Source organism: Bidens hawaiensis, unplaced genomic scaffold (genome assembly GCF_021521415.1).
Source record: "Bidens hawaiensis isolate Kalapana, Puna unplaced genomic scaffold, B.hawaiensis_p1.1 tig00027545_1, whole genome shotgun sequence".
NCBI lineage: Eukaryota > Viridiplantae > Streptophyta > Magnoliopsida > Asterales > Asteraceae > Bidens > Bidens hawaiensis.
The window spans coordinates 65010-137098 of NW_027494461.1; the positions used below are offsets into that span (position 1 = coordinate 65010).

Consider the following 72089-nt stretch of genomic DNA (forward strand, 5'->3'; position numbering starts at 1 on the left):
GAGCTCTACACATTTAAACCCATGTCATAACTCATAAGTTATTTACTCAATTTAAGCTTAATTAAAAGCTTAAATCCAAGTAGAAAAGCTTAAACTAAGAAGCCATATTTTACCCGCCCTCAACTCAAGATTTTTTTAAACCCATGTCATAACTCATAAGTTATTTACTCAATTTAAGCTTAATTAAAAGCTTAAATCCAAGTAGAAAAGCTTAAACTAAGAAGCCATATTTTACCCACCCTCAACTCAAGAATTTTTTAACAATTTTTAGGGACGTCACTAGTTAAAATAAAAGTAAATATACCTTAATATCATAATCTATAATACTTAACAAGAGTTATAATAAGAAGATTAGTTTTTTCTAGGAATGATAGGAAATAATTTTGTCCATTCATTTGAGAATTCAATGGTTGAGATTAGATTAGAGAGATCATCAAGTGTAAAACAAGGGTAAATGCATAATAGGGATAACACATTTGTTGACTTTCTCTCTCCATATGCAAGACACATGTCAAATTCCCCCATCATTTTAAAACATCCATAACTTTTTATACGACATTTTTTTTCAAAACAATTTCACCATAAAAACGAGTTTTTTTATCTTTTATATGAGTACCATATTGCTTTAAAAAATAAAAAAAAATTGTGAGTTTTTACAATGTGTGTTTTATCATAATTGTGTTTTACAAAATTGTGTTATACAATTATGTTTTATTTTTTCATAGTGTTTTTTGCATTGTGTTTTTTACATTGTGTTATTTAATTGTGTTTTCATTGTGTTTTTATTTTCATAGTGTTTTTTACATTGTGTCTTTTTCATTGTGTTTTTCATAGTGTTTTATTTTCCGGCGAAATTTCCGAAGACTTTTCCGGCAAGGTGGTTGCGGTGGGCGGTGGTAGTTGTAGGAGATGAGTGGAAATTTAAGTAAGTTTTAATTAAGTGGGTATTAATTAAATAGGTTTTTGAAATTAAATTAAGTAAGTTTTAATATTAAAGTAGTAGACTAAAATACCCTCCTTTATAACCTTTTTAGAAAAACAAACTTCTTATTTAAACATTTCTCTACTTAACAAATAAAAAAGTCAATAATATGTTTAACATAAATCTTTTTAAATATCCATTTAAATAATCTTAAGAACAAATTCCAACCTCCACCGACGCAAGCAAACAGTGACTTTAAATTCTCATCAACTTTGTAAAATAAAATCCACTACCCACACACACACACACACAGTTGGATACAACCCATTCTCTCTGTATCTATACTTTTCACAACCTTTTAGAGAGAGAAAATAAAAAATAAAAATCCAAGAAATCAAGATTAATCTTCCAAACCAAAATGGAAGACTTCAGATCCAAATCCTACAATGCAAATGGGATGCAAATACAACCTTACAACAACAACAACACAAGTTTTCAAGATTTTAGATGTTATAGCACATCACATGCATCATCATCATCTTATCAAATGGATCATCAAAATGAACCCAAGTTCAAGAAAAATGGTAGCAAGTCAAGTTATGGATCAGTGTCAAAAAATTGGAGTTTTAATGACCCTGAGTTGCAAAGGAAGAAAAGAGTTGCTAGTTACAAGGCTTATACTGTTGAAGGCAAAGTCAAAGGGTCATTTAAAAAGAGCTTTAGATGGATTAAAGATAAGTATACACAAATGGTTTATGGGCTAAGATCATGACCTAAAAAGGGTTGTTTTGATATATATATACACAACCCATTATGGATCTTGGTTTTTTGATGATATTTATGTATGATTTGTTGTTATTTATGGTGTTCTTGAGGTTGGTTTAAGTTTGGAATTGTGAAATAATGAGAAAAGTTTGATCTTTACTTGTTCTTGTTTTTTTTTCTTTTCCTTTTTTCAACAATTAACATTTTACTTCTGAATCCACCTAACTTGTATACTTAACCTTTAAAAAATAGGTAGCATCTATTACACCACAAATGATAATCCAATGTCTTTTATGGTTCTTGTTTTGTTGATGATTATGTTGTTTATTAGTTATTACTATCATGGTGTTTTGACTTTTGTTGGGATCAATTTTAAGGTTGGAGTAAAAACCTTGTTTTTTCTTATTCTATACATTACAAGTTTCTATAAAACAGAAATCAAGAAAAACCATATTATATTCAGTTAAAAATTGAAACATTGAATGGAATTAGTCAATTAGGACTTATGAAGGCTTTAAATATTTGGATGCATATTTTACAATAAACGTTTGTTACCAATGTCTAGTAGACAAGAGAATATAGAATATAAATGATTGTTAGATTTTTAAACTTCTAGTTTTTGCTCTTCTATTTAAAAAAAACATATTAGAAAATATAAATTCTAAAACCTTCTACACTTCCTGTCTCATTTATGATAATTTTATGTTAAGTAGTTACTAAATAATCAAAACCTTTAAACTTTTAAATGTTCAAACAACATAGACAAATCAAAATACTACTTGCATAATTACTTAAGTAAAGTATTATTCAATATTGTGTGGTCATTTTCAAAACAAACATCCAAAATATCATGTCAACAGTCTTTTCAGATACATTTAATTGCATATACACTAGTGTTCAACATGGTACAAATTTAAAAATTCATCATAAATATCTAAACCGGGACATAATAAATTAATAATAGTCTTGAATTAAGGGTCATAGAAAGACAAGCCACATTTGCATTTCCAACCTTCTGGCTCATAGTTTGCATATAGTGGACTTATATGGACTGTAGGAACTTGAATTGGACTACATGGGGTGCAACCTCTACACTTGTGCTCACATCTTGGTGGTCTTGACCCAAGTCTACTTAGCACCTCCTCTTCCTTTGCTTTGCTACCAATTCCCTTTTTATATATTAACAAACAAAAATAGTACTTTTAGATAATTAAATACTTTTTTTTTTGCTAAAATTTTAAACTAGATTATTAAGTAACTATATCATTATGTTAGTAATTTTCAACATATTAAATATAACATCCACAATAGGTGTTATCTGAGCTTGTTGAGCCCAAGTGACATCCGTGAGCGTTTTTGGATAACCCATCCTTGCACAATGACGTCGCCGGATTGCATCATTATATGCTTAATTGCTTTATGAAAAACAAAAGTAGTTTGAAAAAGCTTCATTTCGAAGCTTTCAACACACATCAAATTCTGTTTACCAAACAATTTTTGCTTTTCAAAAAACAAATAAGCAGTTTTAAGAAGTTCACCCAAACACCCCCGAAGTTTGCTTCCTTGCTCAACCCATTTTGTTGATCACCTTATGGTTTCCCAATATTATTTTCATTTCAAATACCTCTTTAATGGTGAAAGGAGTCCCAGGAGATTGCATAATTTTGCCTGTGTATAATGATAACATTTTTCTATAAATATTTTTGGTACATATATTTAACAAATTAAACAAAATATATATATATATATATATATATATATATATATAATCATAAGAATGACACTAACCTTGGTGAAACATGCCATGTGAGGTTGCAATATGCATATTTCTTGCACACACCCAAATCATCATGGCATGCAAAACAAACACAAACAACCAAATTCTGATAACCATTTGATCAAAGACAGTTGGGGTGAATGGGATGGATGGTGCACAAGGAATATGTATATATGTATAGGTAAGATATATACACACATATATATGTGAGGACAAAGATGTCAAAGTGATGTATTGACTGCAAGATATGTTTTGTTTTGTATATGATATGACAAGTCACATATGATGGTATACATTTATAGATATATATGATGTTGTATATATACAGTGCATGAAAAGCAGTATATATATATAGTCAGTCAGCATTCTATTTGCATGAAATGGTGCTGCAAAATCTCAGTTTGATAAAAGGGAATCTGGAAGTTGAGTTGATGTTTGTACGGAGACTTGAAGGCCTACAAACACGTAGATGATTCATATCAAGCCAAACACTTACATCACATATAGAGAAAATCACAAAGCTATATTAATTTATATATTTTTGGGTAGTATAAGTTTTATAACAATCAATTGAAAAGGAAATCACTAGGGCTGTAAATGAACGTACGTGAACCGTTTGACGGAAAGTTAGTTTATGTTCGTTTGTTTAATAAATGAACAGGCATAATCAAGAATTTTGTTCGATTAGTTAAACAAACGAACATGAATAGGGCCCATGTTCGTGAACATTCGGTAATGTGTTCATATTTATTTGTATATGTTGTCCATGAAAATTTTTGTACATTTATTTATTTTATCTAAACATTTTATATTCTTTAAGTTATCACCCCTTAGAACATAAAATAAGAAGCATATTCTCACATTGTTTTTGCATTTTTCACGTTTCCTTTGTCATTATTCACACTGACGAATACATAGATCTAATCCTTAGGCTCCACCGATTTTATTTATGTTCGTGAACCGTTCGTGAATACATGAATTTCCTTAATGAACGAACATGAACATAAAATCTCGTTCGGTACGTGTTTTAACCGTTCGTGAACACATTATTTTCTTAAAAATGAACATGAACAAAAAACACAATTATAACTAAAAGGAGACACAACGTATCGCAAAATATAACATAATGTTGAGTAATATAACACGCTATAAAGAAAAAAAGACACAATATCAAGGGAAAAAACACAATCAATTACGAAAATAAACATAAAACACAATGATAAACAAAAAGACACGGTGACTTTTTTCACTCACCATTGTACTTATTTTATTTATTTATTTTTTAGAACGAGAAAGCCGGTGGAAACATTTTTTGTTTTTACTTTTTTCGTTTTCATATTAAATTTTAAGTTATGATTTTTTTTCTTGAAGGATATTTTTGTATGAATACAAATACTTCTTATCTTTCTCATTTTTATTCCTCTGACCCTTATTATATTGTCCCACTCTTATAAATTTAATTTTTTTGAACGATTATAAACATAAAAAAAGTATGAAAAACTAATACCTTTATACCTTTTCATAATCATGTAAAATACATATACAAATCACATATTTGTTACGAAAATATTAGATTTTTTTAAAGCAATAAATTGATATGTACTAAAGCCACATGATGATATGGGCCTCAAATAACACTTCACCTTGAAGGCAGACAAGTCCATAAACATAAATTCAAGCGTCTAAGGACATGTGTAGTGGAGGGGCTACAATTGAGGGTAAATTGTGACACGTGACGTCCAGTCAGCATAGAGTGGAAATTTGTTTTTGGGGTGTAATGGTGTAAGGGCTACAAGTTGGGCCCACAGTGTCTTTTTTATTATTTTCTTTTTATAATTAAACTAATTAAATAAAAACCAATTTATTCAAATAATTAAATAAAAATGCATTAAAATTAAAAAGAAATACAAAAAAAATACATAACTAAAAAATACATAACTAAAATATAAAAAAACATATAGCTCGGTTGGCGTACATGTTTAGGTTCGGGTCGGGAAATTGAAATGGATAGCTCGGTTGGTTTAGGTTCATCGGGTTCCATTGTAAGTTCACGTTCGGTTGGTTTTGCGAACCGTGGTGTTGACCGAAAGGAGAGGTCGGGTGGTTCGGTTGGTTCGGGTTGTTTCTAGGATTCATTTTGCATATACATATATACACAAACACAAAACATATATACATATACATATATATATATATATATATATCACACACACAACATATATACATATACATATACATATACATATATACACACACAACACATATACATACATATATATATATCACACACACAACACATATACATATATACACAATAGTAATATAATAATATATAATATAATAATAATAACCTTCTTCTTTTTCCAGGCGATAAACTAATCTCGCCCAGGGGGGCGGTGTTTGCGCCCTTTGTCGCCCAATATCGCCCCTAACCGACACCCATTACATATAGCCTAAGAAATCACTGACTACACACTGAGAAGATGTGAATTAGACTTGGATCTTACACACATACACAGAGGGTTATATAAATGTATCAAGCAAGGCTGGTTCTGAGTATTTAAATGTCTCGGCCGAGCCAAAAGAAAAAGACCCTTACGCCTTAACGAGTAATGAATTATCTAACTAATTTTTTTAAACGATGATTAACGTCATAACGATAAACATAACAAATAACAGTGTTAAAACGACATACTGTAATAGAAAAACGATGATTCATGAAGCTTTCCTAATATTTATTTTACTACTAGGCTTTTCCTCTACTTGTCGATACTCGTCGATACTTTGTTTCTTTTTCATTTATATTTGTTCTATTTTTAAGTTGGGCCCAATAACTCAATATGGTATAGACGTATAGTTGGAAACTTGATTATGGATAAAAAAATTATTTGGGCTTAATAATTATAAGTTTTCAAACTTTTAATAGGGTCCAATAACTAATATAAGGTTTTATATTTTGTAATACACACTATGTGTATATATTTTGACTACCGGTATCAAGGTGTGTGAAAATGCGTTACTTAGATAATTATACGTAGATTTAAAAGTATGTTTAGTTATGTGTGCGATTAGTTGGTTTTAAATAAATAGAAAAAAATTGATACCAGACTATTGACCTTGAGATTATCAAATTTTCACGATTGTCAGAATATTGGATGTCAAGATCATTAAACTCATACCGAAATTTCAAAGAGTTCGACGAGTTCACACATAATTGTCACATGAAGTTTTATTGATATAGTCACTTTCTTGTTTCGTTTTCTTTTAGCAACCTCTATACTACTAGACGGTGTGAGACTTTACTTTGTACGTTTATTTAAGTTTTAAATTTTATTTTTTCATGTTTAAGCCAACAAAGTGGTTAGTAATTAATTAGTTAACAAACCTAAAGATTCAATCACTTCACTTGTATAGTTGTACCCACACCAAAGATAAAGGCTACAGTGATTAGTTGTATAAAGGACAGTTCATAAAGGCTGTGCCTATGATTGTGAAATTGATCGGAACATAACCAAATCTTCATATCAGAGTAACTAAAATTCACTGCAATATTTGTCATTATAAAAAAATAACATTTTTTTAAGAAAATCATAAAACTCATTATTTTCTTGAATGTGTCATCTACTTTTACTCACATGTTAGACTTTTTCGCATCAATAATAACTTAGACTAACATAATACACGACACCATATCACATATAGATTCGAGTATGTATTATTATTCAAGGTACAAAATGAAAATATTTAGAATTTAGGCGAGTAAAAGTAGATATACAACTCATCATTGTTGTGATACGCTCATAAAAATGACCACTTTAGTCATTTTCTCTTGTTTTTAACTTATCTTTTGATAAAATGAAGTTACAAAATTTACTTGTTCCCAGTTGACTATATATTATCCAAAAACATTCAGCAGTCGGTCTTTGTCTAATTTCCGCACATAAAATGAAGCCAATAGCCGAAATCCGTAACGGTCAAACTTAGATGCAAAAGCTAAAGTTTGGTGAAGTGCTTTCTGTGCTGCACTTAAGACATGAATGGAATAATAGGCATTGATTTATAGTAGCATTTGGTCCATATGTAGGAAAGTCAACTTTGACTTCATTAACCACATTGACCATTGGAGTTGACTTTTAACCCTCACCTTCCACATCACTTAACCAAGACTTCTCAGTTCTTTTGAATCTTGATTTTAGGGGGGCGATTTCGTCATTTCATTTAAATCCTGAATTGCATGGGGCGTTTTGGTCATTTCTGTTGGATATTTAATTACATGCATGGGGTGTTTTGGCCGTTTCTCCGGGAACTTGAACTACAAAGGGCGTTTTCGTCATTTCTTTCGAATCTAGAATTGCAAATGGTGTTTTGGTCATTTCTTTTGAGTCCGTGTCTGGGGTACATGGATTTGAGTCATAAATGGGTCGACACATTCTCGAACAATTAAAACTTATTTAAGTAGGTCCAAGCTGCCTAATCCGATTATGACAAACATAACATGTTAAATTGATTTTTGTTAAATAGGTTATAGGTTTGAACGACACATATATGACCCGTTGAAGAAACACTAAGTGAACCCTGGACAGATTATAGATAATCTGGGGGTTAAGTAATGTTTCCCACGGGGATGAGGTCCAGCAGAGAAGGTTGTTCTTCAGGAGACCTGCAAAACAGACACCGTAAGCTCGTCACTGAGAAGGGGGGGGTTCCTCCTTGTGACCACCCTCCGGCGTGAGAATCAGACTAGATTGCTCTGAATATAATTGTATATTAAGAGATTGCTAGATAAGATTGAGATATCAGATGCCCTTACCATTCCAAGGTGTTGGAGTATTTATAGCCGAAGGTAGGTTTCCTAGAAGGTACTGCCGGCTGAATAGTATTCCTGTTCCACCAACAGTGGACTACGCACAGGCCATGCTGGTTGGTGGGTAGGCTACGGCCAACAGTAAAGGTCGGCTGTATACTGTTCCTTTACTGCCGGCTATGCACTGTTCTACCAACTGTAGGCTGCGCACGTCCCCTCGTAAGGGTTGGTGAGTAGGCAGCGGCTAATAGTGACAAACAGTACTAGAGGGTGCTCCTCCTCGTATTGTTGTCGGTGAGCTGTCACCCTGTGATTGGTTCATGGGCTGCTCTGGTCAATTTGTCTGTTCCGCCCATACCTTAGTAGGTATAGTACGAAAGACCTTCCAGAAGCATACGGACTGGCTCACTTGGGCGGGAGTATTCCCGCCTTGCTCATTCCTTCATGTGACTACTGAAGTAATTAATGCCTTGTGCGTGTAGCCTTGCTGTTAGTGCGGGTAGCCTTCCCTGATGGCTTGTATCCGCAGCTGCGGGAACAGGCGGGGTACTTCACCATTGGGAGGCTTTCCCTGCGGGTACAGCTGGCGTACTGCGCGTAAGGTTCTTTGAGCATGGTGGGTCCTGCTGGAGCAGTTGGTCATTGCGCAGACGTCCCTGTTCAAGGTGAGTCTTGCAGGTCCAACTGGGCTCTGCTGGGACCTACCTCTTCAAGTCCCCCCAGTCCAATGTTCTTCTCATGAATTATTAATAAGTGAGGTGAACTTTTGGACTTAGCTAGGGGTTTTGAAAAGGGTTTAGTTTTTAGGTTTTCCGTGGTGATTCTTCCCGCGGTTTTCCTGATGTCACGCAGAAATTCCCGACTTTTCTGCTTGATCTTTGGGTATGAAGCGGGTAGGTTTGTAACCTCCTCGCACGTCAGGAGCGTTGAGTCCCATTTGTGTGGATTCTCCATGGGGTCTTGGTAGTTTTCAACATAGTGATCAATTATGCTAAAACCACCAATTCCATCTTGGAGTTTCAAACAATATAGTTCTCGACGTTCCCGTAATGCGGGGACGTTATTCCCGTTTCCGCAAGCATGGCCCAGAAAATCCTTCTTGGTTTGAATTCCCTGCAGAGTGCCAAGTATGTGAAGGGTTTTGCCTTGACACTGTACCCGCACTTGTCTTATGGTTACTTTATTTCCAAGGTATTCCTGGCGTCAATTCCCTGCGGGTGTTAAGTATGTGAAGGGTTTTGCCTTTACACTGTACCCACACCCGTCTTATAGTTACTTGGTTGCCGAGGTATATTTGGCTTCAATTCCCTGCGGGTGCTAGGTATGTGAAGGTTTTTGCCTTAACACTGTACCCGCATCCGTCTTATGGTTACTTGTTTGCCAAGGTAAGGGGTATTTTCCCGCTTACTTTTGAATCTTTTTGAATTTTGAAATTCGAAATTCGAAGAGTTGGTGGAAAGATAGGAACAGTCCAAACATCTGAAACGTCGTGCGACGGTTTCATCTGACTGTGTCAGGACGTGCAGGAAGTTATGGTGACGTGACAGTACATGGTCATTCCAGACGCTTTTTCAGGCGCGTGGGCGCGATTTTTTGGGCGCGTGGCCGCTAAATTAATGGTATGCGTCCTGTCAACATCTGTTGCCAGCTTGCTTTTTGCCACGTGTCATAGTTTCATTGCACCTTCGTTTTCTCTTTCTTCCGTATTAAATGCATCGCATTAATTGCGATTAGTATATAAAGGGGGAGAGGGTGGGTTCTTTGTAATCCACACTTTCACTCTTCTCTTCATCTTTTAAGCGATTTCCGGCGAATACTCATCCTTTTCAGGCAAGCATTCTCCCGAAATCGTTTTCTTCTTCTTTTACAAAATGTCTCGTGATATCGATTCTTCAGCTGATGATAAGAGTACTGCTGGTGAGTGCCAGTGTGCTCTGCCTGGCGATCTATATCGATACGTCGTCAGGAAGTTCATGCTCGAGTCTCTCGAGCCTGAGTTTCCTGAACCCCACCAGACGGTATACGATGCCCCCAGAGGCAAGATCGGGGTTTATGCTGCATTCTTTGTCTATGGGAATCTTAGGTTCCCATTGACAAAGTTTGTTTACCGTGTCCTTGAGAGGCACGGTGTTCATTTGACCGAGTTGCACCCCATGGCGATCGCCAAGATTCGCCACTTTGAGTGGGTGTGCCGGATACTGGGTGTTGAGCCCTATGTTGACCGCCTGATGACCTTCTACACATGGAGGTGCATCCAGGGGTGGTACACGTTGACGACCCGGATTAAGGGTTTAAAGATCTGCGCGACCGAGCGCAGTCTTCGCGCGTGGAAGAGGGAGTTTTTCTTCATATCCGCTCGCGCCATCCCCATTGCCATGAAATTCAAGAACGGGCAAGCACTTCCCAGCCTTCACGCTTCCAACTACCAGGAGGCGGAATGGTTTGCGAAGATATCTCGGGTCCAATCTCCGGTTTACCGGTTTGCGGAGTCCGGGATGGTTATGCTGCGGATGAGCCGAGTGTGGAAGGCTGCCGATGCGCAAAAGATCCCAATCGTCCTCGAATACGGTTCGAACTCTGTTCCTTACGGTATGCTTTGTCTCTTATTGTTGATTCTGAATTGCTTCTAACTTTTTTCCTGTTTATTTCAGAGGGGAACGACCTGCAGTCGCTCCTTAACCCGCGGGAGGCTGACGGTCCCGCACGGATGGGTACTCGCGCTCTGGACGAGAACGAGTTGCCCATCCTAGAACAAACGGCGGATCGGTTCGTGGAGGTCTATCAGCTAGGCCATGAGATCCTTAGTGCCCGTCGGCCAGGTAAGGCGTTATTCGACCCTCGACCCCTCAATGTTGAAACCTCTGCTGGAATTCCTTTAATCGTATGTTCTGATGAGGAATCCGCAGATGGTCCTCCGTTGGTGCGGAAGAAGAAGGCTGCCGGCGGGAAGGTGAAAGAGAAGGCCTCCACTGCCGATCCAGCGCCTCGGTCTGATTCGGAGACCGAGAGCGAAGAGGTGGCTGGGAATCCCGGTGGTGATAAGACCACCGCTCCGGAGGTTGCGACTGTCGCCTCCGGAGGGCCAAAGAAGACGACGGTGACCGGCGCAAAGAGGCCGGCTCCATCGGGTCCGTCCCCGCCTCTCCGTACCTTTAGGCTCAAGAAAACCCGTAAGTACAATTTTCCTTTAGCTTTTATCTTCATAGCTTAATCTTTTAACACTTTTCTTCTTTACGCAGGCGTGGATGTTGACGCATTCCAGGGTGAAGCGCCGAGTAGTACCTCTCCGCCAATGACGGTAGGCTTGGTCAGCCTACCTGAGGCGTCGACCCAGGCGCCTGCGCCTGCTTCCGCTGGTTCAGTTGCTCATTCCTTTGAGCCGACTGTTCCAGCCGAGATGACGTCACCGCCGGCTGTGAGTGCGATTTTTACAGCATCCTTCACCGAGCCGGCGGTTACTATTGCTGCGGATTCCGCGGCAGCGACCGCGGCGGCTGCTACCATGCCCCCGCCATCGGCACCGACGGCCGGTCCATCAGGTACGCATGGGGCTTCCCGCCAATCTTTGCCACCTTCCTATCTGCCTGACCTCTTGGATGGATTTCCTTTGGGTTCAGGTGATGGGTTCGGCGGCTATCGGCCTGTTATTGACCCTACAGGTGCGTAGGGTTCTTCTGGCCCATTTTACATATATATATTTTATCATCTTTTCCCAACTGCTGTGTTTTTTTTTTTTTTTTTTTTTTTGCAGTGTCGGATTCCAATGAAGTGTATGTTCCACGATGGAACATTCGCCGAGGAACAACCCTTCGCACCCCTGTGGAGTGCGTGGAATGGGCTCGTCACGCTGCTCCCAGTGGTGCGTTGGGGGAAGCCATGGCTAGCTACCAGGAGGGTAGGCTAACCAATGAGCTTCGGGTTCTCCTGGCCCGGATGCAGCCGCGCGTCGAGCTGCTTTGTCGTGAAAACGATAAGTTAAAAGCAGCTCGCCTCAAGGAAGTAGCTCAGGCGCGGGCTGTCCGGGAGGAGAACCAAAAACTTGCCACAGTGGCTGCGGAGAATGAGAAGGCCTTCAAGGCCCTCGAGGTTGAAGTTCAGGCTCGACTCGAGGCCCGTTCCAAGGCTGCCCAAGCTGTTAATGAACAGCTTCGGCTGGCTAAGGAAACTGCGAGGAACGCAACCGAGAGGGCCACCAAGGCTGAAGCTGTTGCTGAGCCTCTGCGCGTGGAGAATGAAGAACTTAAAGCCAAATTAGAGGCTCTCCAGCAGGCTCATGATGCCTTGGCAATGGAAGACGCCAAAAAGCTCCAGGAGATCATGGACCAGAGGGGGGTGCTTGACCATACTGAGCGGAAGCTAAAGGGCGTCGAAGAGGCTGCGGCTAAAGAAGTGTTGCTTGCCAACCTTAACAAGAGTGAAGCCGAACGCGCCCGTAACGAAGCTCAAGCTGCCCTCCAAGAAGCTCTGGCTGCCAAGGAATGGCTTCTTCGAGAAGCGTTGTCTCAGGTAAGCTTTCATGTCTTTACGCTTTTCTTTGTAAATAGAAAGGGTGTTAACACTTGTATATTTTCTTTTGTAGGTTGTGCATCGGGTCTTCTCAGAGACATCTTACGACGATGCTATGAGCGCAGCCCTCAACGCTTCTCACGAGGATGGGGAACGGGCCGGCTTCCTGCTTGGTCTAGGGTTCGTTGAGAAAGGCGTCCCGCCTTCCATCTTCCCTTTGTATAATGTTGATACTGAAGCTATTTACGACCAAGCAGTGAACCAGTATGTTGCCTTCCCGCATCCGGTGGTGGAGAAGGTGAATGAAATTGCTGCCGCTGATGATGGGCTAGCTATCCTTAAGGCTTTCCTTGAACTGCCACGCTCTACTGACGGCGCTGGTCCAAGTGGAAGTGGCCCTGAAGCCTGATCCTGAAGATCCCTTCCCGCTGCTATGATAGATTTAGTTTGTATAGATTTACTTTCTTGTAGGCGGGTAGTTACCCGGCCATTCTTGTAACGAATATTTATGAAATATAAATCTTTGTGCGGCTAAGACCGCTTCTTCCATTGGATTCCTTGCTTTATAAACGTTATATGACTTGCATACTTTAGTTTGAATTAGCAATTTTCCAAGTGTTTTAGAATAATTTAACCTTTGAACGTGGTAGATAATAGGTGTGAAGTTTTGCATCCTCTTTCGTGATTGTGCGGGTAGGACCGTCACTTGCACTTAGTAGGATGGCTAAACTTTACCCATATCTGACCTGCGTGTAGGTTTTCCTCATCCTTTTTTAGGATAACCTTTGAACGTGGTAGATGATAGGTTGAAGTTTTGCTTCCTTGTTCGTGATTGTGCGGGTAAGACCGTCACTTGCACTTACAAGGATGGCTAAACTTTACTTACATCTGACCTGCGTGTAGGTTTTCCTTATTTTTAGCGTTGTGTTTATGCGGGTTTTGCCGCCTTCCACACGTAACGACTTACTTCTTCCCCATTTATGCGGTGAATACCGGCACCAGTGTGGGAAGTTCATAAGTATAAAGGTAAAGTTAACACATTATGAAAGGAGAATCATTTCCATTAGAAGTGGCTCTAGGCCTTTTCTTTACAAGTTTGGAATTGATCTACATATAACATTTGCGTAATTGAGCTCCATTCCATGTTCTAGGGATGGGAGTGCCATCGAGCATTTCGAGCCGGTATGCGCCCTTTCCCAGGACTTCTTTGATAATGTATGGCCCTTCCCAGACCGGGGCCAGCTTTCCTGGGCGTTCTTGGTTCGAAGCCTCGTTGTTACGCAGTATGTAGTCTCCTATATTGAAGTTGCAGAGTTTTACCCGCGTGTTGTAGTACTTTTGCATTTGTCGCTTGTAGTTCTCTTCACGCACTGCGGCTAAGTCTCTGTGTTCCTCGGTCAGCATAAGATCCAACCGTCTTTCCGCATCATTGTCTTCTGGCTTAATCAAGATCCTTGGTGAGGGTAAACCAATTTCGACCGGGACCATGGCTTCCGTGCCATAAGTGAGGCTGAACGGGGTTTCTCCCGTACTGGCCTTCTTCAGCGTTCTGTTTGCCCAAAGGACGTGCGGAAGCTCGTCCACCCAGCCGGATCTGTGTTCCAAGAGTCTTTTCTTGATGCCTTCGACGATGCTCTTGTTTGCTCTTTCCACCTCACCATTACCTTGCGGGTGTGCCACTGAGGTAAAGGTGTGGGTGATTTGAAGTTCTTTTAGCCACTGTTGTAGCTTCTTGTCAGCAAAGTTGGTGCCGTTATCGCTCACTAAATTCTGTGGAAGTCCAAAACGACAAATAATAAATTCCCAAATAAATTTTTTGATATGTTTTGCGGTTGTTTGGGCTAAAGGTTTTGCTTCTATCCACTTGGTGAAGTAGTCGATGGCTACCACAAGGAACTGAACATTTCCTGCTGCTGTAGGAAATGGGCCTGTCACATCGATGGCCCACTTCTGAAATGGCCATGAAGAAGTAACTGGAACAAGTTCACTCTTCGGGCGGTGCGTATTGGGTGCGTAAAGCTGGCAAGACCTGCATTTTCTGATGTATGCCAGTGCATCCGTATGCATCCCCGGCCAAAAGTATCCCGCGTTGTTTAGCTTAGCTACAACAGCGCGGGGACCTGCGTGTACTCCACAGATGCCTTCGTGTACTTCCCTTAGGAGGTAGTCAGCATCTTGGTTGTCCACGCATCTTAAGAGTGGGCCAAGAAAGTTACGTCTGTAAAGGATGTCATCGATGAGTTGATAATTCAGTGCTTTACAGCGTAGTTTTCTTGCCTGGGTTTTGGATTCTGGTAGTGTACCTGCCGCAAGGTATTTTATTATTGGTGTCATCCACGTTTCTGAGCTGGTTTGGATGACACAAATTTCCTTGTGCGGGACCGAAGGTGTCTCGAGGAGTTCAATGCGGATATCCTTTCCTAAGTGGGTGAAGGCTAATGATGCAAGCTTGCTTAACGCATCCGCAGATTTGTTTTCATTTCGCTTGACGTGTATGACTTTGCAGTCATTGAAATCGCGCATAAGGGATTTTGCTTGTGCGAGGTACAGGGACATTGTGTCGTTCACGGCTGTGTACGTCCCGTTGATTTGATTGGCTATCAACATGGAATCCACGTGGGCTTCCAAGTTTTTCACCCCTATCTTACGCGCAATTCTCAACCCAGCCAAGAATGCCTCATATTCGGCTTCATTATTCGTACTTGGAAAATCCAGTCGAATAGCGTAAGTGTATTCTTGGCCTGCTGGGTTGGTTAGTTTCAGCCCTGCGCCTGAACCCTCGTTACTGGCTGCTCCATCAGTGTAGAGTTGCCAGACATCATCGATGTCTTGTGCTGGAGAGGGTTGAACCTCTTCCTGGCACTCTTTTTCCCGCGATGCAGGCACTTTTGCAATAAAGTCGGCCAGAACTTGGCCTTTTATGGCTGGTCTTGGTTTATACTTTATCGCGTATTCTCCCAACTCAATTGCCCATTTGGCTAGGCGTCCCGATAACTCGGGTTTGCCTAGAACGTTTGCAAGTTTGAAGTTGGTGAGAATGGTGATTGGGTGTCCCTGGAAATATCGTCTTAACCTGCGTGAAGTGTGTATAAGTGCTAAGACTAATTTTTCGACGGTAGAGTACCGGGTTTCTACGTCTGTTAGGACACGGCTGACATAATAGATTGGCATCTGGATGCCTTTTCGCTCTACTAGCAGGACTGCCCCGGTTGCTCTATCTGTTGCGGAAAGGTATAGGATTAATTCCTCTCCCGCTTTTGGTGCTGTGAGTGTTGGGAGTTCGATCAAGCGTGACCGAATCTCCTGAAAAGCTGCTTCCGCTTCTGGTGTCCAGCGGAAGTGCGTTTTCTTTAAACAGTTTCTCAATGTTGACACGAAGGGAAACGACTTATCCGCGTGGTTTGCCAAAAAGCGATTAAGTGCCACCAGTCGTCCATTCAGTGTCTGAGCCTGTTTGATGGTAGTAGGTGATTCCATTTTGATAATGGCTTCGACCTTTTCAGGGTTCGCTCTGAAGCCATCTTTAGTGACGATGACCCCCAAGAACTTCCCTTCTTCCATTCCAAAGGCACATTTGCTCGGGTTGAGCTTCATGTTTATCTTCCTGAGCGTGTTGAAAGTCTCTTCGATGTCTTTCAGCATCACTTCTGGGTCAGGGCTTTTGATGACCAAGTCATCCATGTAGACTTCCAAGTTCCTCCCAATTTGGGCATGAAACTGGTTGTCCATCAGGCGTTGGTATGTGGACCCGGCATTCTTAAGTCCGAATGGCATCATTTGGTAACAAAATGTGCCATCGGGCGTCCGAAAAGCGGTTTTGTCCTGATCATCAACGGCCATGTGTATTTGATGGTACCCCTTATACGCATCCAGGAAGCATTTAAGGCGGAACGGTGCCAGCGAGTCCACCTTAAGATCAATTTCAGGTAACGGATAACAATCTTTGGGGCATGCTTTGTTCAAGTCCTTGAAATCTATGCACATGCGCCATTGTTTGTTATTTTTCGGTACCATAACGGGATTTGCAACCCAAGTTTGATATCTACTAACGCGTATGATGCCTGCGTCAAGGAGTTCCTTGACTTGGGTTCTACACGCGTTAGTTTGTTCTGGCCCCATTACTCTGCGCTTTTGTACGATCGGCGTAACAGCCGGATCGCATTTGAGCTTATGCTCTGCTTTACTTCGGGGTACACCAGTCATGTCAGCTGGTGTCCACGCGAAGATGTCAGCGTTTTTTTGTAATAGGCGCTTGAGTACGGTGCGTGTGGGACCAACAATTGTCGGGCCAATGGTGACGGCCTGGTCTGGGTACTTGCCATTGAAGGCCCATTTTTCTGGTTCGGTGATGGTCGGTTTAGCCATCTTTGGTTTGGGTTTAGATGAGACAGATGCGATGCATACCTGAGGAATGCCGGTGATCATCGCTACACCCTCAGCTGTTGGCCATCCCATCATGCCGTGGACTGAGGATACCACGGCGTTGAATCTTGCCATCCCGTCTCTCCCGAAGAGAATGTCGTATGTGTGGTGTGGCTTCCTCATCACGACAAAGTCCACATCTTCTGTGCGGGAGTGTTTCCCATCCGTAAGAGTGACGGGGAAAGATAGGATACCCAGGGGGGGTGTTTGTGCTGCCATCAAACCCTTCCATCGAGGCGCAGATCGTTTCCAGGCGTTCCTTGTCTTCGTCATCTAGCTTGTCGAAGAACTGCCTGTACATCACCGTTGACGAGGCGCCGTTGTCAGCAAGAGTGCGGGAGGTGATGTAGTGCCCCAGCTGGCTTTTGATGATGATAGGGCCTTCTTTGCTGGGTCCTCCTGGCACTCGCGGGAAGCGCACCTCAGCTTCCTTCCACGCACATGGTTCTATCGTTCGCCTTTTTCTTCCTCTGATATTGCCATGAACCATGTTGATGCTGATGTCAACGGGCTTTCGTCCGTTGCCTCGGTACCAGTTGTCGTTCCGTCCTCCCTTCTTGATTGATGCCACCAGGTGTGCCAGTCTTCCATCCTTGACGAATGCTTCAACAATATCCTTCAAGGATGTACACTCTTCCGTACCATGACCTTTTGTCCGGTGGAAGTCACAGGATTTGCTTTGATCCGCATTAGGTCGCTGCCGGATCATTGGAGCTTTTGGCCACGGTAGATTTTCAGTGGCAAATATCTCCGTGACGCTTTTGGTGAGTGGCGTCCACCGGTGCTTTTGGCTTGAAGGGTGTGTGTGATTTCTTCCGCCAACAAGAGGGTGAGAGCTGGATGAGGTGTCAAAGTTTACCCTTGACTGCCAGATACCTAGCTTCCTCTTTTTGTTCTGCCGGGCGATCCGAACATTGTTCTCTCTTGTCCTCTGCGTGTAGAGGTGTGTACTCTGGGGAAGATCTCTTCCCAGTTGCTTTTCCGTCTCGGCAAAGCGCTTTGCCGCCATCATGATGGCATCCCATGTTGATGGCATGCCATCCTTACCCGTCAATGTGCGGATAAGCTCTGGGTATTCGGCGCCTTGGATGAAAGCGGCGTGAACCAGATCTTCACTTATGTTGCCGAGACTTAGCTTTTTGGAGTTGAAGCGGGTGATGAAGTCTAGTAAAGATTCATCCTCCTCTCTCACGCAGTTGAGGATCGTCCACTGTTCTTCAGTGTATTTCCTCTGTTGGCTGAAGTGTTGGCTGAACTTGTTCTGAAAGTCCGCCCAGTCATATATGTGGTGGACCGGTAAACGATCGAACCATGCCCTGGCCGCTCCGACCAGAGTCATCTGGAACATGTAACACCACGTGGGTTCCGTCCAGTTACTGACGGTAGCCCCCGCAATGAACCTGTTCAAATGGTCGTCTGGGTCGGATAGACCATCATAAGTGCCAATGTTGGATATTTGTTTGGCACTTCTCGGGGCGATTGCTTCTGCAATGTCCCTTGCGAATTTTGACTTTCCTGCATTTGTAGCAGTTGGTCTAAAGGTTTTGGAGAAGTCACGCGGGTTTCTCTCCGCATTTGTTGGTTTAAAAGCTTCCCCAAAATTCCTTTTTGGTTGGAAGTCCGTTTCTTTACGCTTCCCTTTCGCCTTATGGCGAGGGTTTGCGTCGGTATCGGATTCTTCCCTCTCGTCGTCTGAGTACTCGCACTCACTGTTCATATTGAGGTGTTGGCGAGTACTGCCGAATTCGTCAGCCTGTTGAACTGAACGCAAGCGTTCGTCCAATTCAGCTTGGAACTCTCTTTGACGTGCTTCGGCACACGCCTTCACTTGATCTAGTGTTTGGCGAGGGACCCTTGTTCGTTTTTCCAACTGGGCATCAGTGAACCCCAGTGGAATATTTACTGCACTTGCCCCGGCTTGGGTAGTCGGGGTAGTGTTCGTAAGAATTGTATAACCGCCGGTGTTCCCCCCAGTTGCTGGGGTTGTGGTTACCGGGGTTTCTTGGTCGGTTACTGGCCTTGGGACCGGAGTAACGTTAACCATTTCTTCAGAAATTTTGAAAAAACTAAATTAGTTCTAGCTTTTATGCACGGATGGCGCCAATGAAGAAACACTAAGTGAACCCTGGACAGATTATAGATAATCTGGGGGTTAAGTAATGTTTCCCACGGGGATGAGGTCCAGCAGAGAAGGTTGTTCTTCAGGAGACCTGCAAAACAGACACCGTAAGCTCGTCACTGAGAAGGGGGGGGGGGTTCCTCCTTGTGACCACCCTCCGACGTGAGAATCAGACTAGATTGCTCTGAATATAATTGTATATTAAGAGATTGCTAGATAAGATTGAGATATCAGATGCCCTTACCATTCCAAGGTGTTGGAGTATTTATAGCCGAAGGTAGGTTTCCTAGAAGGTACTGCCGGCTGAATAGTATTCCTGTTCCACCAACAGTGGACTACGCACAGGCCATGCTGGTTGGTGGGTAGGCTACGGCCAACAGTAAAGGTCGGTTGTATACTGTTCCTTTACTGCCGGCTATGCACTGTTCTACCAACTGTAGGCTGCGCACGTCCCCTCGTAAGGGTTGGTGAGTAGGCAGCGGCTAATAGTGACAAACAGTACTAGAGGGTGCTCCTCCTCGTATTGTTGTCGGTGAGCTGTCACCCTGTGATTGGTTCATGGGCTGCTCTGGTCAATTTGTCTGTTCCGCCCATACCTTAGTAGGTATAGTACGAAAGACCTTCCAGAAGCATACGGACTGGCTCACTTGGGCGGGAGTATTCCCGCCTTGCTCATTCCTTCATGTGACTACTGAAGTAATTAATGCCTTGTGCGTGTAGTCTTGCTGTTAGTGCGGGTAGCCTTCCCTGATGGCTTGTATCCGCAGCTGCGGGAACAGGCGGGGTACTTCACCATTGGGAGGCTTTCCCTGCGGGTACAGCTGGCGTACTGCGCGTAAGGTTTTTTGAGCATGGTGGGTCCTGCTGGAGCAGTTGGTCATTGCACAGACGTCCCTGTTCAAGGTGAGTCTTGCGGGTCCAACTGGGCTCTGCTGGGACCTACCTCTTCACCCGTTTATCAAACAATATAGTTTTATAATTAGGGAAGGTTAACGTACAAATGAAATTAACGTGCTAAACGTGAGAATCAAGTGGAGTAATTATATATACAAGTAGAGTAATTATGTAATTACATCATAGAGTAAATATCATAGAGTAATTACATAATTACTCTACTTGTATGTATAATTACTCTCCTTGATTCTCACGTTTAACACATTAATTTAATTTGTATTTTATTCAAACCCTTTATAATTAAATGAATAAACAAATTAATATTATAATTAAATACCGATTACATTTTTGATAACTTTTATTTTATCATGTCGTGTTTGACTCGTTTAACCTGGGATAGATACAGTGATGCATTGGGCTAGAAGCCTAGAATGTTGATGCCGCTGTTGTTGAGCTTCACAACAGTGGGCTGGTGATATTGCATTGGGCTAAACGGAAATTATAATTTAGAATATAGTATTAATCTTCAATTCATTTCTTTTTATATTTAATTAATTTCTGAAAATATAATAAAAAAGGTTAATTTGAATTTCATCACTAAGATCATGGTCCCAATCAATCTGGTACTTTTTTTAGTAGTGTTGTTCAAACCGTTTGTTTGGAAATTGTTTGGAAAATGGTTGCCGTTTTATTGCTCAAATGTAAACGAGCCATTTCGCTCGGTTCGGTTTGTAAGCAAGTCAAACAGCGAGCAAAGGTCCGCTCGGTTCAGTTCGGCTCAAATATATTTAATATATATATATATATATATATATATATATATATATATATATATATATATATATATAATATTGTAGGATTTGGATCAAATACAAATTAATTTAATGTGTTAACTGTGAGAATCAGTTAGTGTAATTATATATAACCTAATGTAGTTATAGTATAGTGTAATTACAATATAGTATAATTACATCATACAATACTTGTATATATATAACTACTCTACTTGATTTGTACAATTAGCACTTTTTCTAAGTTTGTACATTAATTTTCTCTTATCTTTGATATTATTAAAGCAGTACAAGATATCCACATGGAATTCAACTAGCATGTCCACATAGACTTCCAAGTCATCCGGTTTCCATCTATAGAATTGTCATATAATTCACTAATTAATATTTTCTAGAATCATTACCTAACTAATTAATGTTTTCTTTAATCATAACCAACTATTTTCTTTCAGATGATATAAAATCCGATTTTGACCACAATTAATTATTTATAACTGATTTTTTGTTCCTTTTTTTAGTATGACTATTATTTTAGCTATTTAATGATTTGTAAAACAGTTTCTCATTCCACCATTTATACATATTTTTCCTACATCTTGTGATTTTGCAAAAAACAAGGTAAAGAATTCTTATGACATCCACATATATATATAGTGTTTGAAATATTTTCAACATTTGTGTAACACGAGTCAGTATCCTTAGGGATGACAATGAAACCCGTACCGATGGGAAAACCCGACATAAATGGGACGAGTAATACCCGACCCATTAGGGTTTGGGACGGGTTTGGGATTAGTTTTGAATTTTTTTACGGTGTTGGGACGGGTTTTGGATTTCTAATATACCCAATTACCCGACCCGATTACCCGATAACATAAACCCATTCACCCAATTATATACCTGATGTACCCGATATAGCTTATTATATTATATATACATATTCCAAATTATTATTTGTCGGAACTTGTTTATGTCAGTTATTTGAGAAAATTTATCTTTATGGTAACCATCTTTGTAATCGATTAGTTATATTTTGTGAAAACTCGGTAGAAACCTAGTGGGTTTTGAGCCGGCTATACCCGACGGGTATTTAATCAAAACCCGATAAGAAACCCAATATTCGATGGAAAAACCCGAAAGGTAATTATCCGATTAAAACCCGACGGGTTTGGAACGGACTTTCATAGCAGGGTATAAGTTTGGGAATACCCAAACCTGACCTTTTACCATCCCTAAGTATCCTAGTAATTATATATGCATAAATGTGTTCCTATAATTATCTTGGATGTTGAAATATTGAATATCAAATAATTATTTTTTAACTATCGAATATTTTCGAGTACTTTAAATAAGTAATAAATAAAAAAAAATATATTTATTATTCAATACTTCAATAAATGAGATAATAATAAAACCAAATAACTTATATGTGAGTATATAGTTATATTAGTTACTATTTTATAGTGTTTTCCCTTATTTTTAATATTAGTTGTTTTATATATATTATATCCGACTTCAAACTTTAATTTTATAAATATTTGTAAGCTACTACTACTTTTTCTAAAAGCTACTAATTTATTTTTATATACATTATATTCAACTTCAATTTATTTCTTATAAAGAAAAGATTTGGAAGGGAATGAAATGAAAAAGTTTTGGTTAGAAGGTTGCTTGACACTGATAGAAAAATGTTTGAAAAATGCTTGCTTGATTTTGGCTTGGTTCGATTTTGAGCCGATTGGTTTTTTTTTTATTTGTAAATAAGCAACGCTACGAGCAACTCTCCCTCAATGTTCACTCGTGTTCAGCCCTACTTTAATCTCTTTTACTTATTTCGACCCTTGCATTATGGAAATGTGAAAAGTTTGCACGACATTGGTGGGCCATGGGGGCCCAAGTCTTTGAAATAAACTTAAATGGTATATTTTCTTCATAACGGTAGTACACTAGTCCTAGTCTCTTCATTACAAACAATTACAATTGTATGAATCTTATATTGTTTAAATTTATATAATTCTTTTTAAAAGAATTATGTTTAATATATGCCAAGGTACTTTAAAACAATTATTTTGTATATAATTATGTTTAAATATACCATTTACTTTAGGACTACTTTTAAATCTGAAATACGTCTTTAAGAGTATGTTTGATACGAGGTAATGAAATGAACAAAAAAAATGCAATGGACGTGACAATAGAATGGACAAATGAATGAAATGAATTATTAGCATTTCATCAATCCATTGTTATGTTTGCATATCATGTAAGAATGAAATAATTCTTCACTTTATTATTATTATTATTATTAATAATTTAATAATAATAAATAATATGAATATTAATAATAACTAGTATTTAAGACCCGCGCATTGCAGCGAGATTATGATAACGAATAAAAATAATCGTAAAAATGTTGAATCATGTATGCATGTTGTTAAATGTTAACTCGTTAAAATTAAATACAATAATAATTTTAATATAATAATAGTTAAATTATAATATACAAAAAATAATGATAATATAATATAATATAATATTATATAACATAGTATAATATAATATAATAACAATAATTATTATATTATAATTACTATACTATTATTATTGGGTCCTTTCCATTCTTTGATGGAATGAAAAAAAAAACCCTCTTAAATGAATAAAAATCTTATAAAATGAAAAGGGTTTAACTTCTTAAGAAATAATTCATTCCATTAACACATGATAATTAAACATGTTTTAATTCATTCCAATTGAATTATTCATTCCATTCACATTCTATTCTTTCATATCAAACACTAGCTTAGTATCAATATAACTAATTGAGTAAAATAACTAGGTTTATAAATAATTATATATCTAAAAATAGTTATGTTCAATATATATCTAAATATGCCAACAAAAATAAATAAATTAAATGGGTCAACATGTGAACAAAGTGAATTAACACAAAAATAATATGAATTTTGTAATTTTGTGCTAGATGCTTAGATTTGTGTCCTCACAAATTCACACCCTTCATCTCTACTAGCAGAAATTGCATCCACTAAATATACATCCACCTTTTCCGTAGGAAAATATGTCCTTTGACTTTTGATTAATAACTTTCTCAAGTATATTTGTCTAGGTTAGTTCCCAGCATGTTTCTTTTAATGGAACCATAACTACATGAATGCAAAGCAATCAATGATCCAACTTCCTTCTTGACACCTTCTTACAACTTGTAGATTTTTTGGGGACCAAAAATCTTTCTTGGGCCCGGCACTAAGAAAGAAGTTTTCAAAAGTCTTGACTGCTAAGGTGATTTGAGGGCTTGTTGGTATGCATATTGTAGTTAGCTTTGTTGCTTTCGATTTGATTATGTTCTTGTTCTCGATGTACTAAACGAATTGAAGTGTAAACGTTCATAAGCTCATCCAAACTTTATTAGTCTTTTTACCGGTCAAGCAAAGACTTTAAATCGATAAAACATTAGGCTAGCAACCGCAACTTTTGACAATTGTGAAGAAAAGTTAACGAAAAGTGTGAATTACATAAATTTTGTCACCTTAATCATTGTACTTAAAAAATTCTTAGTGAATCATTAAAGTTTTCTAGTATATAGTGCTTATGTGAATCTTTGTCTTGATTTTATCATTATACTTTCCATTTTTTTCTCTTATTAGTCATTATACTCTATGTTTCGTATTAGACATTTGTATCTGTAATAAATAAAAAAAGAAAAGCAACAAAAGTAGATAGTTAGCTTGATATCTTTTTGTCTAACTAAACACCTAAAACATCTACTACTTGTGAACATATTAAGAAGCCCCGTAACTAAGTGTTATTAGTATTCAAAAGATATATATTCATGATAACTATATATTAATTAGACAAAAAGATATCAACTAATCAATTCAAGTCACCTCCACAAAGACAGTAAAACACCAACAAATCAAGCCACTATCTTGGACTCGAGATGATGACTAGTCAACAAGGGTGAACAGTCAATAGAACAACACACCACTCAATAAAATTCAATGGTCTCACATCATCAAGGTCTTTGTCAATTTGTTTGTCTAGATTCGTATTGATATGTACATCAATACAAACTACATTTATTACACAAGTGCAATCATTTAATACATTACATGCATCTTTTTTTTTTCAGTTAAGCTTTTTTAGAAAAATCGACTTTATTATACCATTTTCAAGAAGCAACAAAATGATCATGTTAATGGAATGTGTTTAGGCGTGTCAGGATCTCTGTTAAAAAAGAGGCACCTGTTAACTTTTTGACTGATCCGCGAGAGGGAAGATCTACCCAGCGTCCTGCGGATGTTCTTGTGTTTGGCTGGGCAGGGGGTAAGCATGCGTGTGTTGACCTTACTGGGGTGTCCCTGTTGGTGGGGCTGAGAGACATGTGGCTTCGTACCGGGACAGGCGGTTTTGAGAACGGAATCTAGGAAGGTTGCTAAACTTGAGGCAGCGTGTTTGGAGAATCAGCACGTGTTCATTCCATTTGCCTTCGACACTTTTGGATCCCTAGCTCCCGAGGCGGTTCGCTTCTTGGAGCGGGTGTAGAAGGTAGTCCACAGTGACTCGCAGAGCCCGGGGAACCAAGGATTTATATTTAGTAGAATAGGCTTTGCGATTCAAAAGGGGATAGCGGCGCAACTTGTTGCTCGCTTACCCATTATCCAGATATAGCTCGGTTTGTGTTATATAAAAAGTTTTAACACTTTGTAAAAAAAATTATGAATATAGAACCTCAAATTTCTAAAAATAATATATTTTAAGCAAAATAGAAAGTAAAGTACAATGATTCTTATCGGTTACAATTCCACTTGCTAACATTGAAAAGTCGATATGCATACACATAAATTGGTTAGGACTTAAGGTACTTAAGTTTTCTAACTTTAGCCACAAAATTTTAATCACAGGTGACAAAAAGAACAGCATTATGCATGTCATTGTGTCAGGTCATCAAGAACCCTAGTCAGTGCTTCTTGGAAGGTTGATCTGTTCCATTCACTTCCCTACATAAAAATAAAATATTTTCAACTAACCAAACATCTTTCAGAAATTCATAATTAATAAAGAATGCTATTGAAACTATATATATATATATATATATATATATATATATATATAACAAAAAACGGTTATTTCATTAACCTAGCTAGCAACAAAAAAACCACTAGTTTGGTCCAATGGTGAGGGTATGACATCTAACCAAGAGGTCGTGAGTTCTAGCTTTATTTGAGACATTCTGTCATTGGGGTTGTGGTCCAATGGTAGAGGCAAAGCTTCTAATACACTAAGGTTTTGGGAGGTTGTGGGTTCAAAACCCACTTCCAACAAGGGATTAAGAAATTCATCTTTAAAAAAAAAGCTAGCAACAACAAATAGTATATTAGCTAGATAATAATGTTATAAATTTATATGGAAAAAAAAACAAGCTAACAACAAATACAAAAAATCCACTTGTCTTCATGTAATTATGTTTTTTATGACGTTTGGTTAGCGTTTTCTAACCATCATCTTGTTTTTTTAACAAATCCTTTGCCGTTTAAAATTTTTTTTTTATGGAAAAAATATATATGATGTTGAAAGGTTAATAGATTTCAATTGTTAATACATTTAACGTTGGGTTAAAGAACTATAAGATTGCTCCAAGAAACTTACTACTACAATTTATTATTTCTAGTAGTAGTTATTAGTTAATTATCTCTAATAATATGCATGTGCAACAAAAGGTTAACATCATTTCATCAATATTTATTCTAGCTAATTGGTGCTTTCCTTGAGAGTTTAGTATCATACAATTCTTTTAGTTTTAGCTGTTATTTATTCTAGCTAACTTTATGGAGTTCCTTGAGAGTTTAATTTCAATCTGATAACTATAAGTAGAAACTTCGTATCAGTTGTAATTATTTATTCTATAATATTATTTATATATAAGCCCTGCTTGTGGTGCGCACATATGATGTATATATGTGTGAACCCTCGGGTGGGCAAAAGTGAAATTGCACTAATTTTGACGTTATTTTACTAATCTCCTGAAAATAACGTTAAAAGTGACGGACGGTTAATCAGGCATCATGTAGTGGCGTTGATAGCCGAAAGACAAGGGTACATGCACCGATCAGCCGGTGTCCCGATGATTGAGTGCTATGTGCCTTATGTCCAAGGCTTGATGCAAAACTACTATCGAGCCGGGGGTCTCACCGAAAGCAGCCTCTCTATCCTTATAGGGTAGAGGTAATGCTGTCTACATCTTACCCTCCTCAGACCCTACCATAGCTTTGCTATTGGTAGGATATACCGAGTACGATGATGATGATGATAATATTATTTATATATATGTGTTGTTGTCACAAGAAGCTTCTGCTTCTTAGATAGTATTTAATAAAGTTAAAATCATAGGTGCTGAATGCTCAAAATATCATAAGCTGTCAAAAGACATAATTGTATGGGTTTGACAAATGATTTTTATCATGAGAAGTGTACAAATAACTAGAGTAATTATTATTACACTATATTGTTTTATATAACATAATTACTCTAGTTTAAAACTGTAATTACTCTAGTTATATGTATGTTTAGTATGCTAATTTTATTTGTACCGGATCCCACATCATAATTGTATTATATTTGTTTATGTCATTCTTCCATACGACTTTTGTAAACACAACAATATAACGGTTGTATAACTTACATGCTTAATATGTTTGTAAGTACTAGATTGTACATACAGAAAGAACACTCGCGACCGTCTTTTTTCGTTAACACAAGTAACAAAAGCTTATTTGCAACCAAAAAGATGGCCGTGATTCGTAAATGTTAAGTTTTCTAGTAGTGATGTATATATACCTGAATTATAAATCTCAAAACAACTTGATTCGTGGTAGCTTCTGTCTCCAACATTCGTGTCCCGGCATCTACTGACGTTATGGTTACATTCTCGACTTGATTCATGAACTCCAAAATCCGAACCACCAAAACGCTAAGTATCAAATTCCCTCTTACATTCACTTCCAAGTCAACACTTTGTGAATCCGAAGTTATTCCATCCACTTCTGTGATTATGATCTTTGATCTCTCATCAGAAAAGCCATGATCAGAATCTTGGTCAAGTGTTTCTTTTCTTGTATAATCAGTTTCCAATATCTTGTTTCTTTTGCTAAGCTCATCAATTTGAGACTTTAAAGAGGCTATGTACTCCTTTATGTTTGATAACACCGATGTCTTATCCTTCTAAAATCAGAATCATGAAAACATAACTTAAAAATATTTAATTACCAAAAGGTTAAGTATGGAACTCTTGTGTCTTAAGAGTTCATCCTTTTATAACTAGATAATCAGTAATATTGTCTTCTTTTAATGAAGTCTACACTTTTATTAATTAGAAAGGGAAAAGATTGTATTCTTCATCTAGAACTAAATTTGGGTTTATTTATGAAATATGATTATGATATTTAATAAAACTGAAAAGTACTGATTACATCGAAACAGAAGGCAAACAGGCAACAAGCTGCACTGTTATACCCTTTTGAATTGCAAAACCCAATTTTTTAAAAACTAATCTTTATGAAATAAAGATTAGAATTTAAAAAATGATTAAACGAATGACATACCTTGGATCCCGGAGGAAGTAGTGATCTCAAAGCCTGAAAGCTTTCATTAAGTTTTTCTCGTCTTTTTCGCTCTGATATCATGTGATGACGTTGACTATTTGCCGGTCTGGTTGTATAGACCATTAGATTTCCTTGTTGGGTTCTAGCCTCACTTCGATTTCTAAGGAATAAAAGTGATCTTCTATTGAGATTTTGCTGATTTTGAACTCGCTTAACCGGTCCTAAATATGTTTGATATTTCTTAAATGCTCCAGCGGCTCGTGGAGCTTGAAGCTGGCTCATGGAAGGAGGAGGAAGAGGAAGAGGCGAAGAAATGGCTGCAAGAATTGCTCTTGTTATTTCGGCATCTACATGTTCTCTTGAAGGTATCAATTGAAGAGGATTTTGTGATCTCATTGTTGAACATGAAGATGTATGAAGCATGTTGAAGACAAAAGGCGGATGACTGACGTTGTTTCCCATTGATAATGATCTTAAAAACGGCGGTGGAGATGATGAAGCTTGAGTTTGATCAAGTGGTTGTGGAAGCACTTGTGGGAAATCACCAGGAAACAACTTCTTTAACTCGACTTCGTTAATAACCTACAACCAATGAAATTTCAAGAGTTTGGACGATGAATGAGAAGAACTAAGGATATAAATAATAAGGAATAAGGTATTACATTTCTTACTTTGGATGAGCTATTAGAAATGCCAAGTTCAATCTCTCCATTCTTGCACCCCATAAAGATTGCAGTCTGTCATGGAAGTTTATCATCGTTATTTACGGGATGAATTTAACGAAAGCAAGCGATGGGTTATGTTTTAGCTCATTTCATTTATGGTTTTCAAGTATAATCTTTTTGTTGATCCGAGATTCAGCTAAGTACTTTAGACGTTTTATTTAAGTTGTGCATATAGGTAGTCCACGCACTAGCCCCTATAAGTAAACTAACACAAGTTCCAAACTCGACAATTCGCTTGGGTTGCAAGCAAACACCATAGAGTTTTTCCACCAAACTTTATGGAGTTCATCTGCCACCCTAACGAACTTGTCAAGCTCGCGTGCAAGGGTAGTAAACTATGTAGAAGCACACGAACTCTAATAAAAAAAATGTCTAGATCGATACTTAGCTGAATCCTAAACTATCTACTCATCAAAACATCATTGAAATTTTAATGAAAGAAAATGTGGTAGAAAATAATAAATGCTGAGTTTACTATCCACATTTTGCATACCTTAATACTTGCTTCCTGCAAATAGTTAAAAACAAGGTTTAGTGTTAGCTTTTATATCTTGCATGCATGTGTCAAGAATTATAATATTCCTTCCACAAGTATTAACAAAAGTTTTATAACTTTTAGATTTATACTTGATAAAACTGTAGTTGTTCTGGACTTGATGCTAATTCTAAAAGCTCCAATCCTGTATGCTTCACATATGAAAGGTTGTGCATGAATGCAAACCCTGGAACTCGTCTATATCGATAATGTAATCAAACAAATTAAAACTCCATATTAAAAACATATAACTAAGTTCAAATAATATTGTATATAAAAACAAGATTGCATTTTTATTGATCTATACCCACTGTAATTATCAACCAAGAACATTGACTTCTTGTACTCAAGAAAAGACCTCATAGCAAGACTCCCACTTGATGAGCTTTCTTGATTGTTTTCTTCTTTGTATATTCCATCAATGAAGATCAAGCATCTGTGAATTTTTAATGTATATAATTATATATTGTCACTTGTTAACATTACGTTAATATATATATATATAGGGGAAGGTTAACGTACAAATAAAATTAACGTGCTAAATGTAAGAATCAATAGAGTAATTATATATATAAGTAGAGTAATTATCATAGAGTAATTATATATTACTCTATGATAATTACTCTACTTGATTCTCATGTTTAGCACGTTAATTTCATTTGTATTTAATCCAAATCCTATATATATATATATATATATATATATATATATATATATATATATATATATATATATTCTTTTACATCAAAATAGAATGCAGTGTGTGTATCAATATATGTATATGTATGCATATATAAAGATATCAAACTATAGAATAAGAGATGTACTTGGAATGATGGGGAAAGTGAGACCAAAGGCAAATGTAATCGAATCCGCACGACTCGATGATTTTTCGAAGTATACTAGATCTTTCGGGTTCATCAAGATTAAAAATGGATTCCATTTTCTGAGAAGTATATAACATAAACACAGGTATATATTGGTGTGCAAGTTTGTATATATACACATATGTATGCATATGTGTACATATATATACATATATGTAAGTGGTGAATCTTTCATAGGTGGGAATTCATCATGGCGAGTTTCCTTGAGGATTTCTTCTTCCATGGTTGGTCCATTGTGTGAACGCATTAATAATTAATCATCTATAGACTTAACAAAATTCGTACACACACTGTGGGATATATATATATATATATAGAGAGAGAGAGAGAGAGAGAGAGAGAGAGTTTTCTAATTATGATAGAGAAATGTTGTTTGTGAAAGATGAAGAAGACATAAATAAGTTGGTTATATTTTTCTTTGTAGAAAGTATGTATCAAGGTCTCTTTCACTCCTTTTCTTTTAAATTAAAAACTTACCCTGTTTATATTATGGATGAATATAGGTAGATAAGGTTAAGATCTTTTAAAAAATGTCGCGATGTGTAAATATTCGTGTTATTAAACTTGTTATATATATATTCTTAATAGTACGTATTAAACATGTTGTGGCGTGTAACCCACTTATATGTACTTTCATTTTAATCATTTATGTAACATTTTATACATAATTAGGGTAATCAACATATCCTACACGGGTTCAAACAATTTATAACTTCACATTTACAATTTCTTCCTAAAGAACTGCATTTTATATCTACACAAATGCAATTTCTTCATACACAAATATAATTTCATTATGCACAACAATCGTTTCCACAATTTAATACGACATGTTTAATAAGTGAGTTACACGATACGGACTGCATAATATCATTAAAGTTAACAAGCCGAAAAGATGAATTACACAATATGGTGCGTTTAAAACAATTATTGTTAAAGGAGTCTAATAACATGATTGACACGACAGATTAACATGATTAAAAATAATAAGACACGATTAACACGATAAAATAAAAGTTACCAATGATTACTATCCATATTAATTAGTAATAATATGTATATATAAAACAACGCCATTTTGATAAAGTTGGTCATTAACATACCGCCTCTACCTATTAATATATTTAAAATGGTTAGTTAAAGTGGTTAAAAACGGGTTAAACGGCTTGAACCTGCTTAGAGATGTATTTAAGGAGTTATTTGGCAATTAAGTGTCGAATTAAGAAGATGTCTGACTAATTAAGATGTAGCTTCTAAATTATTTAACATGTCTTTGAAATTAACCGCCGTTAAAAGGTGTAACCAGACACACTCTGCATCTGACTTACTCAAAGGCAGCCTTTTTAATGGAATCATTAAAAGGCTACCAAACCGCCTCTAATCGTGCCATTAACGTGTTAACTTGTTTACGATCCGAACGTGTTGACTTCAAACACTTTCATATTAATGGAAGGTGTCATTGTTAGTACCATTTTCGATAGAACCAGCACATTCAGATGTATGATTAGCTAATGTGGTCCATTCCCATATAAGTTACAATTGCAACAAGTCTTGCATTCTTGAAAAGTATCAAGTAATTAATTAGGGAAATTGGATATTGAAAGGTAACTGGTGTGGTGTTTTGGACTTTGATGGTGGGGCAATGATCCAGCAAGATTTGAAAAGTAGTAGGTTAAAAGTCAGCATGCCAAGATTTTCCAACCGAGTCAAGATGGGTGGGTGCATGGCAATTGGCAATTGGCAAAGCCTCTATTTTCCCCTTATTTTGATTAATATACATTTTATATAATCATTTTCAGTTAATTGGGAAAATACTACACTATCACCATTCACCATTTTTATTATACATTTATAATCATCCTCCGATATCCTCAAATTATAAAATTTCCTTTTTGTATATTATTTGAGTATATATTCAAAGTGTAAGAAAACTAATGATATTGTCATATTGAGTAACTATGTTATGTAAACCTTAATTTATCGGTCGGAGGATGATTATACACTCATATCGACTTATTAATGTCTATAGAACTCCATAATATGTATATATGCGATAGTATAAACTAAGGATGAAACGTGTTTTACACAAAATAACAGTTAAAATATAACAAGCTAGTTACTTTGGATTCATGGTAAGTGTCTTAGGCCATGGTCCGTTAAGGGCTTATGGATTATGATGGTGAATTCTTTAAGTGTTTATTTTAAGTAATTTTCTCTAATTAATAAAGTGTTTATTGCATCATTTTTTTAGTTCTTGTTTTCAAGAAATGTAAGTATTCATTTGGTCAAAAGGTTCTAGATTTTTAAGAATTTAGTATGTTCCTAATCAAGTTGCTAAGTTAGGTTAACAATCAAATTAATCATTTGAATAAGTAGCTAGGATGTTTCTTTCATATTCTTAGTTTGTATGTGAGATGAATCCTAGTGTTGTATAAACTCGGTGTCTAACAAACAATTGGTATAAGACGAGCTGAAACCAAAGTCGGTAAATCAAAACTCAAGATCACAACACGAGGAACTCAAGATCATGATCAATGAAAATGGGATCAACGCTTAACCTAACCTACATTACTAAGAAATTTAATTTGGGATAAATGTCGCTTTATTTGGATTTCTCTTTTTTTACTTAAAACTATTATGTACTTTTATTCAAAGTTTACCATTTGATATATAACATTATATGTAAAACCGAATTGTTGTTATATTTATCTACATTTAAATATAAATTGGGTCATGCTCGATAAATATTTATTTCTTTCTGAAATATAGATACAAAATTTATTTATAATTTATATAAAAGTAAATTTATACAAACCAGTTTTAATAAAATAGGTATTGAGATGACATAGATTGATAAGTTAAACATATTGCAACGAGGTATTCATTTTTATTTATATATAATTTTTTTTATTAAACGTTACTTTTGAAAGATAGATAAACTACTATTTTAAATAGAAGTATAATTAGTCACATACACGATATGAGGTCATCTATACTTGGTCAGTTTCACACATAAAATTGAGTCTTCTTGAACCCCAAGTAGAGACTTATTAAAGGTCCGGAAACGTTGACCACATATGTGAACCATATTTGTTTCCATAGTTATTAACGTGTATACACGCTTTCTTATTGTTTATCAAGTGTCTTATTACGAAGATTATGACTATCTTTGTCATTCCTATTTCCTAACAATTTAATTTAGTGTACATCGTTAAACTTGCGTGATGGTTAAGCAACACGTGGTAAGTTAACGTAGCTTTCGTAACTTATCTGGGTGAATCGGTGGCTCAAACGTACGTAAGTCTAGTAAAATCATTGTTTAATGCTCAATAATATTTACGGTTACGAATTGATATAATATTAAACCATTATAAGGAGAAAATTATTAATATGAAATCGACGTTTGTAAACAAATTATCGTTACAAACTAGGCGAGTTAACATTTTCTTCTAATTATCGCAACTTTATACGTTTTTATACATGTTTTAACATTATAACAACAATTTTACATTATACATTGTGATTGTCATCTTTTAACCAAGATGAACATGTTTTAATCTATTTGCAAGATTATGATTTGTGATTGTCACATTTGTCGTTTTGGGATTAATGACTTTTCAACTTAGGTACTTTTCTTTTTTGTTGAAGTGAAATATTGTTAATTAACAGTTTTATAGAAATTAGAAAGTATTCTATTTAAATCTGTTTTACGGTGGTGTTGGTAAACCAGTCGCATGTTGCATGTAAAGGTTGAGCCGCCCGGATCAAAAGGGATAACCTCAAAAGCTAGTAACCAAGTTTTTGAAGTGTATCTCAGTTAAATCACTCAAAGTTGTTTACTCCGTCTAGAGTTCCTCAAGTATCACTCATGTGTTTCAACCTTGTTTAATGTTTCTGTAAATGTAATTAAAAAAAAATTAATATATATGAATCTTTTTTTAAATTTAAGTTTCAACTATTTGGCAAATTGTAAAAAAAATGAGGTCATATAAGTTTTTGTCACATTTACATTATTATATAAGTTGATTTAAGAGTAAAGTGCCATTTTCGTCCTTGTGGTTTGGCCGGTAATACGAATTTGGTGAAAAAGTTTATTTTTTGCATATGGATCCTCCACGTTTCCCAGTTCCTGCCAATTACATCTAAATCACTAACCCCGTTAAATTTTATCGTTAAGTCGGGGGTAAACAGGTCTTTTCACTCTTTCTTTATTATAAGACTTATCTAAGTGAACTGCGGTTTTCGTCCCTATGGTTTGTCCAAATCTGCAGTTTTAGTCTAGTAGTTTCAAATTTGCAATTTTTTCCCTATGGTTTCATTTCACTTGCAATTAAACCTGAATTCTCTAATCTCGTTAAGATTGGTCGTTAAACTTATCAGCGTGCCCTTCACGCGAGGGGCAGTTTTGTTCCTTTTTTTTTTCCTTTTTCCCCAAACACACCCCAACCCCTTACGTGAGGGGGGTTGCGAATTAGGACTAAGGTTTATTTGGGAAGAAAAACGACAAAACTGATCGTCACATGAGGGGCACACAAATTGGTTAACGACCGACTTAATGAGATTAATAAATTCGGATTTAATTGCAAGTGAAATAAAACCGTATGGGAGAAAATTGCAAATTTGAAACTACTGGACTAAAACTGCAGATTTGACAAACTAGAGGGACGAAAACCGCAGTTCACTTAGATAAGTATTATAATAAAGAAAGAGTGAAAAGTCATGTCTACCCTCGACTTAACGAAAAATTTAACGGGGTTAGTAATTTGGACGTAATTGGCAGGAACCGGGAAACGTGGAGGGTCCATATGCAAAAACTAAACTTTTTGGACTAAATTCGCATTAGTGACCAAACTACAAGAATGAAAATGATACTTTACTCTTGATTTAATATTGTGTTTGTTTGGTGTATTCATGTACGTTTGGAGTACGGGCTAGTGCATTGGGCTTGTAGCAGTTTTGGTCTTGTAGCAGTTACTGGGCTGATGCTTTGGGCTTGTAGCAGAGATGTATAAAAGAAGAGGAAAATAGTATGTTGAGAGCATCCAAGATATTTTTCATATTCATCATATTGTTTCTCTCTGGTTCTATCACAATTAGAGTTTCTTTAGGTGCTGTTTGTTTTTGCAGACATAAACTGTCTGCAAGCTGATTTCATCTGTTTTCATGTCTGCAACTGAAGATGTGGTCTGAAGATCTGCAAGCTGAAAATATAAGACTGTTTGTTTTTATAAGCTGATACTGTCTGCATAACTGTCAAACTTATCTCACAAGATAGAAGTCATTTATTCAAGTTACATCTAGTTTTTAGTCTTTGCTTGCCATGCCGATTTGGTTTTGGTGGGTGGTGGAAGGTGGTGGTGGTGGATGGTGGTAGTGGCGGCGGACGGTGGGTAGTGGCGGTGGATGGTGGTGGTGGACAATGGGTGGTGGTGATGGATGGTTTTGGTTGGTGGTGGACGGTGGTGGTGATGGATGGTGGTGGTGGTGGGTGATGGATGGTGGTGGTGGCGGTGATGGATGGTGGTGGTGGTGATGGATGGTGGTGGTGATGGATGGTGGGTGGTGGACGGTGGTGGTGATGGATGGTGGTGGTGGTGGCGGACGGTGGTGGTGATGGATGGTGGGTGGTGGACGGTGGTGGTGATGGATGGTGGGTGGTGGACGGTGGTGGTGGCGGTGATGGATGGTGGTGGTGGTGGCGGTGATGGATGGTGGTGGTGGTGGGTGATGGATGGTGGTGGTGGCGGTGATGGATGGTGGTGGTGGTGGCGGACGGTGGTGGTGATGGATGGTGGGTGGTGGACGGTGGTGGTGATGGATGGTGGGTGGTGGACGGTGGTGGTGGCGGTGGATGGTGGTGGACGGTGGCGGCGGGGTACGGGGGTGGTGGTGGCGGCGTACGGTGGGTGGTGGTGTTGGCGGACGGTGGTAGGAGCAGTGGATGAGAGGGTGGCTGCAAAGGTTTTTTTGTGAAGATGTTTTAAGCAAGATTTCCTTGCTTTTCTTTTAAGATGAAAGAAGATAACTTCAGATCTGTTTTAAGAAAAAAAACAAACAGTCTTCAAGGGTAATGTCTGCGCGCCTGCAGACATTAGCTCCCTTGAAGATGTTTGAAGAAAAAACAAACACCCCCTTAGTGTTTGGGTCTTGATTGTTTGAGAGATTCATATTGTAGATCATCACATCTACTATTAGAACAGTTGTATTGATTGTCCAATATTGGTTGTAATCTCTTTGATTCGTGTTGTCTAGTGTTCGTTTGTATTCAAGATTTGGTAATAAAGTTGGGGTTATTGATTTTTGATATGGCATCAGAGCCCTGTGTGCTCTGAATCCATCGTCTTCCGCATATTACTTCAGTTTTTGTGGTTCAAGGGTTTTTGGAAGAACTTTTGTGGGAGCATCCACAACTACCTCTTTTTACTGGATCTAATCCCGCCCTATGGATCTCTCAAGCAAAAGGATCCACGGACTGCTCAAAATGTGTAGAAGTGTGCCCAACAGCCCAAGTAGTAAACCCATAAACTTTAGTGGATCATATTTGGAGTCGGGCCTCGTCCTAATACGGATTGGGCTGGATTGTGGGTTCTTGAGCCCATGAGCCCGACTCAGTAGTGGAGATGCACAAATTGGGTTTTTCAAATACCCGGTTTCGGGTATGGAACCGGGTTCAGGTATGACCGGGCATTAGAAAATTGGGTATTGGCAAACCTGTGTAGGGTCCGGGTATTGCCTCTAGAAACCATACCCTATGTATCGAGTTCGGGTTGGGTATAGAGCCGGATATTTTAAATACCCTATTTACAGGTATCAATATAACCATATTTTCAGGGTTTTTTGGGTTTTTTTCCGAGTATTTTTCGGATATATATTGGATTTTTTTAAGGGGTTGGACTTTTTAGGGGTATTTTTCTGGTATTTTTCGAGTAATTTTGGATATAGACCGAGTGTTTGAAAAACCCGGTTTCGGTTTTCGGGTATCAGTGGGTATAAATCGGGTCCGGTTCCGGGTACGGGTTTTGGTACCGAAATGCATACCCTATCTGTACCTCGGGTAGGGTCGGGTACGAGTTCGGGTGTTAAAATCCCGGGTATAAAAAAACCGGTTACAGGTATTTTTTGGGTCCGGTTTCGGGTTTGGATTTTTAGTGCACCTCTACTCAATAGATCCAATAAGAGTTGAGGTCTACAAAACCATAAACCGGTTAGGGTTCTGAACAAGTCTGGCTGGTCAACACAAGGTCAAAACCGGTAGGTTGGTATTGGATCAGTTTCTAAACCGGTAAACCAGTCTTTTTTATTCGTCTCTAGAGTCTATACTTGGAGTTAAAACTTGTGGTATTGCGCGGGGGAAATCTCTTATATTGAAAGAAAGACTGTCATTTAAGTTCTAATGCTTAAATGTTTTAATGAAGTTCTTATTTGAAAGGGTTAAGTGTCATTTTAGTGCATGTGGTTTAGTCAACTACGCAACTTTAGTACATATTCTTTATTTTGTGTAAATGGCTATCTCAGTTTTAAAAAAACTTGCATTTTTAGTGTTTTTTTTCTAACCCCGTCTATTTTTCCGTTAAGTCAGGGATAATCTGCTAACTTCGTTATTTTCTTTGTTTTTTTCTTTTCTTCTAAACGTTTATATCTTGTAAACCTTACATTCCCAAATCATAAGATCAAAATTCAAGTCCTAAATCCCCATATGTCGTAAAAAACTTAAACACTATGATGATATGGAGAAAGGCTTTGGAGATTTAGGATTTGAATTTGATGTTATGATTTGGGGATTTAGGGTTTACAAGATATAAGTATTTAAACGAACAGTAAAAAATAAAGAAAATAACGAAGTTATCAAATTATCCATGACTTAACGGAAAAAAATAGACGGAGTTAGAAAAATGGTACTAGAAATGCAAGGTTTTTGAATCTGAGGTAGCCATTTGCACAAAATAAAGAATAGGTACCAAAGTTGCATAGTTGACAAAATCAAAGGTACTAAAATGACACTTAACTCTATTTGAAAACTGTTCATGTTAAACACAAATTAAACGATTATCGGTGGTTATTATTATATGGATAGATGGTTTAATTATTGTTTTAATTTGCTATAAATTTTGTTTAAATAGTTAAAAAAGAAAAAATGTTTATCCTTGTTTTCTTTCTAGTCAAAACCGGGAGCTATCAGTTGGTTATCTAAACTCCTTGATTATTGTTGTATTAAGGGAGTGTTTGGGACTGCTTATTTTTACCAACTCATAATTTATTAACTTTTTGAAAAGTAATAAGGTGTTTGGGATTGCTTTTGATATGAGAGGAAAAGTTTCATAAGTTATAATGTTGTAACTTATTAACTTAATGAAAAGATATAAAGAGGTAAAATAAGGAATCCCAAACACCCCCTAAGTTTTCAGTAACGACATTACAAGCATTTGTGTCTATTCATATGTTCTTATCGATTGTTATTAAAGTTCTTTATACCAGCATTGCAGTATGAGAGCTTTCAAATTTCGATCAACCAAGTGTGAAGTTTAACATTAATTTCTATGAGATGGTTGGTAAGAAATGTGTTCATAACCAAACCGGTTGCCTTACTTGGGCACAACTTCGACTGAATTTTTAACCAGATTACGTCATAATTAATTAAAAAATTGTCAAATATTACATAAACTTTAATAAACTTTGAATAATGTTAAACTTAACTTTTAATAAAGTGTGTTATAATTTTATATTAAAAAAAAATAAACTTATTCGTTTCTTAGGAAAAGCAAAATATGAACACACACTTTGTAAGAAAAAATGAAGTTAAACCGCCAGAAAGGGTTTTAAACATGGGTGCAGTTACTGTATGTTAATGCCTTAACTTACGATAGGTACGCGAGACGCTTAAAGACAAAAAACAAAGGCAAAAACCTAAAACTCTCAGAAAACGCTCAACAAAAACTATAACGCTCAGCCAAAAACCTAAAACTCTCAGAAAACGCTCAACAAAAACTAAAACGCTCAGCCAAAAACCTAAAACGCTCAGAAAACGCTTTTCGTGAAAAATTGATCGATTAACCATTCAAAACTGTTTTTTTCGGTGAACCAATGGTTAATTGGATATGTATTGACGATTTCGAGATGTTTGAATGTGATTTCATGGATCAATTTCGTGAAAAAATGGATTCGCGTACCTATTGTACATTAAGGTATTAGCGTATTGCATCTTCTCTATATATATATATATAAACACAAATACCATCTTGGAAAAGTTGGTAAGGGCTTTAGCATTCACAAGAGTATAAATATTGTAATACACAGATAAAATCTATACTCAGATCTAACCTTTGCGTGTGAGATCTGGTGGAGATCTATCAATATCAGTGTTCGTGGTGCTAAAGAGAATAAACAAAGAGATGCGAAGAAGAGAGAGGCTAGGGCTAAGACCCTTATTTAGCAAGGTGTGCAAGATGATCTCTTCTCTCGCATTATTGGCGCTAGTACCGCAAAAGAAACCCGCGACACACTCCAACTGGAGTTCTAGGGGGTGATATTCAAGTTCGGACGGTGAAACTCCAAGGGTTCGGTCCAGTACGGTTTTAGAACATCAATTTTTGATAAGTTTGTTGCTCCAACGACCCATAAGTTATTCCAATATTCAAAGGAGAAGCTACGCATATTGGAATATACTGATGAAATCTATAATCAGATCTCAAGAACTGTGGAATTTGGTGGAGTCTAGTATCAATGTTCGTGAAGTTGATCAAAATAAACAAAGAGATGCGAGGAAGAGATATGTCACACCTCGTCTCGGCGGAAACGCTAGAGTTCCCTTGACGGTTTTCAAAGCATATAATCATCGCAAATAACATGCATAAATCGGACACACATAGTTAATATCAGAGTTTACATATCTCAATACTATAGTTTACAAACATTAACGTAGTTTATCAAAATTAAAGTCTATTTAAAGGTTTTCAACATATATATAACCGTCTCACAGAGTGTTTTATAAAACAAAACTTTTAAAAGTGTATTCATTCTGAACGTACTTTAAAATGTCAACATGATGTTATTCGGTTCACAGGTTTTTATGAAATGTATCATAACTATTTGTCAAAAATGTTGGTATATACGATGAACACAAGAAGTACGAAATTGACTATTGACTTATTCGTAAACTAGCAAGTATACAAAATATATGCAACAACATGACTCAAAAATTAAATTACTAAACGCCCACAATACTAAAAAATTTATGATACAGAAAACATAACATATTTAACACGTTTATTCAATCAGTTAAATCGGGACGTTGCGATGGTGAGTCGATGCGTATTCGGTCGGTTTTTGTTACGTTCGTTAGGATACCATAACTAAAAAAACTCGTAGCTTATGATACACAAAGTAACATATATTTTAAAATGACATTTATTCTGTCGGTAAAACTCGAACGTTGCGGTAGTGACTCAACGCGAATTTGGTCAGTCTCATTTACGACATATTTAACACGATATTTATTCAGTTGTTAAATCCGGGTGTTGAGGCGGTGCTTGACGCGAGATCTGTCGGTTACAGTACCGTGACTAAAGAAAAAAACATATAAATTATATATATATATATAAGGGAAATTGGATTTTAATACTCCCAACTTTCGCATATTGGCCGCTGACACTCCCAACTTACAAATTGGCCGCTAGCACTCCCAACTTTTCATATATTTTCTTGTACCACTACCGTCGTTAAAAAACACTAACGTCGTTAGTGTTTGGGCAAAAAGTGTAAAATGGCTAAGTTAAAGGTAAAATCAAAACTTATTTTAAATATATCCCACCACCATCACCTTCCTCCACTGCACTACAACTACCACCCACTACTAACCACCACCTCCAACCACTACCTACTACCACCCACCACCAACCACCAACACCACCACCATCCTCCTGCCAACGCCTATCACCACCACTACAACCACCCACCACCCATAACCACTGCCCCTACCCTCTACAACCTCCACTACCACCATCACCACTGCAACCACCCACCACAACCACCACCTGGTTCGTGTAGTTGGTGGTGGTAGGCGGCGGCGGTGGTAGTGGGGGTGGTTGCAAGTGATGGCAAAAGAATCATTCAATTTTGGTAATGAGATTAGGAAAAAGAATCATTCAATTCCGACATCGGAAGATTGGGTGAAAGCAAGAAACTTGTGTGTTTTTCTGAAAACTTTTCATGAAGTTACATTGAAATTTTCTGGAACAAAGTATGTGACATCACATACTCTTGTTGTTGAGCTAGAAAATATTCGTGAGGTTTTAAGAAAACAACTTCAATGTGATATTGTTGAAGAACTACCCAAGGATAAACATGATCTTTATGATATTGCTAAGATGATGAAGCCTAAATTTGACAATTAATTTGGAGATATTGATAGTATGAATTTGATGTTATATTTTGCTTTCTTACTTGATCCAAGAAACAAGGAAATATTTTTGGATATTGTATTGGAAGATCACTATGGAATGGAATGAAAAACGTTTGTTAAGTTAAAGAAACACACATAAAGAATGGAATGCAAGAGTTATATGATGATTATGTGTGAATTCATACTCCACCGATATCATCTACTACTACTTCAACATCAACAATCCTACAAGTAGTACAACAAGTCACAGTTTTGGAGATAAGTTGAGAAATAAGATGAAAGCGAGCCAAACATCTAATTCCTCAATTAGTGAATTAGATAAATATTTGGGTGAAAGTGTTGAACCTTTTAATCCTAATGCTAGTTTTGATATATTAACTTGGTGGAAGGTAAATAGCCCTAGATTTCCGATTTTATCTCGTATGGCTAAAGATTTGTTAGCTATTCCAATCTCAACAATTGCATCAGAATCGGTGTTTAGCACAAGTGGGAGGGTGTTGGATTCGTATAGGAGTTCTTTGGGTGACAAAACTATCGAATGCTTAATTTGCACACAAGATTGGCTTCGTACCGGAAGTCATTTGGAACAAGAGGAAGATCACGAAACAATAATTCAACTTGAAAAATAATTTTTTAAATGTTTCTTTAATCTAGCATTGGGATTTACATGAAATCTTTTGTTTATGTAGATTTGATGGAAGAAGTTACAAGGCTATGGTTTGAAGAACGAAATTTAAGTTTTGGATTTTGTTGATCTTGAAATTTAGACCTTGACTTTTGAATATATGATGTTGAATTTTGAAATTTGGATGTTAGACCTTGTCTTTTAAATTATGAATTTTGAATGAATTTTAAAAATGATGGGATTTTGATTCGTTTTGAAGTTTAAGGTGGCTCATGTTATTGTGTTTATTTGTTTGTTGGGAATTTTGATTGAATGATGAGAATACTTGTGATGTTGGCTTATTGATACATGTTGTGGAATGTGAAACATGAAAAATTAATAATACCACTTAGATATACTATACATGTGTCTTGAATTTATATTGACGTTAAAGTTTACTCAAAATATCGAGTAACCCGACTAACCCGACCCGACTAACTCGAAACCCGATTAACCCGAACCCGACAAACCCGAACCTTAATAGGGTCGGGTTGCGGATTAGTTATATTTTTTCTTGAAACCCGATTATCCCGACCTGATTAACTCGAAACCCGATCAGGTTGACCCGATTAACACCCCTAACTACAATCTATCTATAATATATATAAACGAAAACCCAAAAATCCTAGGTGTCGCGATTGATTTAACCCGGGGTGTGGGTCTTTTGAAGGGTTTGGGTCGGGTCAAACTATATTTTATCAAACCCTAACTCTTTCATTCCTTCACCACCGCCCTCATTCGGATACAGAAGTCTAAATCGATTAACCTCCTAATCATCTCTAAATCAGTGTATCCGCCAGAGACCAGTGAATCCTCGCATCAAATAGATTATGAGTTCAATTGCAGATTGCCAAACTTTAATGTTCAAGTAATTGAGTTTCTAACTTCTTTCTTTGAGTTAAACTTCCAAGTAATTTCACATGGATTGATGCCTGAGTCTAGAGATGACTGAAATCCATATTAAAGCTGCTTCAATTTCTTATTTGAAACTTTGAATTGACCATGAACAACTTTAAACAAAAGAAATATACAGTTAGTAAAAAGTATTTATTAGTAATTTGTTTGGATCAGGTCAACTTAACCCATGATTCTCTAAACTGTTTAAAGAACGATAAAATCCTGAATCATATAATCTTTATAACATATGTAATGGTAGACGGTTGGTCAGGAGTTGCTGCAGAGATCTTAAGATTGGTTCCTTTTATTGTTTTTCAATTGAAAAATGTGTTTCTTGTAAAGACCAAAAAGGACCGAGAAGAGGCAATGGATGCCGGTTCCTTAACTTGGGCCGTATCTGAGCCCCGAATACAATTGTACTTTCTGCTTGGATTAGTCTACTCTACTATCACCCCTATATTACTCCCCTTCATCGTAGTCTTTTTTGCCTTTGCCTATATGGTTTTCCGCCATCACGTAAACTGTTCCATCATTCCTTATATCTCTTCAAAACCAAAACTATAATTAGTGCTGTTCACGAGCCAAGCTGAGCCAGGGAAAGCTCGGGTTTGGCTCGGTTTAAAAGTTTGATGTTTTTTGTTAAGGGTATGCATGACTAAATGGGACGGGTTTGGGCTCAAACTGAACCAAAAGCCGAAAATTCGATTTTTGAGCTTTTATAAACCGTTTAGTTGTGCCGGTACCAGGGTTATGGTGCACGCATATAATGTATTCATGTGTGGGGTCGTGGGCCCTCGGGCGGGCAAAGGTGAAATTGTACTAATTTTGACGTTATTTTACTTATTTCGTGAAAATAATGTTAAAAGTGGCGGGAGGTTAATTAGGCATCATGTGGTGGCGTTGATAGCGGAAAGACAAAGGTATATGCACCAAACAGTCGGTATGTGCCTTATGTTCAAAGCTTGATGCAAAACTACTATCGAGTCGGGGTCTCACCGGAAGCAGCCTCTCTATTCCTAGGGGGTAGAGGTAAGGCTGTCTCCATCTTACCCTCCTCAAACCCTACTACCGTAGCGTTGCTATTGGTGGGATTTATTGAGTACGATGATTTCCTCTTAAACTATGGTGTGAATTATAAACTATGCTCAATTGAAATCTGGTAAATGGTACTCTGCTTATATGCTTATGATTTTGATTGTTTGTTATTGTTATTGTTATTGTTTATTGTTTATTGTTATTGGAATTTGGTAAATGATACTCTGCTGATATGCTTATGATTTTGATAGTTATATGTATAGCTCTTGGTTTAAAAAAAGGGTGCATCGACAGTGCATAACAACTCATGTTTGTGATTGTGATATTATTTTGTGTGATGATTTCACTAGAAAACGGGCACACCTTTTGTATTATATACTATCTTTACTTGATGCATAGAAGATGATGTGTGAAAAAAGTCTTTTCCAGTAGCCTCTATTGATAGCTCATGTATTGCGTTTCCATACTTCTGAGTGTGGTTTAATGTTTAGTGCAATTTTTTTGGTTATTTGGATATGCATAATAATCAATTAGTGTTACATATCTTAATATACAACTATACAAGTGGCTACTTTAAGTTGATCAACTGTATATGTTTATAAAGGCTGCAAATAAGCCTGTATTCGTTAACGAAAACAAAATATATACTAAAAATATGCCTACTTCTTTATTTATAAAATTTAAACGAACAAAAATGAACGTAAATAAATAAAAATAAATAAACAAACATAAACGAACATAAATGAAATAACAAAACTTGTGTTCGTGTTCGTTCATTTCAATATATGAACAAACAAAAATTATTGATGTTTGCTCATTTATTAAACAAACAAACAAACAATAAACGAATTTTCTGCCAAACAATTTGACTGTTCGGTTTGTTTACAGGCCTAGTTGCAATGACAAGCAAGGAAGGTGAACTCAATGCTACTATTTCATAATTGGAAACTAAGGCTCTCTATGAAAGAAAGTTTGTAAAGGAAGAATATGGACCAAAGTTGCTTATCCATCTATTCAATATTTAAGCAGGTTATGTAGCAAAATGGGTAACTTTTGTAATGGTCAAAATGTGTTCAATTGACCTGAAAGTTTGATTTATCCATTATCCCGTTGACACGTTCACAGTATTTTTTTGGGGTCGAAAAGTGTAATATACAGATTACTCTAGGTAATACACTGAACTTATGACCCGAGATGTGAAGAGAAGGACTTTTTCCTACGGCGAGCATTCTTATGTTGCATATAAAATCCATTATTAACATAAAAATGCATTCATCACTAGCGAGTAGGGTTACTTTCGCAGTTCAAAAGAAGAAAAGTAAGCAACCCAGGTCAATCAACAACTGATGTGTGCAATTGTGCACTTATCTAGCTCTTATTAGCCCCTCCAGAGGAACGCGTTTTAAATAATTTCCATCTCCAAACTATGAAATTAGGGTTTGGATGATTAAATTGAGCTTCTATATGTAACCACATGATCATCAACATTTCTTGGTACTTATTTATTAACAATTGTATGTGTATCTGAACAGCGAGCACCGTGCGGCTAGACCTGTTACCCGACCCAAGACGCTTTCATGCCGACATCGGTGATATGTAGCATCACACCAGTTAGTTATGTCATATTCTACATGCTTGGTTTAGTGTTGAAATTTGTAAATGCGATGTTTGATGATCTGAAGTTTATGGTGGTCGCATGAAGTTGTTTCCATGTAATCTGCATTCTTTTATAATATTTGTGTTGCCTTTCAATGTTTTGCCTTATTCCATGCCTTTTATTTCGCTTAATGTAATTGAAATGATATTTTTACCTTTTAAATTTGTGACTTCATACTTTTATGGCTTTAGTGTTTTAATTTTTAAAGAAAAATGCTTGATCCGCCGAGCATTAGTATCTAATATTCAAGACTATCACTAGATGCGTAACATAATTTCCTTTTGTATTCTTTCAAGAAGGGATGGCTCTATGATATTTCTACTTCTACTAACTATTTTTTTGTGTGGTGCTGGTGTAAAAACATTAAAACTCTCTTTGACATTGAATCTCATTGATAGATTTTTGACGGTGAATCTCATTGATAGATTTTTTAGCTAAACAATCTGTAATAAGAAAGAACTCAAGCTAGATTATTCAATCTTTTTTTATTAATTTGCAGGTTGTTAATGGTATCGGGCTACCCATCGTATACAGAGAGTCGATGCCAATCTGGAGTGGTTGCTAATTGATTACATTAATAATTTGTTTCATTTGAATTTGATTAGTTATGGCGTCTTTTTTATAGTAATAATTGAAACTGAAGTGAAACCAAAAACAAATAAACAGAAAACCTAAACGAAACTGAAATCAAGTGAAACCTAAAACCAAATAAACTCAAACCAAACCAAACCAAAATGAAACTAAAACCCAATACCAAACCGAAACAAACCAAACCTAAACGAATGGAAACAAAACCAACAACCAAACAATTTGAATCCGAATTAAAACAAACTAAACATCTGAAACCAAAAACAAAACAAAAAAACTTAAACCCAACCAACCAGAAAAATCAAACCGAAACGAAGCCAAAAAATTGTAAGTAGATAATGAAGAAACTGAAACCAAAACCGAAAGTGAACCGGAATGGGAAAAAAAAAGCTAAACCCTAAAGCAAAATGAAACCAAAAACCAAAAAATAATTTCATTGTTATCATATGAATATGTTCAATACATTGCTTAAAATAATAGAATCGTTAGAGATACCACGAAGAAAAATATATAAAAAATGAAGAATATATATTCACAATAATAATTTTTTAAATTAAAAGTAACACGCGTAACATGGAGGCTAAAAACTAGTTATATATATTTAGACATACCTTTTTGATGATTAAACAATTCAAGATTTTGTAGTTTGATGGTTGTACACGTATCTTATTTAGTCATTGGCATTTGATCACTCAACAACGTTGGTTCGAGGCCTAAATTAAGTACTAATTTTTTCTTTTTCTTTTTGTATATTTTTTCTTATTCTATTGGGTTTAAATATTTTAATTTGAAGAATTTATTATTTGGATTTATATTTGAAACCATAACGAACATATTCGCTATTAGTCGAATTCACATTGATTTACTGCCGCAATTCCTGGACATTAATGGTCGAGTAAACATCATTTTAAATATATTATTTGTATTATAACCAAGTTCATGTCATTTTGATCATAAGTTATACATGTATCGATACTATTTTGAACGTTGGCAATTTTTCATATTTAATGCCGGTGTTGTAACAACGTAACCGATACCGACCGAATTCGAATTGCTTCACTAACGAGTTTAAAGTGAAATGTGTTATTTGAGAAGGTCATTTCTATAATAGTTAAGTTATTCGTGACCGGTTTAAAAATACGCATGGTGTGAAATGATATGTTGTATTAAGCTGAGTATTTTAACTTTGTTTATAAATAAGTTTATGTTGTTTGAATTACCACAAATTCACTTCAAAATAAAAGTCTTTAGTCATTTGTTAAAAAAGAGAGAGAAAAAGTATTGAAGTTGTTATCTTTTGAAATAACGAAAATGTTTGTCGTCGTCGCATTTTTTCCACACACCTTACCGTATGAATGAAATATACTTGAATGTTTGATAACTCACATATGTTGTTTTTTAGGTTATTTTTAAGTTTAAAAGGAATAATAGTTTAAGATAAAATATATAACTAAGAAAAAAACCAGTCACCAATTGAGAGTCTTCAAATGTATTCAAATTACCTTTTAAATTGTTAGATCATACGCTATGGGGCTCCAACAGGTGACATGGCGGGCGCCCTTGGTGATGGGGCGCCGGTTGTGAAGGTGATTGGAACGTCGGGCGTGAATGGGCTTCTATGATGGGGCCCTCTCTCTCTATCTCTCAAACACACACATACATTATATATATATATATATATATACATATATATATATATATATATATAATAGGCGCCCTTACCATGGCGGAACATTAATGGATGGTCTTGTAGAACAAAACACTTTATTAGAATGTTACTGTAATACTTGGATGAAAAGAAGTAAAAGGCTTAGATTCATTTGACCTGTGATAAAACACTTGTTACATATGAAAAGCAAAAAAGAAAAAAAAGAAAGAAAAGAAAAAAAAAACATTACAATATTCAGAAAAAGTCTTGTGGCCAATTGGCCATGGACTCTAGTTTGTTTTTCTTCATCATGTCACATTATGTCCGAAAACATCATTAGACATTAGTGTTATGCTACAATAACAACACCGATCATAACCATTTCTACAACCATAAGCCAATTGATCATGATCAACCCAAAACACTTGTACAATCAGAAGCCACCTGCAACCACCGCCGGTTTCCACCACCACTGTCACCCACCTGCGACCACAATCACCCGACCATCTGAAAACCCTAACCTACCACGAACCACCACTTGAAACCCTAATCTCCGTTCACCCGTACCACCTGCAACCTACAACCGGTTACCATCTCTGTGTTCACCACTGCGAACGGCGGAGACGGGGTGGTGGTTGCAGACTTGGAGACGAGGTGGCGGTTGCAGACTTGGAGACGAGGTGGTGGCCGGAGACGAGGTGGTGACATGCTATGAGGAGGCTGCTGAGAAATGGATTTCTCTTTGTTTTAAAGAGAAATGGAATTCTCTAGTTTTAGATAAATAGAAAGAGAAATAGAAATGAAAAGTGGAAAACAAACAAAAGAAATATTTCTAATTCCATTTCTCCCCAATCAAATCCCTCTACCAAACATCCCCTTAAATTCTATCCCTTCTAATCCTATTCAATATAGCCCTGAAAGTCAACTGAACGTGACATTCGACTACTTTAGCTTTTAACCGTCAATACACGGTTTAACCCATTTCAAAACCTTTTAACTTTTGGTACGTATTAAGCCCCAAAAACATTTAAAAAAGGTGAAAAAGAGGGGTATAATTAACAAAATTTGGCAAAATAGTTGTTTTATTCAGTTCTTTAGAAACATGTATTTAAGGAAATGAATCACAATCCTTGGGTTGGATGATTGTTTGTTTTTTTTTTCTGAATTTATTATAAATATTTGCAAATATGGAACCACAATCTTGACCTATGATAAAGTAAAAAAATAATCCCTATAGAGAAAGAATCGGGATGCTTTGTTCATGGCGAAAGAAGTTATCTGGATCAAACTGAGTCTTGATATGCACCATTCTTTTAAAGTTATCTTTAAAATACTTGGTTCCCCACGAATGAGCCTCTTCATAACTCCCATTCTTATTATTCATTCCAAGATCAAAATCTCGATAATTCACATACGCTTGTCTTGGGGACATTGTAACATATTGTGTCATGTATCTATAAACCTTGTGAAGTCCCAAAATATGTGTGTTCATGGTTTCTTTTTCATCATCCATCCATGAAGCCACATACTGAATCTTAAAAAGCACATTTCTGTGTGGAAATGGGATTGATGTATCCGGATACCTGCTCATCTTCCCGCCATAAGGGTTCCAGATCATAAACAGGTTGTTTTCCCGGGCCAACATTGTTTTAAACATCCCTTCCAGCCCGGTTTCCGGTATTACATCTTTAACAAAATCTGATTTTGCTTTAAAGTAGTTCAAAAACGAAGGTTTTCGGGACATGAGATCCGATGGAGGGGAGGTGGCTAGGTAGCCTGAGAGTACCATAACCGATTGGAGCCAACTCATTTCAAGACAATCTTGTTTTCGTAATCCAAGTTCGGGGAAACCGACGTTTATTATTTCCATTAGTTTATCCGCTTCACCAAGAAAATGTGCTTGGTAAGTTGTAGTTACCGTTTTGTCAGTTGTGTTCCCGGAAACATTTGACGGTTTGATAAAAACTCTTACAAAAAGATTCTCATCAAATGTGGGAGCCACTTGTGCAAAATGTTGGTGGCATTTTGTTCTAATGTCCTATCAACATTAAATATGGTGACGACTGGTAGGACAGACACGAGTCTTAGTTTCCATGAAACTATGACTCCGTAACTCCCACCACCGCGACCACGTATAGCCCAAAACACGTCCTCCCCTATGGAGCCCCGATCCAATATCTCCCCGTTTGAATTAATAATTCTTGCATCTAATGCATTATCAGCTACAAGGCCATACTTTCTCATCATGGACCCGTACCCGCCACCTGTGATGTGCCCGCCCACACCCAGGCTCATGTACATCCCGGCTGCCACCCCTAGGGTTTTACACTTCTCTTGAACTCGGTAGTAAAGCTCACCTAGGGTCGCTCCGGCCTCCACCCACACCGAATTATCCACGGTGTCAACATAAATAGTACTTATTTTCGATAAATCAATAACAATAAAAGAATCGTTCAAAACGGACGTGTAAGAGGCGCCTTCATAATCATGACCCCCGCTTCTAAATCGTAGGTGAATCCCAAGCTTTTTGGCACAAATTACCGCGGTTTGGATCTGTGTTTCCCCCAATGGGGTGAATATGACCTCGGGTTTAGGAGTTGAACGTGTTCGAAATAGAAGATTTATTGCTGTGGAATCAAGCATGTTGATGAAATTGGTGTCATTAGGGGTGAAGAAAGTATTAGGGTTTAGGATGTTCAAAAGGCATTTATGGAAGGTTTCTTGAATTTGATTTGAAAATGAAAATGGAGTGAGTGATAACAACAACATGAGAACAAATGTTAAAGGAGCCATTGCTTTTTGTTTTGCATGTTTTGAGGATGTTTCAGATTTATATGAATTTTGATGCAACTAAATTGATTTAGTAATATTTTATTCTCTCCTAATTAAGTTAATACGGTTTTAAATATCATTAAACAAATACTTATCACACCTATTGGGAAATTAATGTCGGTCAATGCATAAATGGTATTGTCATAACTGTCAAATTGCTTTCTGTTTCAACTCTTATATATATATATGCATTTACCATTATGCAACTCAAATTATCCAGTCTCCTTATAATCCTTTAAAAATTAGCTTAAAAGTGTATAGTATAGAACTCAACTAATTTAAAGTAAGTAGTAAACATTTTAAATAAGTTTAGAAAAATAAAACATAACTAAAAGAAGTTGAGTATATCTAAAAAAGTTATAAGGCTTAAAAGTTTGATAAGATAGATATATTATAAACTGTTACAAAGAATTGGAATGATATTTTTTATCAATGTTAAAAAAAAATTTGTTTGCAATATTGGTTCTACAACAAAATAATATATATATATATATATATGATAAAAAAAATGGTTGTGACCCTTTTTTATTGTTACTTAGTATTTATTTTAATTAGAGCATTCATAATGATCTAATTCATTCATATAATTTACCTAAAATAAACATATATTCATAAAATTTGTTTTTCTTTTATAAAACACCTCACATCGATCTGATTCATCACATGTATTTATAAGCGGTTAAATAATATCTTTTTACATTATAATAAATATAGGACACATCCCCTTCTCCACGTACACCTGAATTCTAAAAAACAATATGATATTTATTTATTTTTATTCCTGTATTGGAGTCCTTGTCCCCACACCACAAATTACGAGGAAAATTAAAGTGTTTTGGGGTTTATTATTCATCTATTATCTTATATTTTAATTTGGTTACGAGTGAAAAGTTTATGTATAATAACATCTATAGGGAATCAAATATGGTGGAATTTTTAAAAGTGAATAAATATGCATTATATTTATATTATATGAATGGGACGATATTCTGTTGTGAATCCTCTCTAAGATCTTACATTTTCCCTATAATTTGGGTACATGGAAGGGGAAAGAGACTACATGAGTGTGAATGCTCTTATAAGTAATTCCAATTATATTGTATTTTTAAAATTTATCTAACTTTTATATAATAAATACTACAAATCGATTATAATAAAGTGGCAGACAAACGGGCAATAAGCTGCGCTCTTTTGAATACCATTTTATAATTCTTAAATCTTAATTACTAACTATTTTATATATTATTTATTCAACCCCATTAATACACAATATTTCTACACCAATCCAACATAATATACCAACGAGTAGCATACATATATATACCATAACATATATGTATGTTATTAGATAACAATTAATTTAACCAAAGAAAATATTTTGTCCTGGAGATAATATCCTCTTTGGGTCATACTTAGCTTTCTTCTCCTCAAACGCATTCCATTTGATACCAAAATGATTCCTCCATTCTTCTTTTGTTATGTAATATTGTGGAAGATATTGCTTGATTTTAATACCAATTTCGTCACACAATAGTAGTATCTTTTTATTTTGATCGTTGAGTATTTTACTGTCTTCAACATTTCTAGCCGAGTGTAATAAACCTACGGTGTAGAATATGTCTTCGTCGTCTTCATCTGGAATGACGGCTGATGTCCTGTAATCCCACCTATATATAAGATTTATAGTAATTAAATTAGCTAAATAATTGATAAAATCAAATTAACCCATATGTAATCGTTTTTGAATTTAATGGTAAAGTAAGGGACCCATATGTTGCATGGTTTGCATGGTTGATAAAACGATTTTAAATTGAATAAATTGTTTTCTTCTTAACAATATAAATCAAAAGCTAGCTATTTCTCTAAGCTAAATGACATGTAATTATAATGCATAGATGGTTATTACTTTTTCCGGTTCATCGGGTAGATGAGGAAAGGACCGGTGCTTCTGTTTTCTTTTTTAATAATTTCGACGAGCACACGTTGATTAAAATCCAAAATAGTCGATTTTGGGAAGAACAAATTTAACCACGGATGATTATTGATCTCCCAAAACCCTTCGGATCCAAGTTTCATCTCTTCAGTCCTCACTCTATTTAAAAAATCAACAAATGCTACATCTTTCATGAAAATATATCCACTTTCAAAGCTTAATCCATTGAACATATTATCAAGTTCCTGTAAATATTTACCATAACAATTATTAAAAAAAAGTGTTTAATATTTATAAAATCGTTACAAGATGAACATGAAGATCGAGTACCTCATCTATGGTTTTTATGTTGGATTCATCATAGTATTTGACGACTTCTAAGCTATAAACGATTCCATGTTTACATGCTAGCAAATTTATTTTTGATTCGTCGTCGATTGAGAAAAACGAAGATCTCCAATTGTTTGCGGGACTCTTCTTAATAATAAGTGAGCCTTCAACATAATCAGGTCCGTGATTAAGTGAGATCAAGTTTTCTTGATCCTTTGTGAATGTAGCAAAGTCGTCATAAATCATTCTAATTTCACCTACCAAAGCCAAGAACATGTGTACTTATGTGCAACATAAAATTTTTTTAAAAAATCTTTATTTAATGTGTTTAACAATTGATCTTACCCTTGTAGGTGCCTTTTGTAGAACAATCCTTGCCCTAGTTATGATTCCAAATTGGCCAAGACCCCCAAGAACTCCATAAAAGAGTTCAGAGTTTATGGTTTTTGAGCAAGTCATGAAATCTCCTTTTCCTACAAACATCAAAGAAAATAAATAAAAAATATTAATCCAAGAAATTGATTGACCTAGCTAACAATATAACAGTGATGACACATGTATATATATATGTATGTATGTATCTGAAATGTGTGAGTATGAATATACCAGTGATGACATCTATTTCAATAATATTACTGATTTGAGGTCCATGGAGAAAAGCTTGCCCGCTAATCCCTGCGTTCGAAAGGGTTCCGCCAACGGTTAGATACAAGTAATCCGTCCACGAAACCGGCGCCAATGCATACTCCATCGTGGTCCTTAAAACATCAATCCAAAAATCCTCACCACCAACGTCAACATAAAACCCTAAATGCTCACACCCACAAACCCTAATCCTACTATTAACCAAAGAACTCATTTCCACCACAACTCCATCTTTCGCCATTGCTTGTCCTCTCACGGAATGACCACGTCCTCTGGCCGCGATCTTGAAAGGAGTAGAAGCGGTGTAGGATGATTTAACGAGGTGGGTGATGTCGGAGATGGTGGAAGGATGGAAAACTGCGGACGGGTATTCGTGAATAAGCTGACCAAAATCTGAAGAAGCTGTAATGATTGAAGTGGTATCTTGAAATAGTTTGGTTGCTATTTCTGGATGTAGGGTTTCATATTGGAATGAGCAAAGTGATGTGTTTTTCCATGGTGTTGTTGATTTGGTTGGGATGGATGAAACAAAGTTGCTTATGATGTATAGTAAAATGGTGTATGCACACAACACATGAGGCTTAGCCATGAGAGAGAGAGAGAGAAGTTATGTTGAATGTAGGATGGTGGGCATACTCTCTCTATATTTATATATATATATATATATAGAGAGAGAGAGAGAGAGAGAGAACAACTTAGATAAAATATCATAATGTGTAAACAATGTAGTAATCAATAATGTGACAAGAAAACTAGTATTATTATTATTATTATTATTATTTTATCTTATGATCATTATGTATTATTATCAAAGGCTAGAAATGTGGCAAGTAATGCTTATAAATATATATGTAGTATATTGGACTTAGTCAGTTCCAAAATAAGTAAATTGATAGACGTTTTCCTCATCCATTTGACCATTTCCAGTACACTATTAAAATATATGTTTAAATATATTGTCAAAAAGCAAAACTGATGTCGTCATCTTCTTCCATCATTCTTTCTTCCTTCTAGAGGTTAAGCTTTGACCCGATTTTGACAAATTTAGCCTCATTGTGACCCGATTTGCCCCAATTGTGATCCGGTTTTGGCAGGCGATTTGGGCCGCATAGGACCGGCTTTGACAACTAGCGAATAACATTACAGATTGATTAAAAGTTAATCACCGGACCTTCAACTACTGACTAGGCGACGATATTTTCTGATTTTTACAACACTACCTAAAGGTATTTCCTCATCAAAAATCAAACTTTTTTTTTCTCAAAGTTGTGATTAAGAATCATTAACATCACATTTTGTAATGAAAAAAAAAACATAATAATATAAGAGCACTTAAAAAGAAAGTATAAGGCTTGTTTAACATCATTAACATTACACATTCTCTTTCCCATACCCAATACAATACTATGTTCACTTTGACATTGGAGTCTTTATCCCATACCCATATTCTAAATTATATGAGAACTAAAGTAAAACTCTCTTATTCATGAGTTTAATATTCATCACATATCCTATACTTAATGTGGACTTATGAATAGAATGATGTATTACTAAATTAATTACTAATTTGATGGTTGAGTTAGGACATGTCATGTTTGTAATGATCGTGAGGAGTCTATTGACCATGTTTCTGGTATGTGCTCGGTGGCTAATCGGATTTGGGGTCTTATTGCTTCTTGGCTTGGCCTTCCGTTGTCTTCCTCTTTGGTTCCGATTGAGTTGATGTCTTGGTGGGACACGTTAAGAGTTCAAACTAATAAGAAAGATTTGATCGGGATGATTATTTTTGTCACTTGGTGGATTATTTGGAGATTCAGAAATGACTTGGTATTTGAGAAGACTCAGCATAACAAATAAACGCTATTTGATGAAATTTTACATGTCTCGTTCTTATGGTATATTAGCAGAAATCGTTAATGTAATATTTCTAGGATCAAGTGGCTTAAGAACCCTTTATGTATTTGTAATGTTTTGTGTTTTTTTGTTCTAACTACTTGCTAGGAATGTTTTTTTTTATTTATATAAAATACCGTCAAACTGAAAAAAAGAATGGTGCACTTTAAAAGGGAACAAATTTTAATGATAAAGGTGTATTTTAATAATAAAAAAAATTATGACAAATGAGACAGTTTTATTAAGCCACGAGTCAAGGCAGGCAACAAGGAGCTAGATAAAAAATACAACATTTGGAAACAAATAAGAACAACATAAATCAAACCGAATACATTGTAAAACATCATAAATTAATACTCCATGAAATATCCCAAATGATACATGAATTCTTTGACCGATTTCGAACCCGAAGGAAGCTAAATTGTTGATCAGTTCTTCATGTATATAATAGAAAACATGAATATTATGATAAACCTACAACTAAAACATACATGTCACAGCAGAGAGAGAGGCCACGGCTGATGAGAACGATCCAGACGACATGACAGTCAACTTGGTCGGGTTCCCCTTTAGGATGTATTTTAGTAATGGGGATTAGGGTTCTTGAGAAACCGAATAATATAGAAGGAGAGAGGGTCACAAATTTATTTGTGAGGTTTAGGTTATGTTCATCACATATCCTATACTTAATGTGGACTTATGAATAGAATGATGTATTACTAAATTGATTACTAATTTGATGGTTGAGTTATTACATTCCGAGTTGTTTATGTCATGTCTGTAATGATCGTGAGGAGTCTATTGACCATGTTTTCGGTATGTGCTCGGTGGCTAATCGGATTTGGGGTCTTATTGCTTCTTGGCTTGGCCTTCCGTTGTCTTCCTCTTTGGTTCTGATTGAGCTGATGTCTTGGTGGGACACGTTAAGAGTTCAAACTCATAAGAAAGATTTGATCGTGATGATTATTTTTGTCACTTGGTGGATTATTTGGAGATTCATAAATGACTTGGTATTTGAGAAAACTCGGCATAACAAAGAAACGCTATTTGATGAAATTTTACATGTCTCGTTCTTATGGTATAGTAGCAGAAATCGTTAATGTAATATTTCTAGGATCGAGTGGCTTAAGAACCCTCTATTGTATTTGTAATGTTTTATGTTTTTTTGTTCTAACTATACTTGTTAGGACTGTTTTTTTTATTTATATAAAATACCGTCTTTCCAAAAAAAAAAGGAATGGTGCACTTTAAAAGGGAACAAATTTCAATGATAAATGTGTATTTTAATAATAAAAAAAATTATGACAAATGAGACAGTTTTATTAAGCCACGGGTCAAGGCAGGCAACAAGGAGCTAGATAAAAAATACAACATTTGGAAACAAATAAGAACATAAATCAAACCGAATACATTGTAAAACATCATAAATTAATACTCCATGAAATATCCCAAATGACACATGAATTCTTTGACCGATTTCGAACCCGAAGGAAGCTAAATTGTTGATCAGTTCTTCATGTATATAATAGAAAACATGAATATTATGATAAACCTACAACTAAAACATACATGTCACAGCAGAGAGAGAGGCCACGGCTGATGAGAACGATCCAGACGACATGACAGTCAACTTGATCGGGTTCCCCTTTAGGATGTATATTAGTGATGGGGATTAGGGTTCTTGAGAAACCGAATAATATAGAGGGAGAGAGGGTCACAAATTTATTTGTGAGGTTTAGGTTATCTTCAATGATGTTAATTAGTCTCTCCATATATTTATATACACCCAAGGGGAAACTCTTGATTAGCAAGAAATGGTAATTTGGTCCATCAACAATTACATAGTTAATATGATAATAAGATATAATTAATTAACTTTGATCTATTATAATATAAATGATCATGTATGCCATACATAAATATACATATCCACATATTTATTCTTACATAAATATGATGGATACTCTATATATAATATGTATTAAAAGAAATACGATTATCAATTATTTGTGTGGGCGTATTTTGATCAAACATGGAGTTTTCGAATTGTTTTATTTGGGATAACTACAAACAACTATACCCAGAAAAATCTCATAAATAGCAAGTTATTGGTAGAGGGGTGGTGTGCATACTCACAAAATGTTTTTAAAATGACAATGTTTTATCAAATGAATATTTGGTTACGGATATAGTATGTATAATGTATTTTATATGATTGCTCCTATATGAGACGTGGAATATAGATAATTTAAGCATAGGGAAGGTTTGTGAACCTTGTACATGCTTATGTTATATAATTTCTTCTACGCGAGATGTGGAAGGGATGATATAAACATGCGGAATGTCTGTGAAGCTAGTATGTACTAATGTTAAATAATGACTCCTACACGAGATGTGGATGGATGATGACGATGGTCATTGTTCAGACGGGAATGAATAATCTTACGATACAAATGATCCCAATGTTTGTTTTGATCAAAATTTTGGATATCTTCCCTAATGTTTAAGAATTATATTTTTTGTTTCAACTTACCCTTTTCTCTTTCATAAATGGTCTCTATTAACATTTTTACTATTTTACTCTTTTAAAATTAAACTTTAAACCATAAGGCATGATGTTTATTATTACTATTACTACTATGTTGTTGCTGTTGTTTATTACTACAAGGAACGATATATATCCAACATTATGATTATCAACTTACCAACACAAGTGTTATTGTATCACACCACTACTATGTGTGCATCATGAATAGACGAATGTAATACATGCATGTATGTTTGTTCATCTCATTAATGTTATTTGTATGTAGTATGGTACATGCATGTCAATGATAAGTCACAAGTTGGGGACAAAAGTACAAAAAAGCAAACCTTCCATGGATCTTCTTGAAAGTTAAAGTGTGTAGCTTTGAATGATTTTCTGTAGCGGGCGACTTTTGGGGGGTGACAAATTTGATTTGGGACGAAAATACCCCACCCCCACCCCCGGCGACAAATGGGTGATTTTTTTTTTGGTGGGTGGGGGGGGGAGGCATGCAGTTGTCGTGGGTGTTATTGTTTTATTATTATTATATGTTGTTGTGTGTGATATATATATATATATATATATATATATATATTTATATATATATATTGGGCTACCACACCACTACACCCAAAAAACAAAAACCCACTATTTGCTGACTAGACGTCACGTGTCGCAATTCGCCCCTGTTTATAGCCCCTCCACTACACATAGCTTAAAAAGCGAAACCATATGGTGATAAAGAGGGACCCCTTTTGTATGTTCTAAGAAGAAACAAATCTTTCCCCACCTTGTCCTTATAAAAACAAGATCTTTTGATCCTATGCTTGCTTTAAAGTTTACAAGTGGGGACTTTTTAGGGGACATTCACACACTCTTACCGTTACCTAAAGGTCAAAAAAGCAAGAAGTTGTTAGGCAAATGTTAATTATTTATACACGTATGTTCATCATATTGTATAAGATTGGAAGACCAAAGAAATAGAAATAAAAGTTGACAATGAGTCAAAAATATATTTTCCTAGTAAAAAATGATGTTATTCGCCAATCATAGTTAAGGTGCGTTAATCACGCTAATAATAATAATAATAATAATAATAATAATAATAATAATAATAATAATAATAATAATAATAATAAGAATAATAATAATAATAATAATAATAATAATAATAATAATAAGTGAACAAGATGGAGCAATATTCTTGACGGCTTTGATTTTACAAGTATCTTGTTTTCCTAGATAGAATGGATAGTGGAATCACAAGAGTATCTTTCTTTGACGGTTCTTATTTGATTTTAATTTTCAATGACATTAATTTTATTAGGAAAAACTAGCAATGAACTATTTTCTAATATATCAGACTTACTATTTGGAACAAAGTTTAATTACAATATTAGTTCTACTTGATATTCGTAACTACCCCAAGGGATATAAAAGTATTTTACATATATATTTCTTTTCATATTACAACAAAATCTTAAGTAATTTGTCAATTGGTATTTACTAGAACGAACTTAAAAGAGTAACTAAACATAGATGTCAATCAAAGGGGCATTTATGTAATTTTCCATAAGTCGATATTTGTTAGCTTTTTAAGCCATGCGTAGTGGGCGACAAAAGGGGTGGAATTTGGGCGATTTTGAGCGAGAACACCGCCCCCCTTAGGCGACAAAGGGGCGATTTGTGTGTGTGTGGGGGTGGGGGGATACATTTGTCGCATGCTTGTGTATAAAGACCGCTGGCGTGACATTCAAGTATTGGGGGTGGGGCGATTTGTGGGCCACAACACCGCCCTGGACTACATATCGCCCCCTCAGCCGCATGTTGTAGCCCTCCATTATGTGTACATAGACATGCACAAATCAGGTATTTTTTAAACCCGGAACCGGGTATCAACCGGTTCCGGGTTTGGTCAACAAAAGTCAAACCAGATTCGGGTAGAAACCGGTTCGAGATATAGTCGGGTATTTGACCGGTTCCTCCGAGTTTTTTCGGCTTTTGACCGGGTATTTCCGGTTCAGATTCCGGGGAGAAATCTTATACCTGGTCCTACCCACGGGTCGGTTATGGGTAGGAACCGGTTCCAGATCAAGTACACCGGGTCGGGTCCGGACCCGACTTTTTTGTGCACCTCTATGTGTACACATAGTGTAAGAGAATCCATGGTCTATACATTAGCATGTGACTAGGTAGACATGCAAGTCTTTGGATTTGACTAAACTTCAATGATTCTGTATTCTATAATACTTTAAAACCTTAATCAGTTTATATCTCAAATCCAATACTTGATTTGTGGACCATATGATAAAGAGGACAAATATTATCCTATGAAAACCATGTCCACAAGAACAAGAACAAGAACACAACATACCTTAATTCATTCATGCTCCTTCAACAGCTTATAAAGTTCTAAATCATATATTAAAGCCAAGAATGAGCAAGTTTTAAGTTTTGTTAAACTTGCTATTAGATTAGTTATATATGTATCATATCTAAAAGCTATTCAAGTGTAATATTATTCTTTATCCATAACCATATTAGACACGAATATATAATACAAGTTATAGTTTATCTTGATATCAAAGCAAAGTTTCTTTCAAACCTCAGCCGACGACCACAATCAACGCAGGACCCTAGCTATCACCACAAATTGTGTCTCACCTAATGAGACGCGGCCATTGCGCTTCTAAACCTTGGTTTCCCATGCTCACAATAATTGTTGGAAACCCCATCGTCTAGTTAACTTGGTGCGTACCAGCGCCCGGTTACGCGTTTCACGGGTACTTTCGCCTGGTTATTTTAAGTTGGCCTTTCAAGTTAAATTTAAATGACAGGACTTTAATCATCTTGGACTTTTAATAAAACATTGAAAGATGAAGTTTTGGACTTTCAATTTTTTTATTTTTTGACAGGTAGCGTAACATATTTTCACGGGTAACCTAACATATTACATAGAATGTATAAAAATAAAAAAAAAATCCACTTCGCCAGAAAAGTTTAGGAGTAGCGGCTCTATAAGCCATGTCCAACCAAGGTCGGACATTGCCTACCACAAGATCTCATCAAAAAACATAAAATGCATCCTCTTTACATAGTCATTCGAGTCGTTAGCTTGTGGAGGAATACTTGACTAGTTATATGATCACCGTATCTAAAAGGTATTCAAATGTAATATTATTTTCTATATATATATAGACATTATGCAAAACCCCTATTATACACAATCAACATACAATTCACTCTCTGGTTTCTCATCAAAAATTGACCACATAACAACGCACATGCAACCATAAAACTATACAATGGGTCGTCGACTCGTCTATTATCTTTCTAGAACAAGTTCGGGGAACCCTCAACCACATTTCATTTCGCATATTAAACATAAATTATAAATATTGTTACTGTAAATCAACCGCATGATCATACTTTATAATATCATTTCAGAAGATAATTCAAGACCTGTTTGCAAACAACAAAGACATTTCCTTCTTAAAAGCATACAGTTGAGAAAGCGGCTTTTACAGTTTGACCGTTTGACCAAGGGACACTTATGAACCGGTTTCCGGATTTCACACAGCAGGGACCTTCTTCCCGTCTTCAATGAAATAAATCGCTGTTTCGGGAACCTGCAAAGCATTTAGACAAGTAGCGTTGCATTACAATTCAGCCCCGTGTAAAACGGATCATATATAATAATGAAACTATAATAGAGGTTTAATTACATCAGGCCATGTATCGGTAATGAATTCCACGATGTCGTATGCTATATCTCCTTGTACATCAATTTGATCTTTCTCGGTTGGACCCTAAAAGAATAAACGATTTTCAATTATTAAGATATTATATTATTATTATATGCACGATATGTATATGCAGCTATAAAAAAGTATACCTTCACAACAGAAGCACCAGTTGCAAATTTCTTACCAAGCTTCTTTGATGCATCACTCAGTTTAATACCTGAAATTATACTTTTTAATTCAATAAAATAGGAAAATCAAAATACCATTAATGTTCTGACTTGTGACTTAAACTTACCAAAAAGGTCAAGACCTTTGATAGTAGTGATAGATTTACGCTTGTTACGTGTTACTTTCTCGATTATAACTTCTTGTTTCTCCTACAGATGATATTCAATTTTGATTAATATACATTGAGTAACCATATACAATTCAATAACAAAACAAGCAAAAAAAACGTACCCAGTAAAATCCTACTACTAGCATCGCTATTTGTAGGATTAGAGGCACATGAGGATGACTTAAGTATTGTGCTTGTCAAAGTGCACATTCTATAGGATGTATCTACTCTCAAATTTTTATATTATTATCAATACATATGATTATCGGTTAATTCGGGTTAGGGTAAGATGACTTATTTTAAGAATGGCGTGTGTTTATTTATTTATTTAGAAGAGAGTTTATTCTTGGGAATGACCGAAACTGTGTTTTCTTGGCTTTTAAAAGCTGGCCGACTAATTCATTAACTGTTGTCACTTTTTCTCTATCTGATCTGATTGGGTTGCTTACAACTGGTAAAAATGCCGGTTTCAAAGGACAACTATTGCTCAAAACTTGATCTGAAGAGTATGGTCAAGAATCAAGGGACCGTGCGATCAATTAGAGAGGAAGCACAAAACAACGGCTCAGATTCCGGCGAACCAGATTGTACCCGTAAGAGAGAACACAAACCTGTCACTGCAGTGCCCTGTGCCCCTGTTTTGACAGCCACAAATTATACGATCTGGGCTGTCAAAATCAAGAAAATCTTTACTGTTCATGCTGTCTGGGAAGTGGGAAGAAATCGGCCCAAGTGTTAACGTTATTCAATTCAATCCGCTTAGTTCAATCAAGCATAGCAGATATGTGACGCTTTGAAGGCTCACTATGTAGGCGTTGAACGGGTTCAACAGGCCCGTCTTGAATCCTTAATGACGGAATTCGAGGCTTTAAAGATGAAAGATGGAGAAGCAATTGCGATTTCGTAGGACGTATAAGCCGAATCATTTCAAAAGCAAACACTTTTAAGGGCAATATTGAAGACACAAAAGTTGTCAGAAAACTTCCTTAGTTTTGTTCAGGTTCATGTTCATTTCTTATGCATAGTCACCTCTATTGAAAAGTTTGCTGTTATAAGAGGCCATCAACAGACTGAGCATTCGAAGAAAGAATCAAAGCTGATGATAAAAAGCAGAGATCCAAGAGCAATCAGCTGTTACTTTCATATGAAGATTGGCACGCCAAAATGAAACCGGCTGTGGCCGAGTGTGGTTATGACAACCAAGGCAGAGGGGGGCTGTGGCGGTTAAACGGATGAGGCAGACGGTCCGGTCGAACTGAGGGGACTTGGAATGGAAACCAAAGGAAAGACTGCTCTTAACCTTAAATGTTTCAAGTGTGATGTCATGGAGCATTTCGCCTCAGACTATCCAACCAGAAAAATAGATGAATAAAGCAATTTGACTCAAGCACAAGAGGAAGAAGCTACTTTACATATGATATGACAGTAGGTTTTCAAGACAGAGGAAAGCTGGTCTATTTTAACAAAGAGAAGGTTATTCCGACTACATATGCACCCATATCCGATAAAGAGTTTATGTGGCACAGTTCGATGTAGAAAACAAAGAAAGAGGACCGGTCCTGTTGGATTGCAAGAGTGGTGAGAAACGTCTTCTAACGAATGTGTACTACACTCCATTTCTTGAGAGAAACATCGTCAGCCTAGAAAAGGCTACCGAAACTGGCTCTGAAGTTCTAATGAGGCGTGAATATTTGTGGATGGCTGGTTACTAATGAAAGTAAAAAGGTCACCAAATCGGTTGTACAAAATCAATCTCAAAATTGAATCATCAGTATGCTTATATGCAAACATTGATGAAACTGCGTGGATATGACAAGTCATGCCAATTTTGATACCATTAGACAGATGTCAACGAAGAAAATTGATAAGGGTATTCCCACATAACCATGTGAAGAGTGTCTAGACGGGAACAGCCTTCAGAACCTTAAGACCTTTGGAGCAGATCTATGCAGACCTGTGTGGGCCCATTACACCCACTACCCAGGCCGGAAACAGGTATGTTTTACTGATTGTTGATGATCACAGAAGGTATATGTGGGCTTACATGCTCAAATCTAAGACGAAGCCTTTGAGCATTTCAAGAAATTTAAACACTGTTGAAAATGATCAAAGTCCTTAGAATTGAGAGTGTCGGAGAATTCACTTCACAATCGTTTTGTGGGAAAATTTTGCAGGATGGCTGTCAGACCCGCAATGTTATGGAACAGAATGTTGGGCCATCAAGAAGGCACAAGTACGGAAAATGGAGGTAGCAGAGATGAGAATGCTACGCTGGATGTGTGGACACACAAGGTTAGACCGAATAAGAAACGGTGTGTTCCGGGAGAGATTAGAGGTAGCTAACATATCCGACAAGATAAGAGAGTGGAGACTGAGATGGTTTGGTCGTGTGAAGAGAAGACAGACGACGAATCCTGTTAGAATCGTAGAAAACATTACTATATAGGGGAGGAGGGGTAGAGGCCGACCTAGATTGACTTGGGAGGAGAGGATTAGGCAGGATTTGATAGACCTAAACTTTTCAGAGGACATGGTTGAGGATAGGAGTTCTTGGAGACGGAGAATTAAAGCTAAGGATTTTTAGGGCGTTATGAATTATTAAAGGGGCTATTGTTTACCTTATTTTGGTCACACACCATTATGCTATTTTAATGTCATATATTATATAGTTTTATTTATTAGTAGTTTTAATTCTATTACGGGCTATTACTAATTATATTAATGTTAAACTTTAATTTCCTCTTATATTCCCTCAAACATATGTTTTTAGAGCCGAGGGTCTCCCTGGAAGCCACCTCTCTATCCCATCTGGATAGAGGTACGGTGTGCCTACATCCCACCCTCCCCAGACCCTACTTATAGCTTGCTATTGGTGGGATCCCACTGGGTATGGTTGATTGAATCGTTTTTTTGGGCCTGAATGGGATGAGTTTTCAGTAGAACTGGGGCCAATATATAGACCTGATAGCCCATACAGCCCAACTGTAACAGCCCCACCAGCAGCAGCTGCCCCGTTACACCTTCCAGCACGCGCATTTCAGTTGTTGGGCCTAATGACACTGCTCCAATTAGACCAGAAAACCCGTTATTCACCCAAACAGAATCTGGAACATAAAGTGAAGGTGTTACAAGTCGAGGACCATTTCTGCCATTCGAGTGGATGCCAATGAACTAATGAAGTCTTCACCCCAGTTGCTAGACTCGAAACAGTGCAGTTTACCCCAATACTAGCCCTTGCAGCTCAACAAGGCAAGTTTACCAGATGTCGGTTTTTTCCTCAAGATGAACCTAAAGAAGAGGTGTATAATTATCAGCCAAAGGTGTTCATGAAAAAGGGGAACGAACAAAAAGTTTAAAAACTGTCAAAAAGGAATTGTATGGCCTTCCACAGGCTCCAGGAGCTTAGAACACTCGACTTGATGGTGTTCTAAAGCAATTAAGATTCTAGCGGTGCAAACAGGAGCAAGTGGTTTCTAAAAAAAGTTCAATCGAGAATCTTCTAGTTGTGGGGGTGTGCGTTGACGATTTAATCATCACAGGTAGTAATCAACTAATCAAGAAGGCACTGCAGAATTCAAGAAACAAATGAAGATGATGTTCGAGATGAGTGACATAGGACTCTTCTCAAATTATCTTGGGATTGAGGTAACTCAAGGAAGATGAAATAAGACTAAAAATTTTTTACAACAGGCTGGAATGTTGGGAGTGAAATTTAACTAAATTTTCACATACCTAAAAATCTACTTTATCGCTTGCATATGAGCTGTTTTAGAAGCCTGCGTGAGACGATTCATGTATCAAATCGAGTAAAACAAATCTGGCCTTGTGAGGATTAAGTACTAAAGCTAGCTTGAGGCTGAATTTATGGCTGCCACCACAGTCACATGATTAAGAGGATTGCTAGCCGAAATAACAGGAAAGAAAGAAGAACAGGTGCTGGTTAAAGTGGACAACAGATCAGCCATGGCACTGATAAAGAATCCAGCTTTCCATGTGAGAAGCAAGCATATCACCACACAGCACACCTAATAAGGGAGCGTATTGAAAGGGAGCAGATTAAAGTGGAACACATTAGCGGGGATCAACAAAGAGCAGGTATCCTCACTAAAGCATCACCGAGGATCGCATTTATAGAGATAAGAGGGTTATCAGGAGTAACAGTAATAAAGTGAAACACCTGATGAAAAGAAGACCGGAATGAAGGGGCTGATGATTGGTTAATCCCAGGTGGAACAAATTTTGGGCTGCAAGTAGAGGTGTACAAACTGAATTAAAACTAAAAACCGGTTTGGTTTGGTCAACAAAAGTCAAAACCGGTTATGATCAGTTTCGGTTCGAGTTCAAACCGTTTTTTTGGCCAGGTTCTTGATCGGTTTCAGTTTAGGTTTTGACAGGTTTTTGCCCGGTTCTGACCGGTCTCGGTTCAGTTAACCGGTTTTGGTGGAGAAAATTACAAACTGGTTCCAAATCTACGGTTTCAATCGGTTCCAAACCGATTTATACATAATCGGTTTCAAGCCGGTTCGGTTTCGGTTTGATTTTCAGGTCGGTTCTGTTAACCGATTTATTTGTCCACATCTAGCTGCAAGACCTCTTATTTAAGAGAGCCAGAGAGGCGTGTTTTCTTGGCTTATAAATTAGCATAGGTATTTCTTGTAATTCAGAAATTTTAAAAAAGTAATAAGAAGCGAACCAACATTCATTTCACTGATGTCTTTTTTTCGTCTCATCTGATTGTGTTGCTTACAATGACCAAAAAATGTATGTATCATAACGCATGGAGATAGTGTGCGGAGGCTACGAAATTATTAACTTTTTTCAATAATGTTCGCTATGTACCGAAACTACTTTATAAGCCACCAAGTATGTAATATTGTAAGTCATACCTTTCAGCCAAAAATATGCATGAATACAAGAATGCCCAAAACATTTTGTAAAAAAGTAACATTTTTTCACTATAACACGTTGACATCAAAAGTTTTTTTGTCTAGAAAACTTCAAGAACTCTTCATCTTCAGACGCCTTTTTGTCAAAATTGGCAAAACTGAAACCACATATACATATCTTTGTGGCCTATAAAGTGGCAAGTATCATCTCCATTTATGTTTTGATAGTTTGATGATGATATAGTAGTGTTCGATGGTATTCTACAACTACTATTACTATAAGTTACGTTCAGTGTAATTCCAAAGTAAAATAGTACACATGTAAATTGACTTATGTGCATAAAATGAGATGAAATAATTATAATAATAAAAAATTCCCTAGTGTGTACCTTCTTTTTTATTTTTCCACCTGGAAGTCGTTTGACTGGCTCTTGCTTTGGCACCGAAGAACCTGGAGTATTAAAAGTGAGTTGAATATGTTTAGATTCTAGACAAACAAAATCTTAAAGCTAAAAACTTTTATAAAAAAATAATGTACGTCTGGAAATTGCATAAAGCCAAACAAAAACTAATTATTTCACAAGGTTTAACAAGAACACTTGTAAACAAAATAAGTAAACAATATGTTGATATATAAAGCTTGATCAGTAAAACCTTGAACTGACAAGTTGGTTCCAGCATACAGTTAATGGGATTAGAAACAACTAAAATTCTAAAAGTAGAATTTAAAGTTTTATTGTTGTGAATTGTGATAGAGAAAAGAGAATGTACTTAAACATCATATTTAACTTGGTCCCTAGACTTAAAAATGGTTATTACAACCACTGAAATTTCTTATGTTCATTCATTTGTTAAACGAACTTCTGCAGAACAGCTTAAGGAAAGTTAGCCGAACATTCCTTTAGTTTACCACGTGTTCAGTCTGTACCAGTTCCGTATCAGTATTCCGTAAAAAGTATGCTACTGAAAATTTGGATTAACATAAGAAACCCAATGGTACCGATACCAAAAACGTGGAAAAATGAATACCTGTACCAGTACCAAAAGTGTTCGGTAGGTGCTGGTTCAGTACGGTACCAGTACCGGTAATCCCTAAAAGAATTCTCATCCCTAGTCATAGCCTAGGGATGAGCAATTTAACCAAATACCGGTACTGGTACCGTACCGAACCAGTACCTGCCAAACACATTCGGTACAGGCACCGGTATTCATTTTCTCACGTGTTCGGTATCAGTACCATTAGGTTTCTTATTTTAATCCAATTTATTAGTGGCATACATTCGGTACCGGTATTCATTTTTTTTTTTTCTGAAATCCTAATAATAATAATAATAAGGATTATTACCGGACGGTCCACCTGCATCGGCTGCGATCGAAGCCGCCTGCAACTGATTCGAAACTCCGTCTACTTCCTTGGAATTCGAGTCTAGAATCAAAACAATTATTATTAAATATTCTGAAACTGAGTAAACTCTAATAATAATAATAATAATAATAATAATAATAATAATAATACCTTGAATTAGCTCCGGGTAAAGATCGGAAGCATGTTGGGCCAACCAGGGTTTGCATTTGTCGAAATCGGGTCCGAATTCGCAATACTCAGCGGGTAAGCCGCAGACGCCGCAGTATAAAACGTGAACCGGCTGAGGCTTTTCCGCCATTGATTGATTTGATTTGTAGATCCAAGGGTTTTGGTTTTGAGACAAGAAGATGAATGCAGAAGATTTAAGCCCTAGAAATAATGCATGTTTTAAATAATAATAATAATAAACCTTGAAAAGCTCTAATAAACTAGCTTAGAAAATATTTGATTTGAAACAAACTGAGCCGAGTTAGCTCTTTTTTGAAGCCGACACAAACTTGTTCCAAGCTTAGCTTAAGTCATGGCTTGACTCGTTGGCTCGGTCATAAGTTCGTTAAACTTCAAAATCTAGCTCAAGCATATATGAGCCGTCTCGTTTAATTTCGAACTCGAGGGGTGCAAACGAGCCGAGCCGAGCCCGAGCTCAACCAGGCTCGAGTTCGGCTCGTTTAACTTATACAGAGCTCAAGCTCGAGCTCGACTCGTTTTGATCTTTATTTGTAAAGCTCGAGCTCGGCTCATTTAATATTTATTAATTTTTTTTATATATTTGTATATTTATTTTCACAATCTATACTATTTAATAAATAAAACATTCTAATGCCACTTGTCATCACTATGTTAATCCTTACAAAATTTTCCCTTCTCTCTCATATTAATTACATTTCTCTTTTTAATATTTCATTTTCAATTTTAATAATTCCATCCTAATTTAAAATGATTAATATCATAATAAATATGTTAAATTCGTTTAATATAAAATATATTGCATTAATTATTTATATTAGATTTTTATAAGTAACCAATACGAAACGGATGGGTTTCTTTAACCGGTTAAATTATCGAACATTGTTCATGTCAAAACAATTTAAGATTAGAATGAGTTTTGGTCCACGAGTTGGTTTAAAAAAGTAGTCATTCACAACTAAGTTTTGATATTGAAAATAACAAATAAATAATTTATGATTTATGAATTTACTAACGACTTTTTATTTCTAAATTGCGTAATGTGTAATTATTTTATCGTATAATAAATCTTTATATATGTGATACATTTTTTTTGTATTTCGCATTATGTTATTATTTAAAAACAATTACTTATTCTAACCCGTGTGCTACACGGGTAAGTAACCTAGTAACTTTATATATAAAATAATATATTATTTAGTTAATTTTTTTCATTAATTTATATATATATATATATATATATCAATTAAAAATTTCTAAATATATATGTATCTATTAATATATATAGTTACAAAAAAATATATAAATGGCAGGTTCGTTTAGGTTCGCGAGCCGGCTCGAGTTCGATAAGTGAAGCTCGGGCCCGGGCTCGTTTATGCTCGGCTCAATCGAGCTTTTTCACGAGCCGACCTCGAGTAGCTCGCCAGCAGCTCGGCTCGTTTGCACCCCTAAGCTCGACTTAGGCTTGACTCGTCAACAACCCTTGCCAAGCGTAGTGAGGTGAATTCGATCTGGTTAAGTTTAAGACACCGTATAGTAGTGGTACACGTATAGTTATGATAAAAAAAATAACAAAATTAACTCGATGGGTAAAACCTGGGTATTACGGGCTTACGGCTACAAGTCGATGTAAATCTAGTCGGTATTGATTAGTTCTTTACGGTTTTGAAATTATATGGTTGGTAAAACTCGAACGTTAGGTTGGTTGGTAAGACCCGAGCGTTAGACATGAGTCAACGCGAATTTGATCGGTAATGTTTAGATTTGTTACGAAAAAGTTATTTCATCATATTAACATATTTAAATTAAAAGAAAAAGAAAACACTTAAGACAGAAAAAGGGGGGAAAACAGAAAAAGAAACAATAAATTAAATTAAATACAACTGTGCCTCAAATTAAAGAGTAAAATAAAGAACAAAAAATTTAAAATAAATGTGTCTGAGCCCGGGTTCGAACCGGGGACCTCTAGTGCGTGAGACTAGCGTGATAACCGACTACACCAACCAAACAAGATGTTAGATACTTTCACACATTTTTATATAACTGTTGGGTTAATTTCAAGATTTATGGTTCTATCACTATGTTCCCAAGCTTGGTTCGTTACTTGTTTTTTCAAGCTTGAGCTTGGCTTGTTTGTTATTTGTTAACTAATTTATATATGTTTTCAGTTATTTTAATATATTTTGTGAAAAACCTTAAATGAGTTTAAGCCGAGCTCCTGTAGTACCTTAAACAAGCCAAAGCATGGCTTGAGCTCAACTGTGCAATGTAAAACTAATATGTAATTTTCCAAAAGAGGTAAAACTTCAAAACACACAAAGCTCGAGCTCGATAACTAAGACTCGGCTCGTTTCCGGCTTTAAGCTCAAGTAGCTCGCGAACGGCTTGGCTTGGCTTGGCTTGGCTACGCCCGTATCAACAATAATTAATATTTCATCAACTAAGCTTATCTAGCTTCGTGTGCATTATCACCAAGACACCAACATAGCTTCAACTAAGCTTATTTAGATTTGTGCTTACTCATCATTGGTAACTCACCAATATATTACCAGTTAAGCTTATCTATCTTTATGTATATCCATCATGACTTAGTATTTTCACATAGACCGCATATTAAATCAACTTACTTAAATATTTTATAAATATTTTTAACAATTTATTGTTTTCTTATGTTATAAGTTGAATTTGTCTTATGTGACTCATTAATATAAACATCAACCTTTTTGAAAATAACAAGACTTTATTGTTACTCAATGAA

General features: G+C 36.3%; 4 protein-coding genes, 1 non-coding gene and 1 pseudogene across 5 annotated transcripts; 1 reads left to right on the forward strand and 5 right to left on the reverse strand.

Moving 5' to 3' along the window:
• Positions 1-1340: 1340 nt before the first annotated feature.
• Positions 1341-1694, forward strand: LOC143575601 (uncharacterized). The gene has a single exon (XM_077059926.1). It carries the CDS (start codon positions 1341-1343, stop codon positions 1692-1694), a length of 354 nt encoding a protein of 117 aa, XP_076916041.1.
• A 24252-nt stretch (positions 1695-25946) lies between these two features.
• LOC143575607 (putative transcription factor bHLH041) lies at positions 25947-30819 on the reverse strand. Its single transcript, XM_077059928.1, has 8 exons — positions 30704-30819; positions 30184-30312; positions 29969-30074; positions 29835-29849; positions 29288-29353; positions 28617-29198; positions 27853-28236; positions 25947-26015 (listed from the first exon to the last, which is right to left on the reverse strand). Exons 1-8 carry the CDS (start codon positions 30817-30819, stop codon positions 25947-25949), a joined length of 1467 nt encoding a protein of 488 aa, XP_076916043.1.
• Positions 30820-49881: 19062 nt separating this feature from the next.
• LOC143575602 (monolignol oxidoreductase AtBBE-like 13 pseudogene) lies at positions 49882-51550 on the reverse strand (annotated as a pseudogene).
• Positions 51551-52842: 1292 nt separating this feature from the next.
• LOC143575603 (cytokinin dehydrogenase 3-like) lies at positions 52843-54979 on the reverse strand. Its single transcript, XM_077059927.1, has 5 exons — positions 54352-54979; positions 54085-54218; positions 53746-54000; positions 53389-53660; positions 52843-53149 (listed from the first exon to the last, which is right to left on the reverse strand). The coding sequence occupies exons 1-5, from the start codon at positions 54977-54979 to the stop codon at positions 52843-52845; spliced, it is 1596 nt and encodes a 531-aa protein (XP_076916042.1).
• Positions 54980-62278: 7299 nt separating this feature from the next.
• On the reverse strand, positions 62279-69503 carry LOC143575608 (translation machinery-associated protein 22-like). The gene is made up of 7 exons (XM_077059929.1): positions 69296-69503; positions 69125-69205; positions 68169-68230; positions 62852-62933; positions 62706-62773; positions 62536-62619; positions 62279-62439 (listed from the first exon to the last, which is right to left on the reverse strand). The coding sequence occupies exons 1-7, from the start codon at positions 69441-69443 to the stop codon at positions 62383-62385; spliced, it is 582 nt and encodes a 193-aa protein (XP_076916044.1). The 5' UTR covers positions 69444-69503; the 3' UTR covers positions 62279-62382.
• Positions 69504-71266: 1763 nt separating this feature from the next.
• Positions 71267-71340, reverse strand: TRNAV-CAC (transfer RNA valine (anticodon CAC)). The gene has a single exon. It is a non-coding gene; the product is annotated as a tRNA-Val (tRNA).
• Between the last annotated feature and the right edge of the window lie 749 nt (positions 71341-72089).

Bases quoted from the DNA above. Each gene is read 5' to 3' on its own strand.
- LOC143575601 (XM_077059926.1), top strand. From the start codon at position 1,341: ATGGAAGACTTCAGATCCAAATCCTACAATGCAAATGGGATGCAAATA.
- LOC143575607 (XM_077059928.1), bottom strand. From the start codon at position 30,819: ATGGAATCCATTTTTAATCTTGATGAACCCGAAAGATCTAGTATACTT. The intron at 30,313-30,703 runs GTACATCTCTTA...AAAAATTCACAG, and splicing joins CACTTTCCCCATCATTCCAA to ATGCTTGATCTTCATTGATG. The intron at 28,237-28,616 runs GTATGTCATTCG...TTCTGATTTTAG, and splicing joins TACTTCCTCCGGGATCCAAG to AAGGATAAGACATCGGTGTT.
- LOC143575603 (XM_077059927.1), bottom strand. From the start codon at position 54,979: ATGGCTAAGCCTCATGTGTTGTGTGCATACACCATTTTACTATACATC. The intron at 54,001-54,084 runs TCAATTGTTAAA...GCTTTGGTAGGT, and splicing joins AGGCACCTACAAGGGTAAGA to GAAATTAGAATGATTTATGA. The intron at 53,661-53,745 runs GTACTCGATCTT...AAATATTTACAG, and splicing joins ACATAAAAACCATAGATGAG to GAACTTGATAATATGTTCAA.
- LOC143575608 (XM_077059929.1), bottom strand. From the start codon at position 69,443: ATGGCGGAAAAGCCTCAGCCGGTTCACGTTTTATACTGCGGCGTCTGC. The intron at 62,934-68,168 runs GTACACACTAGG...TATCATCTGTAG, and splicing joins GTGGAAAAATAAAAAAGAAG to GAGAAACAAGAAGTTATAAT. The intron at 62,620-62,705 runs GTATACTTTTTT...TTATTCTTTTAG, and splicing joins CTGGTGCTTCTGTTGTGAAG to GGTCCAACCGAGAAAGATCA.